Below are 72,089 nucleotides of genomic sequence, written 5' to 3'. Positions count from 1 at the left end.
TTCAATATTTTCGGCCAATTCTTAACTATATTTGCTGAAATTTAACCCTTTGACATTGACAGGACGATCGCGAACCTGCTGTTAACTCAAACCGGACAAAAGGGTATGCGAAATTTGAATAGAATTACTCTTGGACATCGTGTGAATGGTGGGAAGAAAACAACACCCACCTAAATGATGGTCCAGTCCACCGAAGAAGACAACTTCCTGATAAAGAGGGATTTGTGCTTGGGTTGTCCTGTAAGTTAATTTGTTCGTTTTTGTGATATTAATTTATTAGATGATGAATTGAATGAAAATATGATTGAAATATAAAAAAAATACCCTTGAATTTTGTTCCTTGTTTAAAAAATATTTACGTTCTTCAAAAAGTTGCAATATTACCCTTGAAACCAGTTATAAACGTTTCAAAATTATCATTGAACTAAACAAAGAATCAACGTTGTGTGAAATGATCCGGTGATGACTAGGACACTTGTCTGAATTAAAGAACAACGGTCAGACAAGTCGATTTTTTGTCTAAAATTCTAAAAGTTTTACTCCAAGAGTTGTTTTGAAACATTTATATGAGGTCAAACATCATATCTTTTGAGTTATGACATCCTTTTAATTTCTCTTATCAAATGAAAATTTTGACACTTAGAATTTTGTTGGTTGCTATCTCACCAATGTGAAGGCAAGTGTCTTTGGCTACAAAATACAGCCATGTATTTGCAAGTTGAAACAATTTACAAAGGGAAAAAATGTTGCAAATGAGATTAAGGATTTTTTTGGTCGACAGGTTGATATATAAAAATATCCCCACAAATATCAAAAGCGTATTCGGATTATATCTCTTTCCCTTTAATTGAATTCGCCCAGCTGTTTAATGCCTTATTATGATAATGATATTGTTATAGGTGCTTTGACAAGTATATATATTAGTTAATTATCTTAGTGGTCCTTGTTATTGAAAATTAAAGGGTCTTCTGAATTTGGTCATCACCTTTCTTTTCAAGAGATAATGTTCAATTTTTTTTCTTTAAAGAATTTTCTTTGTTTCTAATGGAATATGTCGAAAACATTACTTTAAGAACACATAAGAGAACAGTAAGTTTAAGCGCAGTCAAAAGAGATTTTTAACACTTTTTCGAAGTTTCGTAGCATATACCCCAAAAAATTAAATAAATCACGTTTTAAAGGTATCTAAGAAAATACTTTGTCCACATGCGAGATTAATATTCGTAATAGCACGAGTGATGCAGAAGATGAATTGTTGCTATGTATTTGCCAACATTTTTCAAATTCAAATTTTACTTTTTTGTTTGTTCATCAAATCAAAATTTTATTTTAATTTTAAGAGGTCATTAATGATAAACTTTTTTTCTAATATACGGTTAATGAACCACGTAAAATTTATATATAAATTTTTTTATGTGATTCTTTGCTTGTTGATTGTTCTTGTCATTACAGTTAACGATACTTTAACCTTATAATTGAAGAATATTGGTTAAAATTTTTATTAGTTCTTAAATTTTCATGAAAGTTAAGTAATTGAATTTTCACATTAATTCAAGTTTGAGGTGAAATGATGTAAAAATTCAATGGAAAAGATATGAATAAAATTAAAAAATAAATATATTTTTTTCCGAATTTTGGTTTATTGGAAATGAAAGATTTAAATGGTAGAAGAAACAAAAATTCATATCAATTCAATTTTTAGGCGAATGATATATAAATTCAATGAAAAAAGTTTGAATGAAGTTAAAAATAAATATATGTTATTTTTTTCAATTTTGATATCTTGAAAAGGAAAAGCTTTGAATGGTAAAAGAAACAAAACTCACGGGAATTCAAATTTGAGATTTCAACTCAAGTTGAGGATATGTACTAAAGTCTTACAAACTGTAATTCTAAGTGTTAAAAATTAATTAGGATTTATTCTAATTATTATTTCGCTGGTATCTTTTTCTTATTTAGTTTTTTTCTTTTCAATATATATATATATATATATATTTATTTCTTTTGTTGAGTTTATTGGTGTCTATTTATTCTTTATTCATATCTATTTTGATTATGTTGATTATTCAATAATATATAAATAATTTAACATGGTATCAGAGCTCTAAATCTTAGAGTTTATACTTTTTAATTGTCGCTTCTATCCGATCTCTGCCTCCATTGATAATTTTTCCTTTTCAATATTTTTTTCCTTTGTTTTGTTGGGTATATTGGAATCTATTTATTCTTTATTTCTATGTATACAAAAATAATATTAAGGATGTGTTTGGGGGCAATGACTATCCTAAGATTATAATAACCACCTCTTGCTACAATAAATATTATTTTTGTATTTCTCAATTAGCTACAATAAATACTATTTCAAAATCTCCATTTGCTATAATATTTACTATGTGTTATAGTTTTTACTATTTTATATTCATCATTTTTTATTCTTTGTTACATTATTTACTATTTCATATACAAACTAAAATAATTTACACCTTATATATATACTATTATAATCGAAACTAAAATATTCTACACTTTAAATATAAATTATTATAATCAACTTCTCATCCGAAACATAATGTGAAGCCTTAAAATTTGGTAGTTGCGGGCCGCAACATGTGATAAATGGCTGCGCCCTTTTGTGTAGGGAAATTGGTGGGGCAGAATAGTTATTGAAATGAAAAGGAGTTGGTGGGGGACATTGAAAAAGTATGAGGATAAGGTCAAAAATCCAACTTCATATTTCCATTTCTCACATTCTCTATTTCCTTTAACCTTCGCCTTTGCCGCCTCTGATTCAGCTTCTACGATACATCTACTGCCTACGCACTCACAACAACACACTCAACTAAAGGCCTCTCCCCAAGACAGCCAGAAAAAAAGCAAAAGCAAAAAAAGGCAAAAGTTGATGGATGTATGACTGATTATTAGCCCAACCCTAATGGTATCCAATTCGTGTTTATAGCTTTGAGTCCGCTATTTAGATCACGATTTGTCATTTTCGAAACTAAAAAATCTACTGTGAGTGAAAGGAATTCAAATTCTCTTTAATTCTTAAATCACTCTTATATTGTGGTTCATGGCCACGTGTTTCATTTCCTCTTTTTAGATCTATGTTTGAAATACGTTAAAAGTTGAAACTTATTCCCTTTCCAACTATTTAGTACTATTTTGAGTTTAAAAGATGTTAATTGAGAATGTGTATTGAGAAACCTAGCATGGGCAGCTGTAGAACCCCCTCGTGTTAGTTGGGAAGGAATCGTGAGGTCTATTGCGGAAGTGGGATTGTTTTCAATTCTCAATTTTCATTTAACTGAATACAAAATTATAAAGAAAAATTATGTAAATTACAGAAATTTTATAGCATGCATTTGAAGGAGAATTTTAGGGTTAGAAATTATTTACCCTTAAAGAACCAAGATCTTCACGATAATCCTCCTCGATCGGTCACAAACAAACACGATCATAGTCCCTTCTCTTTGAATCTCGAACTCCAAAAATGTAGTAACCTAATTTGGCCACCACCACAAGTGAACCTCTTGTACTCTCCTTAGGGGTTGAGAATTAGTAGAGTGTGTGGGCTCTGTTATGATTTTGGGAGAGGGAAAGAATTTTGAGAGGAAGGAATTTTGTTTTTGGGAGAGTTCTTTTGGGAATTCGCATCGACTATTCTTCAATTCTGTGAAGAAGAAGAAACCAATAACGTAAAAATAAAAACTCTCAAGAGAAATTAGTGGGAGGGAGTTACAACTCCCTCCTTAATTAAATTAAAAAATGTATATAATCAATTTATCATATAATATATATTAAACTATATGTTATATCGAATATAACACACAATTTATAGTTTTTATATTGTATTAAATACAATATAATCTATAGTTTAAATTCTCTCAATCAATCATGGTATTTAATATAAATCACATTTATACTAAATTTAATTATATAAATCTAATCCATATAATTAGTATTTGAATCATATTCAAATGTTTAATTCCTCTCAAAATAAACTTTATACTATAATGTTTCAAATACATTATATTAATTATATCATATATAATTAATTTCCTTAATAAATTTGAACAAATGATACATAAGATAATCTTGAATGTTAGTTTATTGGTTTTGTGAGCTAATGCTACTAAATGTCTAATAAAATATCTCATATTTTATTAAATAAATAAATCATTTGTACATTCAATTATAAACTACAATACCCACGAGATTTAGGGCATTAACCTCAACAATCTCTCACTTGTCCTAAAGCTAATGGGGTGTACATCATAAAAGTCACACTAATATAAAAGTACACAACAATAAACTAGGACATAATACGTGCCCAATACAAAATTTTCCACTTGCCCTAGACTAAATGTGGCCTATCTCGTAGACCCATATTTTGCGTAGGTGACCCTCAAACACCTTAGACGTGAGAGCCTTTGTAAATGGATCAGCAACATTGTGATCCGAAGCTATCTGCGTGACAATCATGTCCCCTTGATACATAATCTCCCGAATGAGATGATACTTTCGCTCTATGTGCTTCCCACGCTTATGACTCCTAGGGTCTCGGAAATTAGCTATAACACCACTATTATCACAATAAAGGGTGATGGGCTTAGACATGTTTGGAATTACTTCCAAATCAGTAAGGAACTTCTTGAGCCACACAGTTTTCTTAGCAACTTCACAAGTCGTCAAGCACTCAGCCCCCATAGTGGAGTCAACAATGCACCCTTGCTTGGTGCTCCTTCAGACTACTACCCTTCTGTTAAGAGTGAACACTGATCCTTATGTGAATTTCCTAGAATCCTTATCAGTCTGAAAATCAGAGTCCATGTATCATGTATGGATCAAATCCTTAAAACCATACACGAGCATGTAATCCCTCGTTCTCCATAGATACTTGAGGATGTTCTTAACGATAGTCCAGTGATCAAATCTTGGATTAGAATGATATCTACTGGCTATCTCCACTGCATAGCAGATGCCAGGTCTAGTACATAACATCGCATACATCAGGCTATCAACAATCGATGCATAGGGGATCGGTCTCATTTCCTCAACCTCTTGAGGTGTTCTAGGACACTGTTCCTTAGACAATATAACTTCATGTCTGAAAGGGAATAAACCTCTATTGGAGTTCTGCATCGAGAATTTGACAAACATCTTATCAATGTACGATGCCTGAGACAGGGCTAGAGTTTTGTTCTTTCAACCTCTAAAGATCTGAATATCCAAAACAAACTGCATCTCTCCCAAATCTTTCATTTGGGATTGGGTACTAGTCAATTCTTAATTTTAGTCAACATACCTACATCATTCTCAATGAGTAGGATATCGTTTACATACATCACAAGAAAAACTACTGAACTGTTGATGATTTTCTTATAAACACAAGGCTCATTAACATTCTGATCAAAGCCGTAAGTTTGATTGCAATATCAAATCTTATATTCCAAAATCGAAAGATTACTTCAATCTATAAATGGACCGATTAAGCTTGCAAATATTTTGCTCTTGATCTTGGGTTATGAATCCTCCAGGTTACTCTATATAAATAGTCTCCTCAAGATTGCCATTCAAAAGTAGTCTTGACGTCCATTTGCCAAATCTCATAGTCATAATGGCAATGGACAGAAGTATTCGGATAGACTTCAACATGGCAACAGGTGAGAAAGTCTCATCATAGTCGACTCCCTCAACTTAGGTATAACCCTTTGCTACAAGTCTAGCCTTTAAGGTTTGCCCTTTCTATCAGCACCACGTTTTCACTTCTAGATCTACTTACAACCTATAGGTTTTACCTCATCAGGTTGACCTACAAGATCCCAAACCGAATTGAAGTACATAGACTCTATTTCGAGATCCATAGCTTTGATCCATTCATCTTTATCAACATACTCCATTGCCTTCTTGTAAGACAACGGATCCTCAACATCTTCGTCAGTTGCAATAGCTAGGGTTTACGCTAAACCCATATAATGAACAGTCAAGTTCGCAACTTTGCCACGAGGCTCCCTCAACACTTAAGGTAGATGTTACCTACTAGATGAACCAACTGTAACAACTCTTGTTGAGGTGTTGGGCTTTTCAATAACTCTTGTTGAAGGTGTAGTAGTTTCACTGGAAAACTCATTCAATACAATTTTACTGTGGGGCTTATGCTTCCTTATGTGGTTCTTTTCTAAAAAAGGTAGCGTTTGTCAAGAAGTAACCACCTCTTTTTCTTTTTGGGTAATCTACAAATAGGCACAATTTTGAACAGGGTTCCAATTTCTTAAGATTTTCCTCAAGCACATATACTGGGCAACCTCAGATCCTGAAATGGCCTAAACTATCTTTATGACCATTCTATAATTCCAAAGGTGTTCCAGTAACACTCTTGGAAGGAACACGATTCAAAGTGTAAGTTGCAGTCTGTACTGCATAACCCCAAAACGAGTTAGGTAAGGAAGCATAAATCATAATAGATCGAACCATGTCCAATAGGGTTCGATTTCTTCTTTTTGATACACCATTCTGCTGAGGTATACCAGATAGCTAGAGTTGTCTTTTATTTTGAGTTATTGCAGTTTTAAACAGTTCAGTATTAAGGAGAGTTTTAGTTGCTGACGATCTTAGCACATAAACATTATCTTTGAGATTCGTAGAATAAATATATACTTCATTTTTGTAAACAAATACTTTATTTACATTAAATGATAAATAGTAGTTCTATTCAAGCAAACACTTTACAGAAGTAAGGTTCCTTTTCAAACTTGGAATCATATGTACATTATCTAATATAATATACAATTTTTGTAAACAAAGTCGAAGTCTTCCCATTGCAGTAGCTGAGACGACATGCCTAGTTCCTATACGCATCGTCATTTTCCCAGCCTTCAATTACCGCTAGAAACTAATTCCCTAAAATGAAGAACAAACATGGTTAGTGGCGTCTGAATCTATTATCCAAGTTGAATCATCATTCTCCAATAGACAAGTCTCCAAAATAAGTAAATCATATTTATCTTTCTTGGCATTCTTCTTTTCTGCCAAGTATTTGGGACAATTCCTCTTCTAGTGTCCCTTTTGGTTGCAATAGAAATAGATTCCCTTTGCAGCCTTAGTCTTCTTGTCTTTTTGGGCAGCAGCTAGTGGGTTAAATTTCCCATTTTCACCTTTCTTCTTCTACTGCTTTTTGGTGCCGGAGGAAGAAGGCACGAACTTAGTTCCAAAAGTCGAACCTCTGAAGAACTTCTTAGAGGATAAGGTAACATTTGCCTCTCCCTTATGTTCCTTGACCTTCAACAAGGACTGGAAAGTCTGTAGCTCGTTAAGTAAGGTAGTTAGGTTGTAGTCAATTTTGTTCATAACAGCATTGCTACGAAACTGCAGGAAACTTTCAGGTAAAGTTTCTTGATGAAGCTAACCTGATTGGCCTCATCGATGACAGACCCATTCATCTTGTTAAGAATGTGTTATCGAACAGATGCCCCTTCTTGCATATAGACACTAAAAATGTATTTAAGAACGTCGTGCCTGAGCTGAGCGGATGGTTTTCCAAACATTTTCGCAGGGACTCCATGATCTCACAGGCAGCGATCATGGACTCATGCTTCTTGGCCAAAACTTCAGAAAGGCTTGCCAAAATATACGCTCAGGCCTTTTCATTTTCCTGTACCCAATGCCCATATTCCTTCCGAACGTTTCGAGCAGCATTATGAGTTGGTACTGGAGGTCATTCCTCCATTAGGACAAATCTTAGGTCATCGATTATTAAAACTGTGTTAATTTTGTTTTTGCAGGTGATGTAATTACGCCTGTTAACTTATCAACGACAAGCATGTTTAATGTAGCAGGAGTCATTTTGTAAATTTGTCGAAACGTATAATTTACTCATATCAATATTCAAGCATTACCCATTTGAAAAACCATTCAAATTTAGCAAAATAACTTAATGCACCCTATGTGACATCTATTTTGCAATGATGTTTCATGAGGTAGGGTAAAAGCTACTGTAGGCTGATCAGGTACCCCTTTACTAAAATGAAACCATCTCAAGCAATATACAGAACAACTCCTTGTTACTGTAACTATTAGTCACCATTGTTTGGTCTAGAAACTATTGACTAGCTTAAGATTATAGAGTTCTGCCCCAATGAGCTAACCGTAGGAAAAAATCGATTGGGATAAAAACTAAAGCAGTCCTATCCATTTCTGGAGTTTGAGTAAAGAGACATGCAAATGTCATCCATAGAGGGACACAAACAAAAGTGTCTCGAGGTCGAGCATGAAAATTTACTACAAACTAATGAGAGAGACCATGGGATGTGGTCACACACGTCTCGCTCCCACTTACTATAAACACTCTCTCCATTCATCTTGGTATTGACCAATACAAACACCACCGGTAGGGGACACAAGCAAAGGAGTCTCGAGGACGATTATAGATTTCATGATGTGAACTTTGAGGGAGAAACGTGAAAAGGAAAAATAAAGTATCATATACCTCATTTTCCTCCCACTGAGTATTTTACCTAGGGTTAATTTAACTTAGAAAAATACGGTTAATTATTTTACTAAGTGATTGTTTAAATTTGTCCAAAAGTAACACTTACGTTGGATAGTTAAAAAACTTTGATTAATGTTCGTTAAACAATTTAATAAACTTTAATCGACAATTGCATGCTTGTAGAAAATCTATCTAATTCATCGTTCCAGGTCAGTTCCCAAGATGTTTCGTTTCCATCAACTTAAATACCCCAGCCTAGACAGAACTAGCCTTAGACAAAAGATCCCTTAATAGATACGTTTGCTACAAATTCAATCTTTTAATTAAAACTAATTTAATCCTATTAAACTGATTAAAAAATTAAACTAATTTATAGTCTCATTAGATATTTTGTGATCTTAGGACTATGTGAATCATATTTTTAAACTATTTTAAAATTGATTTGAAATTAAGTTTGCATGCAATTTTGAATTCTTGATTTTAATTTCTAATTTTCTAATTATAACAATTATAAAGTAAATGAAACAAATTAAAACCATACATTGCATTGAATGCATACTTAATAAAATTATAACATTTATAAAATTATCTAAAGTATTGTGATGCTTCACGCAATTCAATTTCATTACTTAACATACATAATATTTATATATACTAAAGTAACGAGATACTTAATAACATACATATCCAAACTATATATTATAACCTCTTATAATATAAATGATGCATGACTATGTTATTAATGCATGCAAACATATATTATAACACTTATATTATAAGGGAGAGGGTAAGGTACTTTATTTATATAGGCGAATGGGTCTTGTATGACTGAGTTTGGCAAGAACCCTATAACCTCTACTACCATGAGCGTGCTATAAAATTAAATCATGCAATTATATATTATAACATTTATAATATAAATGATGCATGAATAATGCATAACCTATGGTGAGATTTTACTATGTGACATACATTATGACATATATAATTAAAAAATAAACCATACATCAAATGCATAATTTAAACAGCAATTTATGGATCGGGATTGGACTCCTAAATTATTAATTAAATTAATATAATATTTATATTAATTTAATTAATTTAATAACTAACTATTACAAATAATAGTCAAACTAGCTCAAAACAAGTGAATCGGGCCTTGAACCACATGAATCGGACCGTCCAACACCCAAATCGCTTGCGAACTACTCGAACCAAGCGAAATGTACACGTACCAGCTGAGCCACGAACCAAACTGCATGCGAACCGATTCATTTTTTTTTTCCGTTTTGGAGTGTTGCAACGTTGTGACCTAATGTTGCAACGCTACGAAAAAGATGATCCGTCCGCCTCATCGTAGTGTTGCAACGCTACTGTATAGTCGCCCACTGTATAGTTGCGAAATCCATCAATTTTGCTCCGATTTGGACCTCGAATCTAAAGAAAGCGGTAAATCTAAAGCCTAATCCCGTAAACATCCACAAATTGCAAACCATTCATTCATCCATTCATCGATATGAATAAAATACAGAATACAAACCCACCAATAACTGAAATTTTAATTCTGAAAAATTAAAATTGGGACCAAGAACCACCGCTCTAATACCAATTGAAGGAACCGTGAGGTTCACTGCAGAAGCGGGATCGTTCCAAATTCTCAATTTTCACAAAATACAAAATTACAGAGAAAAATTATGCAAATTACAGAAATTTTACTGCATGCATTTGAAGGAGAATTTTAGGGTTAGAAATTACTTACCCTTAAAGAACCAGGTTCAGACTACGATGATGATGATCAAATTGGTCGAGAAACCTATATACTAAGCTTGCTAGTAGAATTTCCAAAGAACTTGAAGAACTACAAACCAAAAAGAAACTCCATGTGAAAAATTGTTACATTGACACAAAATTCTCTCCTTCATCTTAATTACGAACAAACACTCTCTCAAAGTATTATACTGCTCACACAACTAGAGTTAGCTAGTATATTAAGTTTAAATTGCTTTAAATTTGGATGATTTGAAACTAAAGTCGTAAGCTTCTTTTATAGTGTTTAGAATACATCACTTCTTTAACATTTCCAATATGAGACAATCACTCTTATAATATTTTACCAAAACCCTATCACACCTTAAGTCTAAATTTAAATATAAGTTTCAATATCCATTTAATTAGTGAAATATCAAACATATAATTGATATCGATCATTAGAATAAATAGTACTTTCAAATATTAATCCCGTGCCAAAAGAAGAATCTGAAATAATAAACTTGGATTTTCAGGGAGAATCCATTCTCTAATGGGTAGCTGCGCAATAAAATTTCTACCATTTAAAAAAAAAAAGGAAAATCAACATTGTTTTGAACAATTTTAAGGTAGATGTTGGTTTGAACATTTAGAAAGATACGTTGAAAATTGGAATGTTGATCGGTAGTTGTTGTCGGTTTAGACCATATATTAATTAATTTGGTTAATATGAATCAAATTTGATATTGGGAAGTGGCTTGCATCCCACCTGAAAATTAATGTCAACTTTGGTAAACAAACCAAATAACAAAATTTGCAATTTGGCAAAGCACAGTTGGCACCTACGTGGAACCATAGTCAACCAATCCACCAATTATATTCATTTCTTTAATTCATGTTACTACTTAACTTTGACTTCTTTTAATTTTCTGGCAACATAAACGTGGCCCAATCAAACCACTAGCCAAAACCTGACTTTTCCTTTTTTTTTTTTTATCGTTAAATTATAAATTTGGTCCACACTTTAAAAATTAGTATTTAATTCTTATAATTTGATTAAAAAAAATTTACATAGTCTCTATATTTTAATAAAACCTTCTTAATAGACTTTATTGTAAGGATTATTTCAAAGATTTTATCAAATTTTAGACATTAATTTCTAATAATAAGTTATATTTTGATTAGGGATTAAAATTACCATTTACATTTTTTTTCCCACTGCGGCTTTATGACTACGGTTTTTTTCCTTCATATGTAAAGTTATCTTTTGTGTGCTCTTTATTACTTTATTGGCAAGTAGTTTTTATTTGGATAAGTTATAAAATCAGCTTTTTGTTTATTTACTGCTCAATCTTAATTATCTATTTCCACTTTAAATTATAACTTTTTAGTTTTATTTTAACATTATTAACAAAATGAGAATTTATTATATCGGATAAATTTAGATTTAATGTGACGAGATAAATAACTATATCCATTTTCTTAAGCATCCCATTCAAATGTTCAATCATTGTTCGTTACGTGACAAACTCTTCTTACTAAATATTTTCGATTTTTTGTGTGTAATTAGAATGAGACAGAAAAATTGTACATCTAACCTTGTTCACGAGATAAATACCAAAAAAGTTGCATGATAATTTGATATTCAAAGAACTATTATTATTTAAAGAAAAGTAAAAGAGCTACATTGAGACTAACTTTTCGTAAAGAATTTTGCATTTTGGCATAAAATAAAATACCATAGGCGCCAAAATTTTATATTAATCTAACGCTTTTCTTATCCAATTCAGCAAAAGTTGTTTGTACAACTTGCGTGTACAAAGCGAGGAAATTCTGATCAGTATTATAAACCTCTATTTATTACTTGTAAAATAGCAAGCCACTAAATGACATATATATGTAAAATTATCCTTTTTTTTTCTTCTTTGCTGTATTTCGACTTTAGTTTTTATTTGATTTATAAGTTTCAAAATATTATATATTAATTCTTTTAAGTTTTTAGTTGGATATTTATTTAGTTCCTAAACTTTAAAATGTTACAATTTTATTCTTGAGATTTTAGTTCTATACGTTTCCAAATCTATATATTTAGTTTTGATTTTTCACTAAATACTCAATTTTAATTTTTAGTGTTAATATCTATTAAATAATTTTATTAAGAATCAACATCAAAGATCAATAGAATACGTGAAGCAAAAGAGATCGACACACAAATTTATATCTATAAGACAAAAGGAGAACAATTCTATTAGAGAAAATGATACATATTATAGAATTGAGACACCTCTAAGATTAGAGAGAGTTTAGATAGTAAACTTCTCTAAACTCTGAGGTCATAAACATAAATAACGTAAATATGATAAATACATAAATAATTTAGATTTCATAGTGCCACTTACCAGATTCAAGGCATTCCAATAATTTTAAAATAATTATGAAGTAAATTTATGTAATTAATTTTAGTAGTGATAAAAGAAATGTGAAATTACTTAATTCTTTTAAATTAATTAACATACATTAAGACTAAAAATGAAATTAAGCCTTTACTATTTGATAATGAGGTTAAGAATATAAATCTTAAAATTTAAAAAGACTAAATTGAAATAAAATTTAAATCTAATAAATTAAAATCAAACTCAAAATTTAAATATTAAATATGTAATATTGTGAAACCTACTCAACTATAACAAAAATTTATGATACAAAAAATATCTTTTCTAGAAAGGTATATTTATGTTAAGCGGATAGAGTATAAATACTAATCTTGTAATAGTCAAAATTTTGCGCACAATGCCGATATTTGCTGGAAATCTAAGATATTAATTTCTTTGGAGTTGTATGAATTTGATGCAATGGACTCCGAAATTAATGCCCCACCTAAAATTATTACATCATCCCACAAATCCACACCCATAATTTATGAACTAATTCAATGTTTGGTCAATTTTTTTAATCATATTATAAATATCTTAATACCTGTTGGTAATCTAATTTTGTGAATATATTACAGAAACATGGATGTCAAAACAAAATCAATTAGTTTAAATCTTATTTTCATCTTTAAATTTGGAATGTTGTTCTATTTTAGTCCTTAAATTTTTTAAAATGTCTGATTTAGTCCATGAATTTTAAATATTATTTTATTTTAATCCCTAAATTTTTTAAAATATATTTTTTAGTTCTTACACTTTTATTTTGGTCCTTCTATATTAAGATTTTATTAACTCTTTAACAAATTGGCGAAGTGATTTGTATTTTTTTATGACTAGGCTACCAAATAAGTTAGTTATTTTAAGAAATCAAGTTTCAATTTTGAATAAGGTGGCAAAGCAAAAGAATTTAAAAGATATTTTTAATTCAAAATTTTGATCGATCAATATTTTGAATACATCTAGAGCCTAGTCATTAAAAAAATAAAAGCTCCCTCACATTTATCTCAAAGTATTAACATAATTTTAATAGTAAAGACTACAACAAACACTTTTTAAAAGTTTAAAGACTAAAATAAACATTTATAAAAAATTAGAATCAAAATAGAAGAAGATCTAAAATTATGCGACTAAAATAGGATTTAAAATAAAATAATTATACAAATAAAAATAGTAAAAAAATAGTAAAAGGTAATGGATTTGAATTTATAATTGGACCTAAGGTATAAAATATTCCTTTATTAATTTATAATAAATAATGTTAACTTGCATGAAAATACAGACGTCTCATTTTTGCATACTTTTAGAGTTTTGATTCTCAGATTTTATGTTATAAATATAATGTACAGACGTTTAATAGATTTCAAATCCGAATAATAAAATGTTAGAAATCGAAAATGCCCACGAAATTTGAATTTACAGCCTGAATAGTTTGAATATTTATTTTTTTATTAGAAAAACAATTTTGGGTTTAAAATAATCGTTTTCAAATGTGAAGAATGGCTTTGGTTGTGGCTGCTTTAATTAGTCAAACTTCTTATGAGACTTCTTGTCATGAGCAATAGACCATAGGTTAAATATATAATTGTAGTCCCTATTGTTGGGTGCATTTTCAACTTAGTTTCTGTTGTTTAAATGTACAGTCTAGTCTATTATATTTTAATTAATTTCAATTAAATATCCTCTATGTCAGTAGCTGTTTGTTTAAACTAGATAATAGTAAATTTATGACAAGAAATTTAGGGACCGTTTGGAGCGTCAACTAAAAGTTGGTGGAGTGGGTTATTATAGCCCATTCCTTATTTGAAGTACCAAATATAATAGTGGTGTGTACAATTATTTATAATCTACCATTAAATATAATAAATATTATTTTAAAACCCTTTTTACTATATAGTATTTACTATTTGTCACCATCTTTTATTTTATTTTTTTGCTATTGTGTTCATTATTTTCTACCTAAACAAAGATAGTTTGCATCCCAAATATAAACTATTATAACAAAAACTAAAATAGTCATCCAAAAACTTACTATCATAACTCACCGACTCTAATAATCACTAATTATAATAACTAATTTAGTGCCTCAAACGTCTCATAAATCTTCGATCGGGAGAAATTTAGAAAAACTTACTAGAATAATTTATAAGCTTATGCTAAGTTGATCACGAAATTTGATGATAAATTAAAGATATTTCTCTCAGGTGACCAAGTTATTTCTCTCAAGTTTTGCCAACTAATTATGTAACCTATTATGTAAAGATCATTGTTGATCATCATTTAGGTCTCATTTGATAATTATTTGGTTTTTATTTTTGTTTTTGAAAATTAAGTCTATTTCATCTGCATTTATTATAATGATTTACATATTTCTTAAGTACTAATGGTTGAATTCTTAGCCAAATTCAAAAAACAAAAACAATTTTTTGAAAGCTACTGTTTTTAGTTCTCAAAATTTGGCTTGATTTTTTAAACTATTGGTGAAAAGTAGATAATAAATGAAGAATTTTAGAGGTGGAACTAGTATCCATAGATTTAATTAAAAAGAAAAAAAAGTTACCAAACGGATCTTTAGTTTTTTGTTTTTGTTTTTGAAAATTAAGCCTAAAAACATCACCTCCAAGTTTATTTATTTGTTATCTATTTTTTACTAATGATTTAAAAAATCAAGTCAAAATTTGAAAACTAAAAAAAAATAACTTTTGAAAACTTGTTTTTGTTTTTAGAATTTGATTAAGAATTCAACCATTATACTTTTAAAAAATATAAATGATCGTAAGAAAATAAGAGAAAATAGGTTTAATTTTTAAAAACAAAAATAAAAAGTGATATAGTTATCAAATGAACCTTAGTGACAAGATTGGTATAATTAAAATGTGAAGACATATCAAGACAAACTGACATTTTTTAACATATTGAGATTAAATGGAAACTCTTTATTAGAGACGAGAGACTAAAATCGTAAATCTAATGACTACATTAAAAGTTATATATTAGGGTCGTCTTAAAAAAAAACATAATAAATGAATGGTTTTATATCAATATGAAGTATGATTCAAATCCCCTCTCATTAAAAAGAATTGATGCCAAAATTCGAATACAAAAGGATGTATTTGGTCATTACGTGACAATAACATTAAATTTGTAATTCGAGAAAAACGTGACTTGCAAAATAAGGAGAACATAGATACAATGTGGTATTTTCTACAATACTTCCAATGAAGTCAATAATTTAGCAAAAATTTTAGAGATAAGAATGAATTTACTTTTTCTAAAGTCATGATGATGTACTTTTAGAAAAAAACTGACTTAAGACATTTAGACCAGGGATTTTAAGTTATATTAGGTTAATTCTCGAGCAAAATGAGTTAGGATATGCATTTAACATGCCCTTTATCAAATAAGGAGGCTCGACCTTAGCCTTGGACGAGGCAGAGGAGGTCAATTTGGCCTTTTGACCCAAACTCTCATTATCCTAAGGCCCAAATGGGTCAAAGCATGCCTCATTCATCAGTTTGGATCTTGACTCAGACTCCCCTCTTCCAATGCTTAATTGGGTCCTAAGGTGTTGTATTTTTGGCTCGAATTTATCCATTTTCTTGGTCGAATAGTTTGCAAACTCCAAAAGTTGATTATGCCCTCTAGTCCAAATCCACCTATAACATATTTGTCAATTAATAAGCCCACATTTCTATGTAGTAACTATTTGGTTTTTTAAAATTAAGCCTATTTTCTCTAAATTTCTTACAATAATTCACATTTTTCTCAAGTAAAATAGTCGAATTCTAAAAATAAAAACTTTTTTTTTTTTTGTTATCAAAGCTTGACTTGGTTTTTTTTTTTATTTTAAATATAGGTAAAAAGTAGATAACAAACAAAAATTTAGGGGTGAAATGAGTATTTACATGCTTAATTTTCAAAAATTAAAAATTAAAAATCAAATAATTATCAGTCGAGACCTAAATTAATTATTTTATCTTTAGTCTCATGCTAAAAACATGATTAGACAACCAATTGGCAATTTATAAGCTTTAGAATGGAGCATGTAGTAATGATTACATACGTGTAGCAACTAAGAGATCTACATTCAGAATTCTCACTCTTAGCAAAAAAAAAAAAATTTGTAAACTAATTTTGATTTTTAATTTATCCAATTAGTTGCTAAATCATCTCAACTTATCTAAATCCATTAAATGAATGCCATGTTATAATTTCATCAAACTATATATAATAAAGAAATCTATTTAAAAGTAGAAATCAAAATCAAAATGCATGTAGTTTAAATGACATAATGTCTATACTCTCAACTCCGAAATTAGGTTTCATTCGTTCACCCACCTATTTAATTTAATTTCTTAAAAAAAAAATAGAAATCAAATCCATAAAATACGGAAGGAAGAAATTTGCAATGCAGTCAACTTGAGGCTAGAAAATTGGATAAATACGGCTTTTTCTTTTCCTTTTTTTTTTTTTCTTTTTTTCCTGAATAACATATAATACCTATCTTGTTGCCAGTGTTCACTCATGCATTCCATATTAGCTAAGCTACCGGGAAAAAAGTATATATGTAATTCAACTTTAAATAATCTTAAAATTATACAGAAACAATAAAATAAAAATGACTCATTTAATAACCATTTAATTCTTTTCGCTTATTTTTGTAAAATGAAGCTTATAACCCATACTTACATTTATTAATTCTTTATTTTATTGTTTATATTTTTAGAGGTATTTTCAAATTTCAAGCCAATTTTCGAATACTTAAAAAATTATTTAAAAAAATTATTTGGCTAAGAACCTATTTATTTATTTAGAAATAAGAGAAACTATTTTAAATAGTAAAACTATTGAATATTTACAGGATATAACAAAATTTTAGAACTATCAATGATAGACGTCGATAGACATCTATCAGTGTCTATCAGCATCTATCATTAATAGTTCTAAAATTTTTCTATATTTTATAAATATTTTGATTCATTTTTCTATATTTAAAAACAATCCTAGAAATAAATAGAGCATAATTCAAAAAAACAAAAAACCAAATATCAAATTTTATTTGGTAATAATTTTTTTTTTTTGTTTTTATTTTTGAAAATGAAATCTATAGGCACTACTTTTACCTCCAAATTTCTTTATTTGTTATCTATGTTTTACAAATGAATTAAAAAATTAAACCAGTTTTTGAAAATTAAAAAAATGATTTTTAAAAAGTTGTTTTTATATTTTGAATTTAACTAAAAATCCAATCACTATAATTAAGAAAGAAGAAAGAAGAAGAAAGAAGTAAATCATTATAAAAAATAGGAAGAAATATATTTAAATTTCAAAAATGAAAACAAAAAACGAAATGTCTTACAAAATGGTACTCAAGCAACTACCTATTTATAAACAAATAAACTCGCTGGTCAATATTGAATTTCAGAACATAATTCCAAGGTCTTAAAAAAGGCACAAATCATTTGGTTAAATCATTTATTTTTTTAAAATAAAATAAAATAAAATAAATCAGCATGGGCCCAGGCCCACTAAGCATGAAGCTAGAAAGGTCCGTCGACCTCCCTGTGGTCTATAAATACTCCATTCGTCCCTCCATTTCAAACCTCACTCCAAATCCCTCTGTTTCTCTCTTACCCAACTAAATACAAACTCAAATTCTCCAACATTTCCTCTCTCTTCTAAATTCTTCCATTTTCTCATCTCTTCTTTAACTTTACATTATATCCATTAAATGGCTACACAAATTTCATTTCTATTATATCTTCTCCCAATCCTAATTTCAGTTTCAGGTAATCCCCTTCTCTGTTTCATTACATTTTTCAGTTTCTTTTTAATTAATAGTATTCATTCAATTTTATTTGCATCTATGAAATTACAGGAGTATTTTCCACCACTTTCAGCATAGTAAACCAATGTGATTACACAGTTTGGCCAGGAATTCTCTCAAACGCCGGAGTTCCACCACTTCCCATCACCGGCTTCGTCCTCGCCGCCGGCGAGTCCAAAACAATCTCTGCTCCAGCATCTTGGGGTGGCCGATTCTGGGGCCGAACCCACTGTTCACAAGACTCCACCGGAAAATTCTCTTGCCTCACTGGAGATTGCGGCTCCGACAAGGTCGAATGCAGCGGAAACGGCGCGAAGCCACCGGCAACTCTGGCGGAGTTCACCCTCGACGGCTCCAATGGGTTGGATTTCTTCGACGTGAGTTTGGTCGACGGTTATAATATCCCTATGCTAGTGGTCCCACAAGGCGGCACCGGTGAGAAATGCGTGAGCACGGGATGCGTTGTGGATTTGAACGGCGCGTGTCCTCCAGAGCTCAAGGTTATGAGTGTTGACGGCGGAGATAACGTCGCGTGTAAAAGCGCGTGTGAAGCGTTTAACCAGCCGCAGTTTTGTTGTAGTGGCGAGTACGCGACTCCCGATACTTGCAAACCTTCTCAATACTCGCAAGTGTTTAAAAACGCGTGCCCACGCGCTTATAGCTACGCTTACGATGATAAAACCAGCACGTTTACATGTGCCGACGCTGATTATATTATTACATTCTGCCCATCACCCAACACTAGGTAAATTTACATAATTCTCCCCTTTGACTTTCATAAGAATAGAGGGTATTTTCGTACATTACATGCTCTGACAAATTCCATTAAATCTGAACGTTAACGGGAAGCATTCATGATTTCTTGACATAGGGAATCTTGTTCATCAATGATTGTGCCACGTACGATTTAAAAGGGTAGTTTGGTCATTTTATTGCTCTTTAGCCGACATGTTTCACGGTGGAGATCGTGGGGCGGCGACACCGTTGAAGTCGGCGATTGAGTTTAATTAATCATCTCGAGAGAATAGAATTTTCACGTGGGTTTTTATTTTTTTTTTAAGATTCAACGGGCGCTTAAATCGCGCAACACGAGGTGTTATAATTCGGCACGAATTTTTAGCCTTTTATGATTACGCAACGGTCAAAAACACTGCATGACGGTCCACTAAATATATGACACGTTGTCACTTGATTATGCTGCGTCAGTAAAACTGAGTTTATTGTTTGGTTTGTTTTTGTGGGTGCAGTCAGAAATCAACGGACAATCACAACACAAACACGCCGGCGATCAACGGCGGCAACGGGGGCAACGGTACAATGGTTTACGAAGGGGCCGAGTATGATTTAAGCGGCGCGTCGAGAACCACGCTCCGCCGTATTCTTGGAGTGGTCGTTGCCACGGTGGCAATTCTTCAAATTCGGCAACTCTTTTGACCGACTGTAGTGGTGGAGGGATTTTCGGCCCATTGTTGCCTGGGAGTATCGTGTCACATGTGGAGCCCACAGCTTTGAGTTTTGATTCGTTGAATTGCATGATGGGCCAAGTGGGTGGGCCGGGCCCCATATTAAAGGCCCAGGTGATGTGGATGTGAGTCATGATTGAAAAGGCTCAACCGCACACGTTAATAGGGGAAGCCAACCAATCCACCCACCTTCTAGGCGAAAGCTGACAGAGAAGACAGAATTTTTATATATTTAGGGAATTCTTTTTCAGATTATGTTACAATTCTTTATAATTAGTTAAAGAAGAAACAAAATAATGATATTGGGATTCATTTGTTGGTATTGGGGGACAGAATTCAATATTGTTAAATTAAGTTTACTCTTAATTATGGTTTATGTCACATTCTATTAGTGCTGTAAAAATACATAAAACCGAAATTGATGATTTCAGTCGTCGTATCACAGCTAATGATTTGGATAATATATATTATAAAGTATGGGATGTGGATGGTAGAGTTTGATATTATTTTAATCTCAAGTTGTTTATTAATTATATATGGTTGGTTAAGTGGTAGTTTCTTCACTTAGTTGTCCCTTTTGAAAACAAACAAAATCAAATTAATTATTCATGCATACATAGAAGTAAGGTCTTAATTCAAATAGAAATAAAGTAGCATTGTTTTAATATGGATTTCAGACGGATACAAAAGTTAGTAAATCGGCCAACTTGCCGGGGGAAAATGGAGGAGACGTATGAAGCCCAATTGCATGAGCAGGCAAGCAAGTGGTTATAGAAAGTAGGTTGAGGCCCAAATGTTTGAAATGCAGCGTTTAAAGAAAATGCTAAAGGTAACATAGTTTAGAAGATAAAAGTATGGTCCTCTTGCTTAGGTAGCTTAATTAAAGAAAGAAAGGAAGGAAAAAGAGTGAAATTATAAAACATCTTTTTAAGTTTTTATCTTACAAAATTAGCACATTTTTTTGTTCATTTCGCGTGAGATCGACCACCGATATTTATAGGGGTGTTCAAAAAACTCTAACCCGACCAATCCGGACTACCCAACCTAAACCGCAAGGGTTGGGTTAAAAATATTAAAAAAATATTAAATTCGGGTTGGGTCTCAAGTTACCCCATTTCAGGGTCGGTTCAACCCGACCCGACCCGATTGTATATATATAAATAAATAAAATTTAAAAAAACAGTTAATTTTTTTTAAAAAAAAAAAACCGGTGACCCAATCCGGAAATTTTGGGTTGGGTTGACCCTCCAAAAAAGAACTGTTCATTATTAGCCAACCCAAATTTTTTGGTTGGTCCATAAAAATCTTCCAACCCGACCCAACCTGGACTATGTACACCCCTAAATATTTGGTTAAAAAATTTATTGTTTTGATCCGAGATTACACCGAGATTTTAGTAATTTTTCCAAAAGATTATGTAATCTTCTAAATCTTATATTATTATATATTTTCAAATTTTCTCCAAATTCTATTATATTGATATCTTACATAGTTTTTTAAATCTTTACCTAAATTTCTAATTTCCAAATCAATATATTAATTATCCAAATGAATTTTTTGGATGGATCTCATGTGAATGATTTTTATTTTCAAACTTTTGGAAAGATTAATTTTTTTTTTAAAAAAAAAAAAAGATAAAATACGTAAAATATACAAAATCTCGATATGAATCTCAGGTAGATTAACACTAAGATCAGCAAACAGATTAATGCCCCGATTTTATATATTTTTCATATCTTACATTTTTTTGCAAATTTTGATCTTTCCAAAATTTTAAAAATTAAAATGCAATCATAAAAAATCTAATTGATAAATTCATTTAAAAATTTAGAAATTCATATAATCATGAAAACATAAAATTTGGTATAAGATTTGGATAGATTATTTAATATTTGAAAAAATGAATAAAATCTCAACATTCTAAATCTCGATGGTCGATCTCATCTAAGATCCACAAGAAAAACAAATTTAACACCGAGTTTTAAAAGATAAGTTGATAGTACTATTTTTAACCATTTTTCAGAAAGAGATTAATCGTCTAAAAAAATACAACTTTATTTGTGATATCTACCTTTGCTAGTTGCTTCCATTTCTCTCCATGCCCACAATGGATAGAATGAGTTGCAAAATTGGTCGTGCTCGAAGGTTGAAAAACAGAGACTAAGACTTCAAAATGGAAGACTTTTAAGATTGATATTCGAAACGAGACGACATAAAACCTATTTGGAATGACTAAAACATTTAGAAAGTTATTTCAAACAAGCTCATAACGACGTAATGATTGTAAATCGAAAGAAAAGGATAGATAGCATCACAAATAATGAATAGAAGATACAGATGGTCATTGTAGTTTCTATTCTTAGTAATGTGAAGAATAATGGATAGGGTGGTGTCAACTAGTATGTGATATATGTTGGTTCTTATCTGAATTGCAATAGGCACCATTTGGGATAAACTCAACGCTCTCTATGCCATTCATACATCTTTAGCTAAAATGTAAAGACCCTAATGCTAAAATTCTGTGATATGTATGGAATAAAATACACAGCTACATGTACCAAAGCCGCCTTCTTTTTTTCTTTTTGCAATGGCCTTTCTATGAAAACACCATGAGATAAAAAAAAGAAAATAAAATATATAAGAACCCGAGAAAAAAAAAAAAAAAAAAGAAGAAGAAGAAGAAAAAAAAGCCCCTAAATTTTCCCTCAACAATTAACTCGTGAATCATATAACAGCACAATTACCCAGCTTTATTTAGTCATAAATCAAACCCATCCCCACCACTATGGCTAATGGGTTCAGCCTCCTTGTATGAATCATTTTCTGGCAGTGATCATCAGTATACTTTTGTGGATTAACGAAATGTGCGAAGCGAGAACGAGATCATGAGAGGACGGATTACTGTTTCCATGGAGGCTGCTGATGTTTATAGCTTAGTAAATACCCTTCCCAACCACCATCAGGGCCATCGGGTTCTTTCCTTTTAGAACCAACTCCAGAACTTGAAGGTTGTCTCAACTGCTCTTCCACTGATCGGAGATGACCTGGGAATAGAAGCTGTTTTAAACCCCCAGAATCACTTAATCCAGAATTCAAATCAAATTTAGGACGCGAGTGAGCAACAACACCGTTGGGAGTGAGCTGTGCATCTGCCATGCCCATGATAAACGGTGGGTGTGAGTAAGAGGAAGGCGGAACTGCTGACATAGGGCCCATATATTGAGGCATAACAGCAGTTCCTCTTGAATCAACCATGTAAGGCATTGAACCACTAGGTTCATACATGGTTGAGAATGAAATGGTTGGCCCTGGTGTCAATCCATTGTAACCAATAAAAGGAGTCTGGTGGAAAGAAACTGCAGAATTCATCCCTAGTATATCTCCTGTCCTTGCCAAAGTAGCACCCATTCCAGTTGGCTCAACAGTTCTGCCATTTGGCAACGATGAGGCATGAAAGGGAAAATCTTTTCTACCGACTTCCACCCTTGTACCCATAATGGAAATAACAGAAGCATCCGAATTAGGCCGTCCATATGCAGTTGCATTTTGACTATACTTACCAGGGCCTTGATCTGGAGCATCACCTTGAACATATGGCCTATCATTCAAATCAATATTCCTTACCAGAGGTTGCATCGATGATGAAGAGCAGGCCGGAGAAGCACTGTAGCTATTCTGATTGTTGAAGAGTCCCTCCAATCTCAAATCTGATGCTGGAGCATCAACATCGTCGCCGACACAGTTAAGATCCAGCTTTAGTCCGCCAGATCTTCTTGGTCCGCTTTCAACTAAAAACTCTCCGGATTGTGGGAAAGATGATCCTATTTGTTTCCTGGTTTCTTCTCCAGTCTCAGCCACATTCAAATCAATGTCAAGAAAATCCTGCCTCTGCTTTGAACTATCAGAATTTCCCCCACTAGAAAGCGTTCTATCACTGTCAGGAACTTTACGTGGAGAAGCAGGCCGGAAAGCACTAGTGGCTGCAGAGCCTCTCCATCCAAGCGCCCCTTCAAACTGCAAAGGTGTTATAGGCAATCCAGAAGAAGCAGCTGGTCTTGAAACAGAGATAACAGATACCGGTAAAGACACTGGAGTTGCTAACTGCTCTGCATCATCATTAAATACGTCTTGATTTAGATCAAATTCACAAAATCCTTTTTCTGTACTTGCTTCTGCCCCTCGAGCTGCTTCGGTAACCATGGAGGATTCCATTTCATTTAAATTTTCTGGTTGAGTATCTAAATTATCTGGATGGGTTAAGCATGTCTCCGCATCAGAATATGATTCAGCAACATGACTTTTTGCAGATTGGACCTCCCTTCCTTGGAGATCAGCTGGCAGGTCCTGTTTTTCCGACACGGAGTCTGGTTTACCCAGCTGCCTAATTCCACCATCAGAAACTTTATCAGAAGAAGAGCTGCAGGATGGCTCTCTATATTCGACCACTTCTCTTTCTACTTCTTGAGCTACTTGCCGAGCAACCTCCAGAGCATCGACTATCCCATATTCAAGTTCCATGTCTGACCTATTATCAATTATATTTGAAGTTTTGGGATTTAATTTTGGTTTGGAAAAAACAGAATTAGTTATTCCACCGTCATCTTCCTTTCTCCGACGTTGTCTGTCTCCCTTTACTTGCCCAAAGTCTTCCATCCTCGAAAAAGAAGCCCCACGTTCCTCAAATTTTCCTATTAGACTCCCATTCATAGACAAATCCCGCAGAGTACTTCGATAACGGTCAGTATCTAAGCCTGCAGGTTTGAACACAGTCATGCTAGCATAATTTGTCTTTTTATCAGATATCCCACTTGCTGAATCTAATGTGGAAACTCTCTCACTATCTAGACTAGAACTACGCTGACGAGCACCAGCATTGTCAAGACCATCATTATCTTGTTGAGCTGGAGCTTCCTTAGCAGATTCTTCACCATTTGCAGCATCAAAACCTTCCAAAACACTTCCGGGATCCTGCATGGGAGAATGTGAAGAGTTATCTGATTTCTCTGTCACGCATGACCTACCAGAAGAGCCATCAATCTTATTCACATGGTTTTCAAGCTCTGGTGACTCATTCGACTTCTTTAAACCAGCTAACTGTTCATTATCGCTGCCTTCCCTCGCAGCTGAAGCCACACTAACTGAAGTTCCTCCTCCAACAGAACATAGAGAAGTTTCATCCTTCTTCAAAACATCCTCGATCGGTGCCAACATAACAGCACAGTTTGTTGCTAAATCTGGAGATCTATCTCTCACAACTGAATTTCCAGAAAATGAATGAGAGTTGAGCTCGTTTCTTGGAGATTGAACCTTTGAATCCTCAATCTTATCTAGGTGAAGTGCATCAGAGCTTCCAGAGGATAATATCTTGTCCCCAACAGGTTCTGCTGTTTGTTTTCCATCACTGGATAATTCTCTTGAAACAGATGCACCTGAAGCAGATGACCTTCCTGCTCCACGAGCAAGATTTGAATTCTCTTCATCATAATGTACAATGTGTTCTGCATCACGAAGCAAGTCTTTATCATTAATCTCCTGCATCCACCTATCAAGAAGTACACTCAATTCTTTCCCAAATCTAGATTTTCCATGGTCAGTATTCTCATAAAGACCCTTAATAGTAAACAAAATCCCAGAAGAAATAGATTTCTCAGCAGTTATATGTAGCTTTTTAAGTGCTTGTAACAAAACAATGATAGACTCTTCCACGGTGCTATCACTTGTATCATTACTAAACTTTTGAGCATCCTTAAGCCATCTTTGAATGAAGCTCAGTCCATCTAATTGGATAAAAAGATCAAGACAATCTTTATTCTCTGTAGCAGCAATAGCACCTGCAACAGCAGCCCAGTGCCTAGTTGCATCGCTAACATTCTTCACAAAACAATCCTTCTCCTTTTGCATAACATTGATCAACTCCTCAACTCTGCATGGGGCTGTAAGCCCATTTTTTATTTCAGTCAAGGTGAAAAAGTCTTCAAGTGTCATCATGCTTCATATACCATCCTTGAGAGCATGAGATGAGAGAACCTTTTCATCCATCTAGCAGACCAGCAGGTCAAAATTATGAAACAATGCTGCAAATAAAGGCAAAATACGTGTCAATCAAGAGAGATTCCTAACTTAACACCAACATTTGGTCATCGATTGATTTATGAGGTGACAATTAAAAACTTTACACCAAGTATAGTATAAGAAGCAGCAAAAAACAGCTATATGTTACCACACAAGAAAAGGACGGGGGGCCATCAATCATATATAAGAATGTTCAAACAGGAATAGCAGATAAATGTCCTATTGTTCTACACAACAAAAATATAATATCCCAATTATAAAAGGCCAGAAATGAAGCCTTGGTAATTAAAATATGTTATCAATACACCTGGGATAAAGTACACACTACACAAAGAAAAGTATTTCAAGTCCATAAGCTAAAAATCTAAATCAAAATAAAAAGAAAAAAAAATAGTTCAATTGCATCTCAGTCCTATATCTATACTAGTAAGTTAAAAATTAAAAATTATCAATTAATTGTAAGAATTGTAAGAATTAAGACAGTATAGTGTCTAAATTGATCTTGCACCTGAACTGCCTTGATGCTAGAACTTCAAGAGTATTCAGCAAGCAACAAGTATGATATTAACAAAGAAACCAAAAGAAAGACTTTCTTTCTCAGTCTAGTATACCAATGTTCATATTGATTACAGACCCTGAGAGATGTACCTAGAAACTACAGCAGAACGACAGTATTCCATCCAAATCACTCTTTCTTTTCTTTTCTTTTTTTTAAATAAGAAACATCAAGAACTTAGTCCAAAAGGACAAGGACAACCTAAGGGCCGAGTAGAGAGAACTCTCTCCCAGCAACTTGGCTAGTGGATTTAGAAAACACATTAAGCAGTGGATTTAGATAATAAGAGTAACAGTTAGAAAACCTATTTGACTATTGTAGGAATTTTCAATATATTCCCCAAAAGAATGGACGGTGACGAGCAAGAACATCGTCCCTGTTAAACTTTCAAAAAAGCAAAATTAAACACGATGTACCAATGAATCGTGATTTGGAAAACAACCCACCACTGTTATGTAGATTCCAAACATCGATTACCTACAAAATTCAAACCAGTACCCAGTGCCACAATCAAGGACAAAACCCACTTTAAAAGACCCGCTAAGGAGGGAAAATGATAATTGTTATCCACTAAATCATGAAATTGCAAAAACATCCAGCTACTAATATAACTCGATGGGTAAGACGACAATAATTCAAAATAACAACCAGAGTTAAGTAAGCAGCTCGTCCGTATTCCCAGAAAAAGCCAAACGAGATTTAGAAACTACCACCTATGGACGTATCTCAGTATGAAATGATAGGTTAGAAAGGAGAGAAAATGGAAATTAACAAACGATATCACCCTGCTTTACAGCCATTAAACGAAGAACCAGCGTGAATGAAAATGAAATGAAAATTTGAATAGGAGATTGTGTAAATTAATCCGCGGATAGCGATTAGGATATAAAATGAAGAAGGAATTAAGAATGAGTAAATATAAAAAAGAAAATGCACAAAACGCAACAGTATGAGTTTCTTGCCTTGACAACAAAACTCGAAACCCTAGCTTCAGACTGGTCGAGAAACAGGAGCTCCAAAAACTCCTCCTCCGAATTTCTCTCTCCTCTGGTTGATGAATGAGGATTTTCTCTCTCTAGAACTTGAGCTTTCTTTCTTTCTCTTTTCCGTTTACACAAAACCCTCGTTTTGTCGTCTGTGAAACCTTCCCCCACATCGAGCGAGAGACGGAAAATAACGAAAATGGCTCAAATCCTGATTTCTATGTTTTTCCCCTTTATTTTTTTTTATTTTTTTTTTTCTTAAAGACGATGGCACGTGGGACACGTGCGAGTCTTGCGACATGTAGTTCCGGTTTAACTCGGGTTGAGTTTATGAACCGGGAATGGTCGGGCCGGCCAGAACAAATAAAAAAAAACTGTCACTTTCTGCCATACGGAATGCCTTTTTGTAGGCTCTTTTTAATTATTAATAATTTGGAAGGAAATAATTGCAGTGTAAAGGAATTTGGACTTTCGACCAATTTGTCTAAGCTTTTACTGATTTTATTTTTTAAAAAAATGTGTTGTATTTTGCCAAAAAGTCCTATTTTTTTTTCTCATAAAAAGAATGTATTATGTTGGGAGACAAGGACTTTTTAGACCAATTATAAAATAAGTTATCTTAATTAGGAGTTATTTTTAGTTGGGTTTTATATCGATTTTTGCGTTGTGGGTCACTTTGTGACATTGAACTATGACCTTTTTTGCAAAGGCATTGAACTATGACCTTATTTAACTACTTTCAAACGTGTTTGGTACAGAATGTAAGAATTTAAATCGTAAAAAGTTAATATACTAAAAAAAAACCGTAAAAAGTTAATATTTTATTTGAAGGGTAAATATTGTTGGTCTTAAAATGAGAGAATAATAGCAAAAATATCTTTTTTTCCCCCTTTTTGACAAAGAATAGTTGCTGGATAGTTGTGTTTAAGGATATTTTTTATTTTTAGAATAAATATTAGCTTTTTGGGCATAAATTTAATATATTTGTTTTTCATGCCATCATCTTAATATAGTGGATGATTTTGGACTAAAAGACATAATTTATATCAAATAAAAACAAAAACAATAAAGCCGATGATAATGTTTTTTTTTTCTAATTAAGTTATAATTACTAAATAATAGAAGTAGCTTTTAAATATTTACTTTTCAAATGTTAGCTAAAATTTAAAAATATTGAGTGGTGGGAAAAAATAAAAATTATCAACTTAAAATGGCATATGGTTAATTTAAATGTCAAAACAAGCATAGCTTGATTGACATATTATATGTATAAGAAATCAAGAGATTTGATACGATATATGATTGTTTTCTCCCTATGAATGCTCGGTCAATCTATTATAGGATAAAGACATAATCTTAGGATGCTTAATTGGTCACATTTTTTTTATGTTATATAACTACTATTGTGACCTATCACTTTTTCTAAAAGAAACCAACTTCTTTTTATAGAGATATATATATGTATTTGAAGTAGAGGATTTCAAACTCCTATTAACAAAGAGTACAAGTCTCACTTAGCCTGAACATTTCAGATTAACCACAAACAAGCCTATCAAAAACTTTGATTAGAGATATTATTTACTACATTCATTTTTTTATATATTATTTATTCTCCATATTAAATGATGTATTTCTAATAATTTAATCTTTTTTAGAGTTAACTACCTAAGGTGAGAGATTTAAACCTTTAATTTCTTAATCGAGTATATATGTCTTAATCAATTAAAATTACGTTCGGCATTGCATTAACTATATCAAAAAGGTATTTTCCAAATCTTAACTATTTTCTGCATTTGGTAAAACAGATTCAAATTAAATATGTTAAAGTCACTTTTAAAAATAAGCTAATTTCACGTCGACTTTAGAATCCTTTTGACTTTTAAATTCTCCTGAAATCAGATAGGATTTTTAATTAATATTTATTTTTGAATTTTATACCTTGAAGATTTATTTTATATATTTATCTATTCCTCGTCTAATCAAATATATTTTCTATTATTCTTTTTTTAAAATATATATATATATATATTTATTTTTCATGAGTTAAACACATCAATTTTTTTTTAAAAAAAAAGTATACCATATTCATTTAAATAAAACTATTTTCCTTAATATTTGAAAACTAGTCTATAACAAACAAAATTTATCATACTAAACAATTATTTAAAATTCTAAATTACAAAAAAAGAAATTATAAATCTATCCTAGTCATTACATCTAAAATCTATTTTTGTATTTATTTATCAAATACTCTAAATTTAAACTGAAATTTACGAAACATAATTTTAGGAATTTTTCTAAAAGCAAATCTTGAAAGATAATGCAATGCGCCTATAGAGGACAATCTTCCGGCCATAATTGAGTGTGGGATTACTGGAGCATGAGACGTGCCAATGGATGGGACTTGCAACTTCAAATATTTTGGAGTCCAATTTCGCCCGAACCTAAGCGAGACCTGTCTCCGTTTCCATTAGCACACAGTCTCATCCACATTCAATTTATATTCATTGGAGGGCGTTGAGACCAAAAAACAGTTGGCAATGCATCAAACCCATGGGCCCATGATCCACCACCCTTCGAGTCCTTTTACATTTTCTTTTTTAATTTTTATCTAACAACTCTATCTCTCATCATATATTTTCATAAATATCTTTAAATTTGATTTTTTTCGAAAACGTATTTTAGTGTTATTTTTTTTACAATTTTATCCTTTTTTTATATTTATTTATATTCATTATATATATATATCCTTATATATTCTTATTTTTTAAGCTACTTTAATGATAGAAAGAGAAAATACATTTATAGTTTTTCTCATTTATCAATTAGAGAGAGAAAATACATTTATTTTATTTTTTTCTATTTTTCAATTAAAAAATGTATTTAATGAAATTTCATTTTCTATTTACGTTGGTTTTCACATATCAATTTATTGATTTTTTTTTACGGATTAATGACTATTTTAAATATAACTTAGAACTTTTTGACGGATTCATGATTATTTTAAATATACTTTAGAACATTTTGATGGATTCATGATTATTTTAAATATACATTAGAACATTTTGTTAGGTATTTGAAAATATTCTAACCAATATATGATATATACTACAGTTTATAAATTAGAGATTGACTCGATGTTTGACATAAATCACATTATAAACCAACATATGAAATATACCACAATATACAAATTTTCATAAATTTCATTTACACCACAATATATATATCACAATACAATAAGTCTAAATAAAAAAAAATACTTGTTTATATCAAATACTCGTTTATATCAAATTTGATATATAGTACAGTATATATCAAATTTTCTACGAAAGCTAAAAAAACAATACATATATATCACAGTATATATAAAAAATAGGGAAAAATCAATTTTCATATAGGGGTTTATAATCCATAACCTTCCATATTTATCTTTTCTTCTTCTTCAGCCATGGCCACCACGAATCTCTCTCCCCGTCATCGTTGACCGAATTTGCTTGCCCCACCATACCATCGATCGAATCTGCTTAACCCATCACCATCGATTCATCCCACGCCTTCACATCATCGATTCGTCCCAAGTCGTTCGTGTCACCTCGTGTTGAGTCATCAATTCGCTGAAGGAAACTCGTATGAGGAGAACCTTGAGCGAAAGCAGATCGACCAAATTTCATTAATTATCGAATACAAAGTTTACAGTAAACATACAAATAGATATGCATTCAAAATTAAATTATAGCATGCTTTTAAACGAAAATGGGTTTCAAGAAACCTCACCTTTAAAGAACCTTTCTTCGTGATTCTCCCTCGAACAATCACGAACAACTTGAAGACCTTTTTCAAGAATTTCTCGAACCAAAACCCCAACACAACCACAATGCTACCTCGGTATTCTCAGGGTGAGAATCCAGGAGTGGTTGGCTCTGATTATTTTGGTTTAGAAGGGAAGATTAATGTAGAGGAGAAAGATTGAGAGCTTTCTCATAAGACAAACTCACAGAACTTTTCTGTAACAACTTTCTCTCAATCGTTCAACAACAACATTCAAAACATAGAGGAAGAAGGAAAAAAAATTATTTTTCTTTTATTCTTTTTGCCATAAAAGATAATCACCTCCATCAAAGTGGGTGGAGAGAAAAGACGGGAAAGGGAGTTGTAACTCCCTTCCTTATTATTCAAATAATAATATAATATAAATAAATATGATAACTAACTTATCGAATTATATTTATATTAAATTATATGTTATATCAAATATAACATATAACCTATAGTTTTAATATTGTATCACATACAATATAAACTATAGTTTCTTTTCTCTATTAGATGACATTTAATATAAATCATATTTATATTAAATTTAATAACTGTGAATCCAATTCATAGAAAATATATTTGAATCTCATTCAAATATTTATTTTCACCCATTAAGCTATAATGTATCAAATACATTATGACAATTATATCACATAAAATTGAAATAATTATATAATTAAATTCCTCTATTAATTTGAACAATTCAAATTAATCCAAAAACTGATTCTCAACTAAATCCTTTTGAGCTACTAAGGAGAGCTCATGGACATGTAGCTTAAGCTCCAACAGTACATGAATAATTAATTAAACTCTTTAATTACATTATTCACCATCCGTTAACTGTCGGGCACTCTACTAAAGACTGACAGCTGCACTATTCACACTACAGATATATTTTTGTGTCTATTGGATATAACCAAGCAACAACGCGATGACCCTTCACAAATTGCTCGTAAGTACAGCTAGGCCAAAATACCGTTTTGCCCCTATAGTTACATCTAACTCCTTAAGTACCACTGATTCTTCTAATGAACAATAAGTCATAGTCCCACTATGACCAAGTTCTCTTGGGCCAAGAGAGGGTGTAGCCACTATGTTTAAGACCCGGAATTGGTCCTTAAGGGAGAAATTTATCTACTTGCTCCTGTATCGAGAAGGAATGAATTCCGTCTTGTGTAGCTGAGTTCCCAGCTTCTTAGTCAACGAATCCCAAAATGTAGGCCTGTTGAGTTGGCAATTTGGCCACTCTCACCCATACAAATCAAAGGACTTCCTTCATCAGCAAGAGTTCACAATTTACTCAGGGATTCAGGTCATGTCGCCTATGGTCATCCTAGTAAAATGTGAGTCTCTATTATTAACGACATTATATAAAGAGACTATAATTTCGTGGTCCGGTCTTATATAAACTCTTTGTATAGGGTACCCTGCTCGCATGTCTCCACATGAATTATCAGGATCAGATCATTTGTAGCACTTTACAACACTTGTAACACCTACAAAGCGGGCTATATCCGTAGTCTCACAAGGATAAGGTACCAAGCCTTATCCATCTACTACGGGCTGTTTAGGTTATTATTTAAATAGGATCCACTTTTATGTCTCTACATACTTGTTTAAATTACATGAAATAACTTCAGATCTTCGTTTATTAGATTGAGTAATGCTTATAAAATAACACTTATTTTATTAACAACAATATGTTAATACAAAGTTTACAAACTACGAAATTACAAGAAGATTTAGGACACCATTCCCAACATTCGCCCATGCCGTCGTCTACCGCCTACAACTCACATCGTCGAAGGAGAAAAGAGAGGGAGGGGGAAGGAGAAAAGAGAAGGAATCACTACAAGAAAAATCACTTTTAGTGACAATTTTTTAGTAACGCAACAAAACTTGTCACTGATTACTAATCTATAGCAACACGTCCGAAACATGTCATAAAAACAACTATTAGTGGCAAAGTCTAAATCAAATTTACTAAAAGTTTCTGCTACATACTATTATGCATCACAAAAAGTCAATAATCTTTAGCAACATGTTAATCGCCTAAAAGATGTTTTTTTAAGAAATAAATGGTTCAAAACTAAAATGATATTCTTTAAAATTAATTTTTCATTCCCCCCCCCCCCCCCTTCTCATTTTCACTTTCCCTCCCTTCATCTATTTTTCCTCTCCCCTTCTCCTCTCACTCTATTGGAAAAAAAAAAGGAAAAAGAGAAGAAACCCAAACCCTCTCCCATCTTTCTCTATTGAAAAAATCAAGTTTCTATATTTTCCTCCCTTTCTTAGTATCTTATTCTCCAGCAATCCCAGACTACTTGCAGAATGATGAGCTGCGACAACTTACAAACTCTGGCAACCAATTTTTGTGCGACCTAGTCTATGCGTTGATGTTGTGACTCATGAACCCATGACTCTCCCTCACTTTCAGCAAGTGCAATAATAATGAAACTCTAGATCTAACTTTTCATACGAGCGCCCACTTCATTTAGGTTCGTAAAAGTGTGTTCTTTCTTTTCAATGAGCTCTAGTGTCTTCCATAAACGGTTTTTTTTTTACCTTGGGTTTAACTTCCTAGTTCTACCACACTTCAATTTGGGCTCAAATCAAATTACCCATAGAGCTTAAGGTTCAAATCTGCGAGTTTGGATGCTTTAAAACACTAATCAACAAGGTTTAGAGTTGTTTTTGGTAAGATTTGGTGAATATCGTTACCCTTTGCACTTTCAAATTAGTTATAATTCCTTGGAATTCATCATTTGTTATGTTTTTTTTTTGGTCAATTTCAGAATATTTAGTGAACGTTCTATAAGTCTTAACATGCTTTGGATGGCTGCAGACTTGATTGAAGTATTTTAGATTAATCTTCAACTTATGAAAGCTTGTTGATTGTGATTTCGAACTTATTTGAATTGACCAATTAAGATTTATGGTGATTTTGGGTAATAATCTCCCTCTTGAATATTCTCTCAATTTTGATTACAGTTTTCAAATTAAGTTCTAATATCTAAATTTTGTTTTGATTATATAGATTGTTAGGGATGATGCCCTAAACTCTCGTGTCCTGTAGTTTGTAAACACAGTTTTGAACAAATGCTTGTGATGTATAATATATGATATTTTTTTCACTTTTGTCTATGAACATTGGATGTTTTATTTACTTTACCAAAAACCAATAAACTAAGATCCCTGGTTTTCATTTGTAACTTAAGCATATATGTGGAGACATACAAGTAGATCATGTCTTAAGTGATGATTAAAATGGTCTGTAGTATATAGATAAAGGAGGGATACCTTATCCTGGTAACGCTACGGATGCGACTCGCTTTGTAGAATAGTTATAAGTGTTGTGACTTGCTACAGATGGCTGATCTTAATCATTCATGTGAGGACATGCGAGCGGGGGCATCTTATACAAAAAGTTTATATAAGACCGAACCACAAAGTGTTATAATCTCGTTATATAACGCCATTCATGACAAAGACTTCACTTCATTAAGATGACCATAGGTAACATGACCTCAATTCTGAGTGAGTTGGGAACTCCTGCCTTTGAGGACGGTCCTTTGATTTGCATAGGTGCGAGTGGCCAGATCGCCAACTCAAACCTATCACTTTGGGGATTCGTCTGATTTGGGAGTTGGCCAGATATAAATATGATTTATATCTAGTGAAGGAGAAAATACTATGGTTCATATGTTGCATTTGATGTGATATTAAACCATAGGTTAATGAATATAATATGATTATATTTATTATTTATTTTTGGACATTTTCTCCGTAACCATGTGATAGTGGGAGGTTGAATTCAGTTTTCGTAACTGAAGAATAAAATGAAAATCGTTTTTATTTTACAAAGAGATCAGTCATTTGCTCAAGTTATAGTGTATATTGTCTATCGCATAGCAAACCGAGAGCCTACACGATAGCTCAATGTTTCTACATGATCGTATACACGCGCGCGGCTTACTAAACGATCGCATAGAACTAAACGATCATCTAGCTTTTTCCTAAATGGTCACGCGTCTGAGCGTTTACTAAAAGATCGTCTATATGATCGCGACTTATTTACTAAATGATCGTGTACCTCTTCCTAAACGATCAAGCATCGTCTATACAATAGACATCAGCCTTCTCCCACTTGCTTGGTCGTGGTATACGATCTTCTCCTCCTCCTTCCCTCTACCAAATCCAATAGAGTCCACACTTTCTGGATTCTCACACCGAGAATACCGAGGGTTCTAAGTGGTGGTGTCCTCCCCGTTGTTGTGTTCGTGTGGAGGTCATTCGTGGGTAGATGACCGGGTTTTGGTGGACGATTTACTTAGAATTTCTCAGCGAGAGCAAGAGGAACAGTCCCTATTCGATAGCGAGATTTTAGTGAAGAAGAGTTCTTCAACTGGTACATATTTCGTTCTCTTGTTATTTAGTTGTCAAAGCATGTCGGTAATTTATTGTATATTGCATATCTATTCTGTGATATTGTGAATGCGGTAGTTCTATGACAATGAGTTTGGAACGATCTCGCTTCCGCTCAGAGGTACTCTTTGATAAGAGTTCCTTCATATAGGGTGTAAGACGAAATTCACACCTACTCGATTTAATGTTAGGAGAAAGGTTGTTCTCTTAAGTAGTGAATCCAGGTCTTGAACAAAGGGCCCCGCCTTCCCACTGGTCCGAAAGGGATTCGATTTAGAGATTAGTTCATAAACCGATTATTCATTAGAGGATCAATAGGAACTTAAGGAACAAGACGTGATATCGAGGGTAAAACAGTATATTGACCAAACCGTTATTATGAACAACCTGTGAAGGGTCGACTTACTGGTTATGGTTAAATCATGTGGACACAAATATATCTACAATGAGGAGAATTCAACTGTCCATGTGGACACAAATATATTTACAGTGAGGAGAGTGCAACTGTTGAGCTATAGTGATGTGACTTGATAATTAACGAATACTAATTAATTTGGTCTAGAGAGTTTTAGCCAATTAATCTTAATCATTGGAGCTCATGATCTGTAGGTCCATAAGATCCCTCTACTAGCTCGTAAGACATGAACACCTTGCATTATTAAATTCAGAGAATTTGGAATGATATCAATTTGAAGTGTTCAAATTGAATTTCAAATTGAAATGTTCAAGTTGAAATTAGGGTTTGAATTTGAATAAGTTCAAATTCAAATTAGAGTTTGTACAATTATATTTGATATAGTTATTTAATGTTTAATTTATTGAAATTAAACAAAATTGGAGTTTATAATATTTAAATATTGATTTACATATTAATTACACTTTTGAAATTTTTTGCTATAAAGTGTAAATATTTTTGGAATTTTTTTATTTATAAGAATTTTCCTTAATTAAATGTATTTAATTAATTAAAATCAAATTAATTTCCAGTTTTAGAATTCAATTAGAGAAATTGTTTTTTTAAAATCTTTGAAAATTAATCAAATTGTTTTAATTAATTTAGAATTAATTGAATAGTTTGGAAATTAAGAAATTGAAAATTTTGAAATTTTGGGTTAAGTAGGTTTTGCCCACAAACACTTCAAGTAGGAGGTGTTCTTCCTTCAATCACACAAATCCCATTAAATATTCAAGCAGTTGTTGGCTATTGAGCTGAAGAGATGTTGCTTGCATGTATTCAGTGATTAAAAGCACTGAGTTTTGAAGGAGGAGTGTGAGATTGTAGCTGAAAAATCGGTTTTCAGTTAAAAAATTCACTCAAATTCGAGTTCCACCACTCAAATTCAAGGTTGAGAATAGTAAAGAAGATCTCTTGGTGGTTCACTGTTAATTTGGAGTGAAGAGCAGCTTGGATTTGGGAGATATCATCAAAGGTATGTTCTTCTTGAAACCCTCTTCAGTTTTTCTCTTGAAGCATGCTTTAGAACTTAAATTAAATGTAATTAGAGTGCTTATTGATTTTGTTTGCTTCCGTTGTATGCTTGTGTATCCCATCACAAATGTATGTTGTGAATGTTTGAAAGTATGTTTGTGTAAATTGATGATTTATTGAAATAGTTTTGTGTAATTTTAATTGTTTCTACCAAATGAAAATATATGACTAATTTTAATTGCTTTATAATTGTTCCTAACACTTGAAGCCAATGTTTGAAGCTTTGAATTAGTTTCGAACTTTTTCGAATACTTTTAGCTAGGTCCCATGTCATTTTTCGGTAATTTTAGGTGTTAACACTATATTTAGATCTTTCAAAATTCAATTAATGTGCTTTAAAGTAGTTTATAGTCATTGGGAACTCTTTTTTTAGTTCACGACTAGTTCAAAGTGTTCAGACAAATTTTTAAGATTGTCGTTAAGGTAAAAACTATTTTCTTGTATCTAGGAAATCTTGCAATTGTTTTTAGAGTATAATAATTAGTAAGTGGAGTTAAAACTAGCATGATGTGTTCTCTTTAAAAAGTAATATTATAAGGCATTCATCTTAAAACTTTAGTTTGTTTTAAAATGTTAGGTTAGAATATGTGTTGGACTGCTCTGACTATCCTACAGTTATGGTAGTCATAACTTAATTATTGTTTATGTTATGGTTTTGACTGAGCTGTTATAATTGCTATTAGAGTTGGCTTTGGTTCATGAGTTTCATTACCTTGTTGAGTTTACTTCTTTCGATAAGCTTAGTTGTCTATCAGTCTTTTCTCTTAGTTTTGATAAGCTTGTAACTTACTTCGATTGATAAGTTTGTTTATGGTTTCCATTGAGTTCTTTTGTGTTTATAAATTTATAAGTTTACGTGTATGCATTTTTGTAAATGAAAATGATTGATATTAGTCTTTTCTCTTAGTTTGATAGACTTACTTGTTTATATTTATAAATAATTATCTATTGAGTTGTTCTATTAGTTTTTTCTTTTAGTTTGGTTAAGCTTACATGCTTGTGTTGATAAGTTTGTTTATAGTTGATTGGACTGAGTTCTCTAAACTATATTGGAAGAGAGGTTTATGTTGGAATTATGACTAATTTTAATTGCTTTATAGTCGTTACTAACACTTGAAGCTTTTGTTCGAAGCTTTGGATTCGTTTAAGACTTACTTTTCAGCTAGGTCCCAAATCATTTTTGGTAAGTTTTTCAAGTGAATTTGTTGTATATGTTTACAAGTTTTTTGGTTTATATTTATATATTTTTCAAAATTCTAATTGTGTTTTCTATTAAGTTCAGGAGAACCATTAACTTGTTGAGTTTATGTTGAATAGTTTATATGTGCCTTTGTGTTTATGTTTATGCATTTTGCCAAATGAATTTGAAAACATTCAAGATGGAAGTAGGAAAATGCTTGAATTCAAGTTGGGTGTAGTGATGCCGATGACCTCATTAGAAAAAAGCTAGGTGTGGTAAAATTGACGATGAGACTTCTTGAAGTATTTAAGCTAAAAAAGACAATCATTTAGGGTCAACAAGTAATTTTAAGGTTTTAGAGTCTTGTACTTATTATAGTTACCAATTTTGTTGATCCTTGTTATATTACTTTTGTTGAAGTGAAATAATTAATTGTTATGTTTGTTGAAGATTGTGTATACAAATATCTTCTTACTTTTATTATATCTATATAAATATTTTTTAGTCAACCTTCTTTAATGTTGGTCAGTACCCCTATAATGTTGGTTTTCGATTGACATTATAGCTTAGTTTTGTATTAGTGATAACATGTTTATATAATAAATTAAATACTATTTTTTTTAATTTATGAAATACTTTTACCGACACTTACATATATTGCAAAAGATATTTGCAATGATCATTGATCCACATTCAACAACAATCTTATATGTTGCTAAGACTTAACTTTCAGAGGCGAATTTTCAACGTCACTGTATAACACAAATAGTGACAAAACATGTGTTGCTAAAAGTATGCTTTTAGTGATGTGTTAACATTAGTAAAAGTCAGGTTTCAGTGGCGCGCGGTGAACATATCACTGAAACTTTCGACTACGCGTCTACTGTGACATTCACAGCGACGCGACTCTAGCGTTGCCAAGACTTTTAGCGACGTTTTTTTTGCTTTTAGCAATGCATTTTACCATTCACTTAAAACTATTTTTCTTGTAGTGGAAGAGGAAGAGATGAGTGTGAATTATGGGGGAGAGAATATATGAAATATATTATTGGGGAGAGTGAATATATGCATGGGGGAGAGAGAGTATGCATGGAGGAGACACGTACATACATACATATATATATATATATATACATACATATATATATATAACATACATATATATATTATATATAGTTGAGGCTGATGCCCTAAATTTCGTTGGGTCCTATTGTTTGTAAACCATGTATGAACAAACTCTTGTATGATTAATAATATATGATATTTTTATTCACTTTGTCTATAAAATATGTGAAATTTTAGTTGCATTAACCACAAACTAATAAACTAACATCCAAGGTTATCATTGTAACTTAAACATGCATGTGGAGACATACGGGTGGATCATGTTTAAGTGATAACCTAATGGTCTATAGTATATGGATAAGGCTGGGTACCTTATCCTGGTGACACTACGAGTATGACCCGCTTTTGTAGGTATTCAAAGTGTTGTAAGTGCTACAAATGATCTGATCCTGATCATTCATATATTAGACATGCGAGTGGGGATATTCTATACAGAGAAGTTTGTATAAGACCTGACCATGAAATGTTTAGTCTCATAATATAACACTATTCATAATAGAGACTTTCATTTTACTAGGATGACCATAGGTAACATGACCTTAATCCTAAGTGAATTGTGAACTCTTGCCTATGAGGGCGTCCTTTAATTTGTATGGGTGAGAGTGGCTAGATCGCAACTCAACATGCCTACCACTTTGGGGATTCGTCTGATTGGGGAGCTGGGAATATAGCTACACAAGATGAAATTCACTCCTTCCCCGAAGTAGGGGTAAGTAGATAAATTGCTCCCTTAAGGGCTGATTCCGGGTATTGGACAATGTGGCGCAACACTCTCTCCTGGCCCGAGAAGGGTTTAGTCATAGTGGGACTATGATCTATTGTTCATTTGAGGGATCAGTGGTACGTAAGGAGTTAGATGTAATTATAAGAGCAAAACAGCAATTGACCCAACTGTACTTAGGAGCAATTTGTAAAAGGTCGTCGTAATATTGACTGATTATATCCAATGGACACAAAAATATATCTATAATGAGAACAGTACAGCTGTCGGTTTCTAGTAGAGTGCCTGACAGTTAACGGATAGTGGATAATGTAATTAAAGAGTTTAATTAATTATTCACGTACCATTGCAACTTCAAACTACAGGTCCATAAGATCCCCTTGGTAGCTTAAAAGGATTTAGTTGAGAATCAATTTTTGGGTTAATTTGAATTGTTTAAATTAATAAGAGGGAATTTAATTATATATGATATAATTAAATTGATTCAATTATATATGAGATAATTATCATAATGTATTTGATACAGTATTGTTTAATTGGAGGAAATAAATATTTGAATGAGATTCAAATATATTTTCTATGAATGTGATTTATAGTTGTTAAATTTAATATAAATATGATTTATTTTAAATACCATAAAATAGAGAAAATGAACTATAGTTTATATTGTATATGATACAATATTAAAACTATAGATTATGTGTTATATTTGATATAACATATAGTTTAATATAAATAAGATACGATAAGTTGGTTATCATATTTATTTATAATTATTTTATTATTTTGGATAATAATTCTAAATTTCTCTCCAACCACCTTAGTGGGTGGTTAATTGGTTTTATGGCAAAAGGAACAAAAGAAATTATTTTTCTCTTCTTCCTTACAATTGTTACACGATTGAAAGTTTTGCTATACGATAGAAAGTATCACAAAATCATTTTGTGTCTTCTTCAATCTCCTTCCTCCTCAAAACTAAAACAAAACCCTCAAAACTAAAATAATCAGAGCCCACCACTCCTGGATTCTCATCCTGAGTATACCGAAGACTCCCTGTGATAGTGTCTATTTTGGTTCGTGAAGTTCTTGAAGAGGGTTTTCAAGTTTGTTGCTGTGTTTGAGGTTCCTGACCAAGAGAGGGATTTACAAAAAGAAAAGTTCTTCCAAGGTAATATCCCTTTAACCCCTTTTCTTTATAAAAAGCATGTTGTAATTTGTTTAGAATGCATATCTTGTATGTTTATTGTAAATTTGTTTTTTCAATGCAAATGAAATTTGGACGATCCACTTCCGCTCAAGAATCTCTTTAAAACGAGTTCCTTCGATACATACATACATACATGCACACTATATATACACAAAGTAGATGAGGGCTAAATTGTAAATAACCATTGATATTAGTGAAAATAGGGAGGCCAATAGGTCTTTTTTGTAAAAAAACGAAATGTTCAAGACATTAACGCAATATGTGCCTATTCTTAAGGCCTTTTATGTATAAATCCCCTTTGTTTATTCAATAATTGTCAGAGTTAACGGAGATTAGATCATCGTACTTGGGTCATGATAATAGAATTGTGAGTAATCTTGTACAAAAATATTGTTGGATACTTTGAAAAAAAGTGAAACATTTGTGAATATTGAAACATTAAAAAAATGATTTCATTATATAGATTAAATTCATGGTTAGACACTTCAAAATAGATTGAAACTATCAAATTAAAGGATGTTTTATGTGCATATTTTGTTGGGATCGGTGTCCTAATTCTCCCGGAGTCTCGTTGTTTTGTAAAGATACAGATTGTTTGATGAATAAAATAATTTCTATTTAATTTTGGAATTTACTCATATCCAATAAACAAAGCTCCTTGGTTATCTTATGCGAACTTAAGCATGTATATGTGATATACAAGTGGATCATGCCTTAAGTGATAACTTAAATCTGTCTGTAGTATAAGGATTAAGGTGAGATACCTGATCCTTGTGACACTACGGATATTGCCCGCTTTGTAGAGGTTTGCAAGTGTTGTAAACTACTACAAATGGTAGATCCTGACCATTCATGTAGAGACGTGCGAGCGGGAGTGTCCTATACAAAGAGTTTGTATAAGACCTGGACCACGAGATGACAAGACTCTATATATGACGTCGTTGATACTAGAGACTTACATCTCACCTAAACGACCATAGGTGACACGACCTCAATCCTGAGTGTTTTGGGAACTCCTGCCTTTGAGGGTAGTCCTTTGATTAGTATGGGTGAGAGTGGCCAAATTGCCAACTCAACATGTCTATCTTTTTGAAGACTTGTCTGATCTAGGAGCTAGGAACTCAATCCATAAGATGGAATTCACTTCTTTCCTGAAGCAGGGATAAGTAGAGAGATTGTTCCCTTAAAGGCTGATTCCAAGGCTTGAACATAGTGGCCACAACTTCTCTTTGGAAGAGAAGACTCAGTCATAGTAGGACTATGATTTATGTTCATTAGAAGGATCAATGGTACTTAAGGAGTTAGATGTAACTACAGGGACATAACAGTTATTGGTCGAGCTGTACTTATGAGTGATTTGTGAAGGGTTGTTGCACTTCTGATTGGTTAAGATGGACACATAATATATCTGTGGTAAGAAGAGTTCAGCTGTCGGTCTTTAGTGGAGTGCCTGACAGTTAATGAATGGTAGATCCTATGACTAAAGAGTTTAGCCAATTATTCACGTACCATTGGAGCTTCGAGCTACAGGTCCATAAGGTTCCCTTGGTAGCTCAATGGATTCAGTTGAGGATCATTTCTTGATGTTGATTTGAAATGTTCAAATTGACAAGAGATAATTTGATTATATATGATATAATCGGTATGATGTATGAGATACATCTAGTGAATAATTAATGTAAATGAGATTTACATTAAGTGCCATGGAATAGAAAAATAACTATGGTTTATATGCTTCATGAGATTAAATATTAAAACCATAGGTTATAAATATAGTATGATAAGTTGGTTATCATTTATATTTATAATAATATTAATTAATGGATAATTAAATCATTTTCTCTAATAACCAATTGAGTGGGAGGTTATTGGTGGTTCATGGTAACCGTGAGATAAAAGGAAAATTGTTTTCCTATTTTTAGTAAGTTTTTGCTAATGTTGAATTGGTGAATTTTCTCTCGAAAAAAGAAGTTGTCAAGTAAATACGGATTTACTAAGCGATTGTCACACCCCGCCCTGACTGAGGAGAGGTGTGAGGGACTGCAAATACTACCCTTTTGTGATATCTATTGCCCATCTGAACCTCTTTACTATACTCAGTAAACTTTAAGTCAAGGAGATAACAACAACTGATTAAGTAAGCCCATTTTATTACAATAATGTAACGTTTATATAACTCCAAGACTTAACTACAAAGTTTACAACAACCACTCTTAAAACCCTCTAGAAGTGCAATTGTGGCATGTAGCAGACCTTGACCTTAGCAGCACCCTGGAACTCCTCACCTTTCGCTACCTGGGAAGAAAAATATTTGAAAAACGGGGTGAGCTTGTTAGCCTAGTGAGTGACAAAAAAACTGATTCTTATGAAAAAGAAGTACCGTCGTGCCTTATGTAGTTTTGCTCAGATACCTTCTCAAAACTGTGTCCTTCAGTATCGAGCTACTCGGATACCTTCTCAAATGTCTTTCGGTATTGAGTTTCAAGTAAAACTAGTCATACAAAGGCTTTCTTTAATAAAACATAGAAAACATGTCTTTATCTGAAAGATCTTTCTTTAGAACATGGTTTCCTTAATATTTAGTCAAATATTTTAGTCACTCACCTTGATCTTTTAGGAACCTTTCTCTCTAGAAGTTCCTTGGTCACCTCGAGCTCCCTTTTGAACCCTACGATCCAGATTCAACTTGAAGCTCAGATTACTCATAGTTCTAGGCTTTATCTCAAGATATTTTATTCTACAAATATACTCTAAAATGTCTCAGGAAGCTTACCTCAAAAAATCTTAGATCAGAACTTCTCGTGGTTTGGCTAGGATCTTCAAAACATCAAGACTGACCCAAGCTTACCTAACAGCTCGACCCTTCTAGCTTTTCCTCATTCTTCAGCCTGATTCCGTGGAGCTTCTTATCTGGCAGCCTTACCCTGAAAACTAGGCTCTCCTAGATTTCAAGTGGCTTTGGAATCACTCCAAACTTACGAGTATTCTGGGAGAACTCCTCATCCCAAGTTGATGATCCTTCCTGTTCTTTCTATTCGACAACATCTTCCCCTCTTGGAACCTCTTGAACAACGCATGGTCTTGCTACCAACGCATGCGTTCTTCCATCAACGCATAGTCTTCTCCCAATCAGCCTTCATACACTCTTTTGAATGTCCTTTGAAGAGAATTTGAGTTCTCATTTGAAGTCCTTGGCCTTATTTATAGGCATCAAAGTTCTCCTTAAGGCCGACACCTCCTACCTGGCCATATGTCCAAGTGTTCTTTCCTTACACTATTAACGTAACCTTGCGTCATCGCAATCCAAGGTGTCCTTCTCCCCTTTTACCAACGCATATTCCTCAAGTTTGGATGTCTTCTTGTGCGTCCACCTCATTTGCTTAAGGCCTAAGATTTCTCCTCAACAAGCCACATGTCCGGATGACGACCTTGAATGCGTCCATCCAACTTCATATGCGTTCATCCCTCATATGCGTCCATCTAACTTCATATGCATTCATCCTATCTTACCTTGTGCCCTTTCGGTGTCTTTAAATCTCAACATAACACCCTTCAAACCATTGCCGCTTAGCACATTTCCCTATATGTGACCTACTAACCTCGGTTGTGCCATCTTCAATTAACGCAACCTTATCTTGTGCATCCCATTGACGTAGGTCGTATATACTAGATGCTCGCAAGGCTCTTCCTTGGCCGCATGCCCTCTACCATATGGCTTACCTTTTTCCTTATGCACTCAACTAGGATTATGACCAACCCTCTTCCACCGCATACTATTTGCTCAAACCTTGTCCAATGCGTCCACATGCCTCGGATGTCCAACGCATATAGCACATCACCAACGCATAACAACCTTTGGGTCGACTTGGTTCTCAACTCAACACCTCATGGTATAGCTTACCATCGCCTAGGCCCTTGCTAACGCATTCCTTATGACCAACGCATGTATGTCCTTGTTGTTTGTCAATGTCCATAGTCTCTTGCTTAAGACCAACGTAACCAATCCTCATAAACCTTATTACCGCAAGCCTTAGCAACGCAAAGACAATTCACCATGCGTCCACCATAGCTTGTTTCATCGCTTGGCTCATCCTTTAGCAAGGCTGCCGCATAGCACCATCTCATAGTGTTGCCGCATCCATCGCGTAGCATCGCCGCATGCCATCGCGTAGCACTACCGCATACATTGCATAGCATCGCCGCATACCATCGCGTAGCATCGCCGCATGCGTAGCATCGATGATACCATCGCGTAGCATCGCCGCATACACGATTAACCCGCGCAAGCATCTCCAGCACCTTGCGCCTATGTCCGCACACTTGAAGCTACCGCATGCTCTACTAACCTCTCAAACATAGGCTGCCACATGCTTGTCCCCGCATAGCCCTTCCTATCGGCCATACTTCAGCCTTTTTCAACGCCCCAAATAACCTTTCAAAGTCCAATGGCCAACACATTGTCTAATACTTAAGCCATTTTTGCTTTGGCTTCCAATGCATAGTTCCTTTTTGGCATTATACTTAATCAAATTTTCACTAGTTATGGCTTATTTCAAAGCTACTAAGCAAATCTATTTAAACACTTAGACATTTCCTTCACTTCAACATAGGATTTAACTTTCACTTAGTTAATCCCTTTTATTTCCTGCTTAAGTAGGAAAAATGGAAATCCGAGTTTCACAGCGACAGCTTGAGCGAGCTAGACGATCGTGTAGTGTTTTGTAAGTGACAGACACGAAACTAAGCGATGAGATAAACGATCGCTTAGCTTTTGCTAAACGATTGGGCATTGACCTATACGATAGGTTTCAACCATCTCCCACTTGCCTAATTGTGTACACGATTGTTGTTTCCTCCTCCTTATGCCTCAAACAAAGTCCACACAAAGCCCACCCTCTGGATTCTCACACCAAGAATACCAAGGTAGCCTTCTTGGAGTGTTCATGATTGAGGCGATCGTAGAGGATGAGTGCGCGGTGTTCGTGCTGTGTAGTTATCGTGTTGTTCGTGCGTTCGTGAACAAGGAGCGTGGAGACGAGTTTACAAATGTTCGTTGCATTTCGCCTTGTTCATTTGTAGTTTTCATGCTAAATTTCTGTAATGAATGCATAACCATTTGTTTCTGTGTACGACTGTAATTTGTAATATTCATACATGATTGTAATTTAGAATGATCTATTCCGTTGCTCATGAAAATCCTCGTGATCGATTTCCTCCATATTTAACATATATGAAAGTTCACTCTGTAATTTCTTCAATTTGAATGAGTCATAATTGATTTTTTGTCAAATAACAACTCATCTCAGTAAAATTTGAAAATGTTTCAATTTGTATTTATTTGATTTTAACTTTTATTTTAAAGGTTAATAAGTTGCTAGCTTATAAATAACAACTTCTTTCTTCATTTTTAGCATCTCATTCCAAATTCATAATTTCTTTATCCTTTCTTTCTTTCTTTTAATTTTGAATTGAGTTGAAAACAAGTATTCATAGGATTGGCAATCGGGTCGGGGCGAGGCGAGGGGATTCCCCATCCCTGTCCCCGTGGGGGAATATTTCCCCCCATTATCGCCCCGTCCCCGTCTGGCGGGGATGGGGATTCCCTATCGGGGGGAATGGGTCCTTGTGGGGACCCATCCCCGTTGTTCTTTTTTCTTTTTTTAAAAAAATATATATGGGGACGGGGCGGGGATACCCTCTCTGTCCTCGACCGAGGACTCGGTTTGACCCCCATCCTAATCAAACCGGAGATTCTCCTGTAGGGATTTTTGTCAACCCTAAGTATTCAAGTAGTTCGAAATTGCAATTCTACTAGAATTAGTTTTCTATTAGACTTACTTTTAAGTTTAAACATAAAATATGTCCATGAAAAAATTAATAATAGTTTATTGTCAACTAATATATTGTGGGTAGCTACAACTAATTTTATAATTTATAAACATAGTATCAAACATATTCTATATAGTTTTCTAAATTATAATCCAATTTATGAAACTGAACCACATACTTGAAATCATGAAATATAACTATATTTTCAATTAATCCTTCCCTACCAAACAACTCTAAAATTTCATGTTTATTCTACTCTACTTTAAAATTTTCCAAAATACTCATTTGTCTTTGTACTTCATTAAAATAATAATAATAATAAATCTAAAATTTGAACTTTTAAAAATAAACTAACTATTATGACTTTACCTCTACCTTTATAGTATATCATGAGTGTAAATATCAGGCCACGTGTGTTTACAAGAAATTAAGTAAAAATAATAATATATATATATAAACCTTAAATGTTCATGGACTAAAAGAAGAATTAAGTAAAAACAATATTTACATATCTATAATAATTTACCAACAATATTGATTTGAAGTTTAATAATATGTGGAGATTGAAACTTTTTATTTAGAGCACATATTTTAAGTCAGATTTAGTATGTTCACGTTAGCAATAACCATAAGAGTTATGAAAAAAAAATGACCGTAAATAAGAAAATTATTAAGCTTTCATAGACAAAATACACTATTAGATTCTAACCATTTAAAGTAGTGTCTATTTAATTCTTAAAATGTTTAAAGAAACACGTTAGTTCATAAACTTCAAGTTGATTTAAGAAAAATTTCATAAAATGACAAATCTAAAAACTTTTCTACCAATAACCTCTTCCTAAAAATTGTTCTACCACGGACCTTTTCTCTATGCGAAATATCAAAATTACTCATAGTTTTTAAAAAGCCTTCAGACCGTCACATTTCTTCTTTTTTCTACGGTTTCTTCAGCCCTTCATTCAATGTGCATTTAATAATCCACCCATATTTCCACCAAAACATTTATTTCCAACTATTATTCTGAAGAGAATGGAACGTCTCTCTCATTATTCACTTCCTGTCGTCGAGTTCCCCACGAAATTCTCTCATTGTTCTCTCGTAGCTTTCTCTCAGAGTTTCAACCCAACATTTTCTGATTCTCTCGTAGCTTTCATCGTCAGATTCAGTCCACATTTCTTCTTCCTTCAATGGTTTCTTCAGCCCTTTATTCAATGTACGATTTCTTCTCTCTTATCGCTTTCATAATAAGTATCGTTTCGCATTAAATTACTATATGATCGTTTATAATTTACTATACGATCGTGTATAATTTATAAACGATTGTGTAGTAAATTATAAATGATCGTTTAGTAATATATGCAATGAGTATTCTTAAGGAATCATATACTATGCGATCGTTCATGACATAAGAAATCATTTACTATGCGATCGTTTAGTAAATTATAAATGATTGTGTAGTAATTTAATGCTAAATGATTGTGTATAATTTACTAAACGATCGTGTAGTAAATTATACTCATTGCATATATTACTAAAAAATCGTGTATAATTATACTCATTGCATATATTACTAAACAATCGTTTATAATTTACTAAACGACCGTGTAGTAAATTATACACGATCGTGTAGTAAATTATACACGATCGTGTAGTAAATTATAAACGATCTTGTAGTAATTTATATACGATCGTGTAGTAATTTATACATGATTGCAATGTAATTTATACACGATCGTTCACTTATCAATGATTTGTTTATCCAATTGTAGATCAATTGAGCTACTTCGCATCTTTGTACGATTTGGTGGGGATTGGGATGAGTCCGAAAGAAATTATGTTGGTGGTCATATGAAATGTCTGAAAGTCAGAAATGATATAACAATTAGTGAATTAGTGAGTATAACAATCGCCTTCAGTATTGTAGATGGTGAGAACGATGCATCATGGACTTGGTTCATGACTCATTTGAAGGCTTCAATAGGAGACGTTTCCAATCTAGTGAATATATAAGATCGTCATATCTCAATTGCAAAGGCGATTGCAAGGATATTCCCTGATGCATTTTATGCCCTGTGCATATGCCATATTCGGAATAATTTGGTAGACAAATTCAAGAATAAGGACATAATCCCACATTTCTACCTAGCGACGAAAGCATATAAAATGTCTGACTTTTAGATGTATTGGGCTAAGCTCCATCAATATCCTGGTGTGACGGCTTATCTTGAGGAGGTTGGATTACAACGGTGGGCAAGGGTTTATCAAGTCCATTATAGGTATGACAAGATGACGACAAACATAGTAGAATGCCTCAATAGAGTGTTGAAAGATGTCCGAGAACTTCCAATAACAAAGCTATTAGAACATATCCGCGAGTGACTATAAGGTTGGTTCTATATCCGACGTACACACGCAATAGCATGTACAAACATTATAACTGATTACGCAATGAGTATTCTTAAGGAATCAGAATTAATGTCTAGAACATATCGTGTTTCTCTAATGGGTATGCATATAATTAATGTGGACGATGGATATTTGGGGGGGTTGGTTGATCTTGTTCACGAACATGTACGTGTATGGGGTTTAATTGCCTCGAGATCCCATGCTCCCACAACGACTCTGAGAAACATTATGTTCAAAATGGTTTACAGTTGAGTGTGTGCTTGCTGCTTATATCGAACCAATCTTCCCAGTCGGACACAGTCAAGAATGGGTTGGAGATTTTGAACCAATTCTACCACCGCAAAACGTAGTAAGTGTAGGTTGCCGTCAAACATCAGGATACCTTCAATTGGAGAGGAGCTACGATAAATACACAGGTGCACACGATGTGGTCAGACAGGATATAACAAGAAAATGTGCAGACAAACGTTGATAACATCTGACACTAGCCTATCTAGACTAAACAATATGTAATTTTCATTTTTACTTTGATTTTTCTGTACAACATCAATTATACTATACAATATGTGATTTTAGCACCAATTATACTGTACAAATTTACACTATACAACATGTAATCTTAGCACCAATTATATTATGTACAACACCAACTATTTATTTGCTTAGTTAAACGATCGCGTAACAGTTAGCTAAACGATCGCTTAGTATTATCTAAACGATCGCATAACAAAACCTAAACAATCGCTTAGTATTAGCCAAATGATCGCATAATAGATATCTAAACGATCGTGTAACAGTTAGCTAAACGATTGCTTAATATTATCTAAACGATCGCATAACAAAACCTAAACGATCGCTTAGTATTAGCCAAACGATTGCATAATAGATATTTAAACGATCACTTAGTATTCTCTAAACAATCGTTTAATAAAAACTATACGTTCGCGTAATAGATAATCAACGATCTTATAGTGGATAGCTAAATGATCGCTTAGTATTCTCTATACGATCGCATAACAAAACTTAAACGATCGTATAACAAAAACTAAACGATCGCGTAATAGTTAGCCAAACGATCGCATAATAGATATCTAAACGATCGCTTAGTAATATCTAAATGCTCGCTTAAAGTATTTGTAGAGACGTATTCACTGTGCGGTCTGAAGACTTTTTAAAAACTGAGGGTAAATTTGAAATTTTGCATGGGAAAAAGTCAGTAGTAGAAAAATTTTTAGGAAGAGGTCATTGATAGAAAAGTTTTTGAGTTTCGAGTCATTTCGTGAAATTTTTCCTGATTTAACCATTAGCCGTGAATAGGTTAAAGTTTCTCAATAGTCCATATACAATTGAAGAAATAATTATTATAATACATTTTTACTTATTTTGAAGAATAATTAATTGAATATTATTAAGGACAATTGTTTTAAATGACAAAAATACTAAAGATATCTTCAAATATAATAAAATGTCACTGTTTATCATCTATCAATATCTATTACTAATAGATAAACAATTTTAACTCTATTATTAATTAACTGGCTTTATTCTTTCCACCTTTGTTCCCCCCTCTTTCTCCTCCTTCTCCATAGAGTGGACGCCAGAGTCATTCACCTTCCACCTTGCCATATTGGTTATCTCTTGTTTTGAATTAGTTCTTCCACTCTTTTATCCCCTACCTCAAATTTCAAAGTTGATAATCCAAATTTATGTTAGTTGAGATATACTCATGTTTAACATTAATTATCCAAGATTCAATTTTATCTCAGGGACTATTAAAAATTATTTTTCAAACTTCAAACACACCATTTGAAATTCAAACCTAATAGTACTAAATCAAAACATCAACAGAAAAATGGTACGAATAATCCAAAATTTTAGACTGAGTTGATATTTGATCTACTACTTTATGAATTGTTTAAAATTTTTTGCTTTTGCTTATGTCATATACGAGTAAAATAAAAAATTAAAAAAATTAAAAAAAAGGTGTCACGCACACAAAATAGTCCTCTCAGTTTTCATCTCTCCAATCTTGGTCTCCTCTGTCTTTACGATCGTCCTTTCACTCTCTTCTCTCTCGAGCAAAACCCCACAAATTAAATCTGAAGAAAATGGGAAAAATACGTTTGTGTGCGACAAAGAGAGCCCCAAAACCCACAAACAAGAAGACTCTGCAACACAACCCCATTTAGAAACCTATTGCCAAATATCAAGTTTAAATACATCGAGAAGAGGAAGAGGTAAATAATAGTAATAATAATAATAATAACAACACCGATAATAGGAAAAATCCCATTTGGCTGTTTTTCTCTGTTTTTTTTTTTTTTTTTGGGCCTTTTAACTTTTTCCTAATTCAAGATTAGGACAGAAAGCCAAGAAATAGGTTACCCTCACACACTTAAAGTTACCAATCATTATATTTTTGGTTTATTCATGTAATAAAAAAAAACAACAATAAAACCAAAATATAATTACCCAACCTGTATTTTTCCCCATAAGTAGAGAGTGTGGACCCATAAGTGAATAAGACGCTCTCAAATAACTCACGATCAATATTATATCAAATGCAAAAATAATTAGCATCCTACTTAAAGAAAATATCCTAATATTCGACATTTTCAGTTGTCCCCACACAATTGGACATATCAAAATTAGATACTATACTATAACAACTTTGGAATTAGTCCAAATAAAAAGCAAATTAAACAGGTAGCAGTATTATTTAGTAACTATCAAATGCCTGCAATTTCTGACCCACTTTTGGATCCAACCATCAGTTACGAATTACATCAACAAAAGCTAACATTAATTACACCTTCCTCCATCAATCCATACATTAATATTAACATTTAAAGCTACTGAACAAACTAGTCAAGATTTAAAGCACACCATTAATCACCTCATAACATTAATTAATTAATTACACATAGATTAATTAGAAGTATAGTATAAGATTTAATTTTTAGGGTAAAGTTTAAGGAGATATTTGGAAGCTTTAATTTTATTATTAACACAAAAGGGTTTGATTGGAAATTAGAGGTTGATAAGAGTAGGGGCAGACCTCGGGGGATTGGAGAGCATGTGGACAACCTCTCTCATGGTTGGCCTTGCAGAGCTGTCTTCTTCAACGCACATCATAGCTATTTTGAAGAGATGGATTACGCCCTGGAGTGGGTATTCGGTGAGACGCGAGTCTACAACCGCTAATACTGAGGCTGCATCGGACGGTTGAGAGAGTTCTGATGTGGTATTGAGGACCCACCTGACTATGTCCACGCCTTCACCAAAATCCCCCACTGGCTTTCTTCCGGCTATCAGCTCCAGCAGTACTACACCGAAACTGTACACGTCGCTTTTCTCGTCCACTTTCAGTGTGTAGGCGTATTCTGTTGTTGCACGGTCACACAAGATGTAAAAACACTTTCCAACAGTATTTAACAATTAATATAAAATCACCTGAGAATGTTTCTTCATCTCAATTATTTCATTCATGGGTCCCTTTTAACCAGTCGATATTACCACTAACTTCAACATGATTTAAAGAAACAAATTAGGTTTAATTACAAATTACGATCATATAATTTGATAAAACTTTATAAATAATCTATATAATTTGATAAAATTGGCATACTCTATTAAAAAATCTTGACAGACTAAAAGATAAAGGATCATGTAAAGTATCTTCCATAGCATTGGTCTTAATGGATAAAAATAAAATCATTTTCAAAATCCACTTCTTATTTTAGGTTTTCAAATTTTTTAAAAAATATTTACAAAATAAATTACAAAACCAAAACACCCCTACTCTTTTATTAAAAGAAAAAAACTGAAGTAGGAAAAAATTATTAATCATGTTTATTACATTCTTGTATTTCAATATTAACAAACCATAACCAGCAACCTCAGCATGGCTTTACTAATTAAATCTACACCTTCTTGAATTCGAGAAGTGTTGGGCTCCAACTTTCCCATTTCATGGTTGGGTTCTAATTATAATCGGATACACTGTAATATTTATATTATAAATCTTTTGTTGAAATGTTTTCTATTTATTATTCATCTCCTATTTTCTTATTTATTATCATGATTGCTATTTCCTACCCAATTAAAAATAGTCTTTTATGTCAAAGAGAAATTACTATAACCAAATAAAAACCACTAAAACCCCCAACCACTCTTAATAGTCAAAATTAAAAGTTCGGTTTGTTTTTTGTTTTTTAAAATTAAGTATATGGATACTCTTTTCATCTCCAAATTTCTCTATTTGTTCTTTATTTGTTATGTTTAAAAACTCTAGTCAAATTTTAAAAACTAAAAAAAACAACTTCCAAAAAGTTGTTTTTGTTTTTGGAAATTAGCTAAGAATTCAATACTTAAAAATGCAAATTATTGTAAGAAATAGATGAAATAGGCTTAATTTTAAAAAAACAAAAACTAAAAACAAGGTTTAAATTATTACCAAACAAGGTCTAAATAAATAAATCTAAGATTTAAGAACGGCACCATTCCTAGTCTCTAGATTAGGAGGTTGAGGCTTAATAAATAGTAGTAAACCATGTATACATATGGGCTCTTACATGCCCAAGTCAGTCGGTCAGCCCATGAATTGCGACCCAAATGAAGGTATATTATAGTTGTTTGTTGGGATTTTTGTTATATTTTCTAAAAATAACAATAACAAAAACTTCTAAACAGCAAAAACCATATTTTGAAGTGAATTCCAATTTAATTCCTCAAATAATACTAATAAGTTAATCCCATTACTAATCTTAATTTAATACCACTAAACCATGACAGGAATCAGCAATCAATAACTAATCCATCTTAATTAACTACGCCACATGTAACAGCCCATGTAATCAAAGAACTAAAGTTAATTAGAATTACTAAAAACGATGAAGCAGATGAGAGAGAAAAACAGACCTGGAGCGATGTAGCCGTAGGAGCCGGCAATGGAGGACATACACTCGGAGGCGCCGCCGTTCTGCAAGAACTTGGCGAGCCCAAAGTCAGAGACATGTGCTTCAAACAGCTTATCCAGCAGTATATTGTTGGACTTCACGTCTCTGTGAATGATCAGCGGCGTACAATCATGGTGCAAGTAACAGAGTCCCTTGGCGGCTTCCATGGCGATCTTGTACCGCAAGTCCCAGTGCAAATGCCCGCCTTTCACTCCATGCAGCCTCTGGTCCAAGCTCCCATTAGGCATGTACTCGTACAGCAGCAGATTCGTGTCTCTGTTCGACACGTACCCCAAAAGCCTGACAATATTCCTGTGCTTGATTCGCCCTAGAGTTTGAATTTCGGCAGAGAAACCGTGGTCGTTCCGGCCACTTCCTAACAACAGTTTAATCGCCACGATGGAGCCGTCTGGCATTGATCCACGATAGACAACTCCGGCTCCGCCTTTGCCGATGATATTTTCCTCTTTCAAGCACTCGAGGACGTCCTCTGCTTTGAAGTTGAGGCGTTGGAACGCTGTGAGCGTCCATGCCTTTGATTTCTGAATCCTCTTTCTCTTCCGGAGATAAAATGCAGCGAGTATGCATAACAGAATGATGAATATCGCGACGATTGGGATGATTAGTTTAACGTATTTCAAATTCCTGTGTAAAGATGCGCAAGGCCCGTGGTTGGGGAAGCAGAGGTTAGGGTTTCCGAGGAATGCACTGACGTTGAATACAGAAAACTGACCGCCGGTGGGGATTTTACCGAAGAAATTGTTGTATGATAAATCCAGAGTTGTAAGACTCATCATCGACCGAATCTCGTTCGGAATTTGGCCCGTCAAGTGATTTCTTGACAAATTGAGGACACTCAAGATTTTCATCTTCGAAATTCCTCTGGGAATTAGGCCCACGAGATTATTTTCACTGAGATCAATTGACGTCAAGGAAGTGCACCGAACGACCGAATGAGGAATTTCGCCGCTAATATTGTTAAAACTGATGTTAATCCTCAGCAATTTGTTCAATTCAAATATTTCCACGGGCAAATTCCCGGTGAATTGGTTATGTTCCAGAGAAACAACCTGCAAATTTTCTAAATTCTTAATCGCCGCCGGGATTTCCCCAGTAATGTGGTTGTTACTAAGCAAAAGACTTCCAAGAAACTCCCCTGACATTTGCGACGGAAGAGCGCCGGAGAAGTAATTATTACTGATATCGAGTTGCTCCAACGCCGGAAAGTTGAAGAACCCTGCCGGAACCGTTCCATTGAAGAAATTTCCCGCAATTCTGATTTTCGTAAGCGAATCACACCGACCTAATTTCTCAGGGATGGGCCCAAAGAAGTAATTATCCAAAAGAATCAAAGTCTTCAACCTACCGTTACATAAATCCGGTGGAATGAGCCCAGTTAGATGGTTTGACGCCACGTCGAGCAGAAAAAGTTTTCCGTTACGCCCGAGATTCTCAGGGAGCTCGAGCGTGAAGTTGTTATTCCATAACTGAAGCACTTCGAGATGTGGAAAATCACCGACGAAACCAGGAATTGGACCGTGAAGTTTGTTATTGAACAAATTGATCAGCGTAAGGTTCTGCAGCGCCACGAAACTCGACGGTATCTCCCCGGTGATTTCGTTCAGCGAAAGGTCCAGTGACTTGAGGCTAATCAGACCGGAAAGTTCAGAAGGAATCCGACCGGTAAGATTGTTTACTTGTAGAAATAGACTATGCAGGTGCTTCAAATTCCCCAGACTCGGAGGAATATCACCGGTGAGGTTACAGCTGCCTAAATCGATAAGCTCCAGGGAACTCAACGATCCGAACTCGGCAGGAATTCCGCCGTCGTAACGATTAAAATATCCGGCGTAAAGATATTTAAGATTTTTCAACCGCGCCAAACTCGCCGGAATCCTTCCGGTAAGCACATTTCCTCGCACGCTCAAGAACTCCAACGACTGCATCTCCGAGTAAACAGCAGGAATCTGACCAGAAAAGAAGCATCCGCCAAGGTCAAGATGCTTTAGCTTCTTCAGTTTAACAAACTCCACCGGGAGCAAACCTGAGAAATTATTGTTATAAATATCGAAAACTTCTAGCTCCGTCATTCCTAGCGTGATTTCCGCCGCTATATTATCACGAAATGCGTTGTTAGATAGATTAAGAAACTTAAGCGACGTGAGTTTCGCCATTTCAAGAGGAAGCCTTCCAGTGAGATTATCACTTACTAAAGTCAAGTTCTCAATCTTCTCCAACATCCCAATCTCCGGCGGAATCTGGCCGAATAGACGGAGATTCGAGACATTAAGCGCAACAACTCTATTATCACCGTCGCACGTAACGCCAGAGAAATCACAATGGGCAGACGGAGATGCCGACGGCTCCCAATCATTAAGCCCCGACCTCCCCGGTCCGATCATGGAACTCTTCATCTTCAACAGCGCTTCCATATCGCGATTGGCGAAGCAAAAACTAGCAAAGTAAACAAGTACAGAGAAGAAACACAAATGGCAAACAACAGAATCAAGCGATTTTTTCCTCATCCCGGCTCTGCGTTTCGTGTTCTTCGTTGGAACAGAGTGAAGAGAGGGAGAAGGAAGTATATGGAGATTGGTTGTATGCGAAATGGCAATGTCATCAAATTAAGCGGAAATTCGAAGCTCTCTAATAGGCGGTGGCGGTAAAAAGATGGAAGTAGCGAAAGAATAAACAAATCCGAAACATCCAATTCGAATGCGAGGCTGTGTGATAGAGTAGGGTAGGGATCAGGTGAGGCCGTCTTATCCTAGGCTCTGCGAACTGCTATTTCCCAGCTTATCTGGGCCCTACATCATGTACGAGGCATTAGATAGACGGCGACCGACGGATGGATGGTTTTGCTTTCCACCTGGACTGTTATAATCTAACGCCGTTTAATTTTTTTTACTTTTAGATTTTATTTGCTTTGAGTAGTAGTTTTGGGTGGTTTTGAATGTTCATTTTTGTTTATTCACAATTTCTTTTATTGTTACGTATTTTTAAGATTTATCCTTGTCATTTTTATCCATTGAAATTTTAGCATGATACTAAAATCCACTAAATTTATTGAAATGTTACAGGAGTTTGTATTAAAAGATTATCGTTATGTGCAATTTTTTTTTTTTTTTTTGAAAAAAATTACATTATTGTGTAAAGTTTTTATGATGAACTTTTGCAAATAAGAACCAAAATTATCATTTTTTAAAAAAATAGAGACTAATAACAAAAGATTAAATCAGATAGACAAAAACAAATCTTGTGAAAATATTTTGTGAATCAAATCCGAAAGTAGATATTAAAGTAGTATTTTAAACCATTTAAATTTAGATCGTTGGAAATGGAAAATGTGAAGTGAGGGCTTTGATTCCTTATCCATTATGCCACTATAAGCTTAAATAATTGGAGTGAATTTGTACTTTATTTACCCCATAATAATTGATGTAAAGACATGCACCTATTGACATGTAGGATGAAATTCTATTAATCAGATAGTGAAAAAAAAAATGACAATAATTTTGGAAAAAAATCTCCCACTATTATGATACTATCACATGAATAAGTAAAAAATAATACATAAATTAAAAGAAAACAATAAAATTGAAAACACAATAATTAATATGGAAAAACTCTAAATCAAAGAAAAAGTCATCGACCATAAAAGTTCACTATGTAGAAAGTTATTATAACCACAAGGAAAAATTCCCTCTCCCGACCCAATTACAAGACCATCCTCTTGAGCTTTTGTTCCACCGACACTCTTTATTCCACTCTCAGACTAGGAAATTCAAGAGAAAATTTAAACTAAAGTTAACACACCTAAGCTTAGTGATTCTAAAATTGATGATTTGAAACTAGATGCATGAGCTCTTTTTATAGTGTTTGGTGCTCATCATTTTCTTGAATTTTTTCAATTCGTGACAACTGCACTTCTAATATTTTGTAAGCTCTATAAATTTGATATGAACTACATTTATGTGTTAATATATCAATATTGACATTTAACATTGTCCAATATTTGTCTCAATCAGTTAACTTATTATTTGTTTTAGTATATCAAGAATCGAAAGATTCAAATCATAAACATCTTAATTGTTAACACATTCATATATGCTAGTTGAGCTATGCTTATTGTTGGGTTTTGTTTCAATTCACCAAGACCCAAAAATAAGTCCAATCCAAATTGAAGGGAGAATTTATGCTGCAACATGTGAACCTGAGATGACCACGTATCAGAGAGGTTGCAATACATAAGGTAAAAACCTTTCTCTATATCAATCGGTTTCAATATGATCAGAATCCCAATTGATCAAAATTACTCCTTTCACTTAACTCTCTCTCTTTATGGTGATGTTTCAGCAAGCAAAAAGAAGAAAAGAAGATGAGGAACAAGGTAATTTGTATGGAGTTTTAAAGCATGCAATGTCACAAAAGAGGAAGAAGACACCAAGATTTAACGTGGTTTGGCCATTGAAACCTACACCCACGAGAGGAGCTGTTACTGATGATTTCTTGAAAAAATACTGGGCTAAAATGAAAGCATATAAGTTTCTATCTCACTTATTACAATCATACCCTCGTTTGATTTTAACATCCTTTGTATATAAGATTTACATCTTAGTTGAGAGTTCTAACTGTGATTTCACAGTAATAGCTTCTGTTTTACGCTTGCCTTATCCATCTTCATTACTATTATGGTTAACCATGTGAATTCCCACCTTCTATGTGTTAAAGATTTGGGAGGTCTACTTTCTAGGTTTCACCAACTAATTCAAAAATAAAAATGGAGAAATTAAGATCCAGCAATTTTGAAAGTTTAAAACCAAAGTGTTTGAAATTTGATGGAACTCATCCGATACGTGTGGTTGACGGCGTGTAATTTGGCGCCTGACAAGAAGTGGGGCCCACACAATTTCTGGTAAGTCATCTCGTGCATCGTGTCCACTTGTTTTGTTTCTTATCCAACGTGGAAATGCAAAAGTAAAGCTAAATACATAAATAAATAGATTTGTTGGAATCTAAAAAACATTTTGATGGATACCAAAATGATATCGAAAAATAACAAAAATTAATCAGACATATTATATACTCATAATTAGAATAGCATATAAACGATAAACATTTAACTTTCTTTTTTTTAATAAAATATTTATCTATTAATTTAAATAATTTTTTTTGTTTCTATATATATTTTTTAAAAAATATACATCCACATTAACATTTTATCAAACAACAATAATATTGTAAAATTGAGATATGTCATTTTTGTTAAAAAAATTCAAATATATTTTTTAAAAAAACTAATAAAATGTCACTAATTTGAATACTTGTTTAAAATACATAAATCCAACAGGTTGAGAATGGAGAAAATTTGTCTGAATACTATATTTAATAATTATGTGAAGGTAGGAAATAAATATAAATAATATAATATTGGATATTTTGTTTTGTTTCATGTGTTTTAGTAAGGTAGTAGAATAGGGAGGGGGATGGGGGTTTGTAGGATTGTTGGGGGCCCAATCAAAGGCTGTTTCTGTCTTTTTCCAAAGGGACACATTTTTTCCTCTCTTTCTCTGACTCTCAGTTTCGTCTTTCAGCACAAAGTCCACTCTTCTACTTCCCTTACCCTTTCCTCTCTATCTTCTACTACTCCAACTGCTGTGGGCCCACTTCTCCCTTTCGATTTTTATCCACTGCTCCCCGTCTCACCCTAACTCTCCCTGCTCCCCCCCCCCTCCCTTTTTTCTCTTTAGTTTACCTCTTTCTAGAACTACCTAAATTATTATATTCAAGTCAACCAATAACTATCGCTCCAACCCTACATACCTATTGAACAAATGCGTTACTTTCCTTTCCTTGTGCTACAATTTTCTTAACATCTTCCCTGTCTTTAAATTTTAATCTTAATTATTTTTTTTATTATTCATAATTATTGCTGTTCTATAACATATTTTATTGGGTCCACTTTTTATATTACGATTGATTCATTTCGTTTACGAATAACTAGACATGGCCTTAGTTCATAACTTCGTACTGCCATCATTTTTTGAAAAAAATATCTTTTTGATTTTTAAGTTTTGTGTTTAGTGTCTTATTAGTTTCTCACTTTCAATATACTATACTTTTAATCATTAAGTTTTGAGTATGATTTTAATTTTGTTCATATGTTCGTAGTGTTATATATATATATATAGTGAAAAATATCTTTTTGTCTTTAGATTTTGGGTTTAGTGTCGAATCAGCTCTCCTAAGTCTCAAGATGTGATACTTTTAGTCATCTAGTTTATATTATGGTTTTGATTTAGTTAATGAGTTTCAAAACGTTATAATTTTATTCTTAAAGTTTGAGTTTTGTTTCACTTTGGTCTCAGGTTTAAAGTTTTACACTTTTAATTTTGATATTTCATTAAATACGCATTGTTAGGCTTTAATATTAATGTCTATCAATTAATTTGAAATAATTATAAACAGTATCTAAATTGAAACAAAACTCAAACTTCAATGATGAAATTGTTACATTTTTAATTTTATGAACTAATTTAAAATCTGATATGAATTAGATTAGTGTTTGATAAATTTTAAATTTAAAAACAAAAAGTAGGTAACAACGTTTGGTAAGCTTAAACTAGAATTTATATGATATAACTATAAAGATTAAATTAAACATATTATACATGATAATTAATATATGAATTTCATATGTTAATTAACTGTAGTTTATATAGTTTATATTTCTTAAAACTATATGATAAAAGTATAGAAAAAAATAATTGTTATGTAAAATTAAAATGAAGATATATTATTTCAGTTCAAATATAAGTTCATTTTTTAAAAAATACATGATTTAATTTGTTAAATGTTTTTATTGAATATAAATTATTTGTACAAGTTTAGAAAAAGAATTGTTATAAAAATGTTTTACCGTTCAAAATTTTATCGATATAAGATGAAATAAGCTTGAAAGAAAAAAAGATATATCAATTGACAATATTTTAATTTAAAATAGTTAGTTAGAGGTGGTTTTCAAAGAAAGCTAAAGTTAGTATGTAGGTGTTTTTGAACTTGCAAAGAGATTGAAAAGTAACTTAATAAAAAACTGAAGAATAATTTGTTTAACCAAACATATAAAAAAAGTTAAGATTATTTTATAATTGATTTCTGGACGTTTGCTAGAATATAGAATAAGAACTAGAGGTATAATATTTTAAAATTTAAGAACTAAATTATTAGATAAAAAATCTTGAGAGAAAAAAGATTTTTTTTAAAAAAAAATTCTTTATATTACACCTCCCTTATGGTGATGATTATTTCCATATTATTAGGTCTCTTATCTATCACATTATACTCAAATTAATATTATTTTTCATGTTATATATATGTTATGATTTGAATATAACTTATTTGACGTGGTTAACATTTTTCTCTTTTTTTAAATATGGGAAAGAAAATGATGGTTTTATTGCAAGGTTTATTACGACAATTTTTAGTCAAGCATAATTACTACGAACCCAAGGTACAATATATGGACTTATATATGTGTATTAACTGTTAAGAAGTAATGGATCAAATTGTCATTATCAATAGCACAATCAAGAAAAGGTCGAAGAACAATGGTCTCTTTAATTTGTCTTAAACGCATAGTAAAGAAAAGGCTAATTTGCAAAAAGTACTACTTCTCAAGTATGTGGTAGTTACAATTATAGTCTCAAACTTTCAATTATAAAAATTGGATCATAAGTTTCTACAAATGTTAAAATTAAACTCTCAAACTTATAAGTAGAAATTGAACTCACAGATGATATAATTTAAACTCCAAACTTATACAAATATTACAATTTATACAATTATGTAAGATTAAAAGTCGAATTTTAACATTTATATAATTTTAAGGGTTCAATTTTTAAATTTAAAATTTTAAGGATATAATTGCAACTACCACCATACTTCATGAGTAATTTTTACAAGTTGTCCTAAAGAAAATGACAATTGACACTTTGTTTGTTAACCTCGCAGTGTGTAATTTGAGATCCTAAAATTTCTCACCTAACTTTTGCCTTATGATAAGTTTTTCACTTTAACTTTTGCCTAAAATTATCATAAATTTTTTTTGCAAGTAAACGCCTAACTTTACTATCGTTAAAAGTATAGTTGAATTAGTCAAAAACATATCTCAACCTAAGAGGGTCAGGATTCTTGAAAAAAAATTTATAAATTCAAATTCACCCACCTACGTGTCATTCAATTTTAAAAATGAATAAACTAACTTGGCTCTAGTCATTATAGTGTGATTATTCACTATCCCAAGCTACTTTGATTTATTTATTTTCTTTAGCAACAAATATAGAGTGAAAAATCTAAATTATGTAATATATGCCTTTTTTTTTTTTAATTAAAAAAAAGTAACAACATATATGATGGGAGAGATTTGAACATCTAATTTTTTTAGTCTAGTGAATATGTCTTAATTAGTTGAGTTATGCTCATGTTGACATTTAATACATGTCTTATTTATAAATTTATGTTTGAATTGGATTCCTAAATATATAGTCTCATCTATTTCTCATATTTTTAATAATTATTGTCACTACAAGAAAACACCCTTTTTTCGATGCTAGAAATCGTCGAAAATTGGTCAAAAATACGTCGGGAGATCCATTCCCAACAAAAAACTAGTCGTCGGGAGATACCTGTCGGGAGAGGAACTCCTAAAGCGGAAGCATATTTCATCAGGAGTTCTAATAACTCTTGACGCAGTATATAAAGTATTGAGAGTTATTGGAATTCTGGATGCTTGTATTGACATCGCCAGGAGATAGTCATTTTTTTTTTTTTAAAAAATACTTTTCGTGGATGGTACCACTCGAAAGGGATTCAGGATCGATGGGTTTGACTTTCTATTGCCACCGCGATTCAGTTCTACAATCTTCAAGAACGACTCTTTTCCTGAAACTCCCAGGCAACTCAGCGATGAGAATATGGGTAGTGATGGGACCGACCAAGGGTTCGATTCGCTGAAAATGTAGCTCGACGGCGACTCCAAAAAACACCAATGGAATCAGTGGCAACAACTTTTATTGGCGAGGTCTGCTTGTAGTAGCACCTTAGAGATGAGTAAGAGCTCGAGATTGTTTCTCTCCCGCTCTGAAATCCTAGTGAATCGAGCGCACAGACGAACGGAAGTGATCATTTAACAAAATATAGCAAAATATCCTCATCATTTAAAGAAACAAAGTGAAAAATATAAACCTCCATTAAATGAACGAGCACGTAGACGAACGGAAGTTGGGTTGGCCAGAAGGATGAAGGAGCACGCGGATGATGATCAGATGAAGGATGAAGATTTGGGGAAGTGGGCGGATGATTTTCGTTGCTATGCTAGGGTTTAGAAGGGAGACAATGAGTAGATTTAGGGAAGAAGACAGGGGTTGGATTTTAAATGGGAACTCCCTACGCTCTCCCATAGACCGTCGGAAGTTCAAGAACTCCTGACGTATTAAATAATTTATCGGGAGTTCAAGAACCCTCGACGAGTTAAAAGTAGGCATCGAGAGTCCTAAAGAACTCCCGACATTTAACTATGCCCGTCGGGAGTTAATCCGAACTCCCGACGACCTTCTTACTTCGTCAAGAGATGGACTCTCTCCCGACGACTGATATTCCGATGGTTGTTTTAGGCGTCAAGAGAGTCCTTTTTTCTTGTAATGTGTTAGATGATATAATTAAATTTACTTCCAGCTATAAACTTAAGGTTTTGGGTCAACATGTGATTTAAGATAGTATAAAAAAGGGTTAGTTCATGAGGTTCTGTGTGTAAACTCCTGCACTGGTATTTCCTCCCCAATTAATATTGTTTGTTATTTGTTGGGTTTTCTTCATATTTCAAGGCCACAAGTGAGAGAGTGTTAGATTATCTAATTAAATTTAGCTTCACCCATCAACTTAAACTTTTAGATCAATCAATGATCGTTTTTCTTTTAACAAGAAGTAGTTATGTGTGAAAATTTGAATGTTCAACCAAATTTTAGAAAGCTATTTTCACGTTGACATAAAAGATACAATACTTTTTATAGTGTGCATGCTTCAAGTTTACGTTTTTGAGGAAGAAAGTGGATTTGTTTTTAAAGAGTACTTAGGGAAAGTGGGAAAGTGGGGGGAAGAAGATGGCGATGGACTACATAAAATACAATAGTGGGTATAATTTGAGAGCCTCATAAATTTGAAATAGCATAAATTCCATTGCAAATATTTGAAGTTTTTATTATTTTTTTCCCTTTTCTTTTGATCCACTAGGAGTTGGAAGAACATATTCCAATTCTCACCATTAGTGGTGAAGAATTAAAACTTTACTTTATCAAATTAAATGGAATCCTAGGGTGTGATTTGAAGAATAAATGCTTCAACTTTTGTATCTAACGATTCCTTTTTGGTATAATTTTTTGTCATTGGCTATTAAAAAGAATGAGAAAATAATAATACTAACAACAAATAACTTCGTACCAAACCTTTGACATTCCACACCTTGAGAGTTGTTTGTTTAACACATGCATGCTACTCCCATCTTTCAAATTTTGGTAGCTTTTTTGACCTTGTGGACCATTTGGTTTTGTAAGTGAACAATTTTTAAGTTTGCGATAATTGTCAACTAAATATCTATCTTATCTTATATAAACAAAAAATTCATATCACATTTCATAACTATTTTTTTTCTTAAAGTTAAAACTTATATACGCTACTCTTAATATTTGATATTGTATAACATATTTTATTTTATTTTCAAATCAAGTATTGTTTTGGAATATATATATATATTAGTTTTGAACAACTTGATTTTTGTTTTTCCTAAAATGATAGCATGTAATTTAACTCATCGAAAATCTCACTTTGATAAAATATTATTACAAGACACTCGATTTAAATATACAACTTATAATTCGATTTTCTTTAAGTAATACATAAAATCATCCATAGCACTATATCTATATATATATAGGTGCAGTCATGTTCTCTTTTTCCTTACACATGTGGAAAAATAAATTTTTAATAATATTTTAAAAAATCAAATTGATACATAATAATTTGTATTAGTCAGATTGTACCCAAGTTTCTTCCTATATTCAATAAGTTAAATTATGTCTAAATTTGGTAATTAATAATTAGATACATTATTTATGCAGCAACATTAAAAGATAATATATAGTTGAATAGAATGGAATAATGTACTTAATTTTGACTAGCCTTTTCTTCTTCTTCTTTCTCAAATTCGTGCATTTTGCCAGTTAGGTTTTGATCACTTTGAAAGAATATAGAAAAAGTTGGGTATTTTGTTTGTTGATTATGCTTCTTATCATTGAATATAATGTAATGAAATGGCATTGGAATTGGCTTAGTATGTTCAGTGCTTAGTTTACAGACATTATATAAATACAATCTTTTGATGGGAGGCCAAACAAATATTCTTTTGCTTTATTCATTGTAGTGGTGGCAAGCAAAGAGAATTTTCAAACGCTTTGCTCTTAGATTCCAAAAATAAATTACCATTATTATTCATTTAAAGATAAAAAAATATTTATTAAAGATACAAAAATATCCTGTCCTTGGAAAAATTTAATTGGATAACATTTAGAGCTTCAAATCTTTCGTTTTTTTAAAGCTCAAATATACATACCTATATATATAGATATAGATAATTTCATTTATTTTCAAAATAAATTAGTCATTGACTTTCAACTTAAGAACCAAGTTATATGTACGCACGAATTTAATAGATAGTATAACCATATAATTTTTTGAGAACTTAGAAAAGTAAGTCTGGTTTGATAACTATATAATTTTTTTTTGTTTTTAAAAAGTAAGACTATTCTCTCTTCATTTTTAATGATGGTTATTATTTTTTTTAAGTAAAATAATTAAATTCTTAGCCATAATTAAAAAACAAAAACACTTTTTTAAAAACTACGTTTTAGCTTTCAAAACTTAGTTTGGTATTTTAAAATATTAATAGATAGTAGATAACAAAACAAGAAATTTAGAGGTGAAAGATGTGTTTATAGGTTTAATTTTCAAAAACCAAATTGGACTGTAGTTTTCAAAAACTTGTTTTTGTTTATAGAATTTAACTAGAAATTCGAGTGTTTCCTTATGATAAGTGAAAAACAAAATTGAAAATTTGAGAAGAAACCGACATAAATTTCAAAAACTAAAAATTAAATTGTTATCATGCATGACCTTAGTGTTTATTCATTAATATATTTTTTTTCCTATAAATAGTTATTGTTAATCGATACTAATGGTCTAGGGTTAGAAATTTTATATAATGCACTCTTCTAAATTTTAAGGTCATAATCGTAAATAAAAATAAATAATTAAATATGCTAAATACGAATGTAATTTAGGTTTTGGGGCATTGCCCGAGGAGAATCTTACTATGGAATTTTTCGCCCTTAACCCCGTGCGGTGCTAAGGATGTTTTCTTGAGCAGCCTATAGTAAACTTGCCCAAAACATCCACATAACCATTCAAACACACGCAAGAGCCCAAAAGGCATTTTAAAACTTCACATACTCAATGTAAATCGACTAGAGAGTAATAGGAGAGAGGTACATGCACTTTAGTGGAAACATAACACTTTATTATTAAATACTATCAAAACTACACTTACAAAACTCGAGACCAGGTCTCCTTGCGTGGGAGAACTTTCTTAGCAAGGGAACCTTCTCGAAAGGGAGTAAAATGCCTAGAGGATTGGATGCCTAAAGGGAGTAAAATGCCTAAAGGATTGTGTAAGTAAGGAAGAAATGTGGGGGAGTGACCTTAGTGGGGATTAACCGTCCACTGCCCTTGAATTTAGGGTCACTCACCCATGCCCATGATCTAATAGATTTTAAGAGGGACATGCATACTTATCTTCCCAATTATAGTCTTCACTTCCCATTTACTTATTTTTAGGACCACCTTCTTACAAATTAGGAATCACCACCAATGATGCCCATGATCATGAATGTCCATAACTCTTGCCTATATTCATGTTTACTACCTTATTTGGACAAGCACACTTAATAATAATCTTCTATAATTAAATGTCTCTCAAAATGTTTGCCACATGGCGTGCATACAAGCTATATGGCCAAGGGCTTGATAGACTTTCTTCCCCTCAGACCAAGCTCGCCTTACCTTAAATACCCGTTTGATCGCTTGTGCGTGTTAGAGTATATCAGCATGCAGCAGAAGCAACAAAGATCAATAAACATTCTAGTTCAGTAATTTTGGTTATAAATAAAGCATGCTCATAAACTAATAAGAAGGTTTCAAGACATACCTTTGTAGAACCACTTGAATCTCGAATTCAGCTACGAGTCTTCTCCAAATCTTCTTGTGAACCACTTCAAGACCTTCCCAACTATTCTCTTGGTTCCTTAGATTGAGATGTGGGACTTAAAATAAACTTGAATAAAGGAAATTTGGAGAAGAAGCTTACTGATGTAACTTGAAGAATACCTTCTTCAACCTCTTAAGTTTTCAGCAAAACTCAATAAGTACATCAGTTTGCATGCCCAATTTCCACTTCAATTTTCTCTATTTATTGCAGGACTATCATGCAATGAAGATTGCTATACGAGGAGCAGCTCGTGCTTGGAGATTGACTCAAGAAGAAGGTGAAAAATGAGTGAGCTCCTTAATGTAGTAAGTGGAAGTCTTCCACTTTACAATTTTCATGTTTTCAATTTCAAATTGATTTCCAAAATCAATTTTGGTTTTTCAAAATTGAAAACTTTATTAATTTTATAAAATTAATTCATTAATTAATTTTCTAATAAAATTAATTAATTAAACAATTTAATTAATACTAATTAATTTAATATCAAATATTAAATTAATTTTAACACTAATTCCACCATCATGAATTCATATTCATGAATTTAATATTTAAATATTAATTGATTCTCCAATTCTGTTTAATTTCAAAATTAAACGCGTAATCATATCACATATAATTACTAATTCTCTTAATTCTAATTTAAACGTTTCAAATTAACTTATCACGCTACTCTAAGGCTAATCCATTTGCGAGCTAGTAGGGAGACCTTGTGGACCTATGAATCATGGGCTCCAACGATCCAAGATTAATTGGCTAAACTCTTTACATCGAATTAACTCCTATTCATTAATTAATGGGTCAATCCACTAAAGCCCATAGTTGCACTCTCCTTACTATAGATATATTATGTCCGCTCGATAGAACCATGATTAGTAAGTTAAACATTCACAGGTTGTTCGTAATAAGGGTTGGGTCAAATGTCTGTTTTACCCCCGAGATTACCTCTTTTTCCTTAAGTTCTACTGATCCTCTAATGAACAATTGGTTTATGATCCGATTAACAAACCGAGTCCTTCTCGGGCCAATGAGAGGGTGGAGCCCTTAGTTCAAGACCCGAAGTTAGCACTTAAGGGAACTATCCCTAAAAGTAGGTAGGAGATAATTCCATCTTGCACCCTATGTCTCCAACTATCTACCCGTTCTTACCCCTAAGATGGAGTTTTATTGAGCCGACACTGTTGAGCCAACCCTCACTTATGCAAATCTAAGGATAATTCCGAATAAACAGGACTACATAGTTAGCTCAGGATTAAAGTCAAGTTACCCAGGACATCGCTTTGAAATAGTTAGTCTTAAACAGTAAACGACGTTATAAAGTAAGAGTGACTAATTCATGGTCTGATATTGTACAACCTATTGCACAGGACGCCCCCACTCCTCATCTCATAACATGTACAAATTAGAATCACATCGTCTATAGCAGTTTACAACTCCTTGTAACAACTACAGAGTGGGCCGCATCCGATAATGTTACCAGAATAAATAAGGCACCTAACCTTATTCATATACTATAGATCATTTTGACTATTTACTCGAACCTGATCCACTTTTATATCTCCACATAAAGTTCAAGTACTCATGTAATAGTCATGGATATTTTAACTATTGGATTTATTTCTAAAACGAAATAAGCAATTCATATATTCAATAACAACTTATTGAATTTTCAGAATAAGTTTTATTGTTTACAAACCACGAGTTTTAGAACATAAAACTCAACAGTGCGAAGATGGCACCAAGGCTGCCTCTCCCACACATCATGTGCGTGTCGCCTTGTTGCTCATTGCTTGGTGCGCACATGTCCAACGCCCTCGCCCGTGGAGCATGTCGTTGCTCGTGTGGGATGCGCATGCGGGCGCACGTGCCTAAGTACATGCTCACTCGCATTCCCTGCTAGCCTCAGTCATACCTCGACAGTCTCATGTGTGCCACCCGTGCATCGAGCGCCCGTGCTAACCTCTAAACATAGAACATGGGCCGTTTGCCCATGTCGTGCCTTGTGCCACGCCAACCCTCTGTTAGCTTATTATGCGTGTTAGGTTGTACGTTCTAAAACTCGCAGTTGGTAAAATTAAACGTATTCTATTTATAATAAAGATGTTATTGAGGTTTATTCAATAAAACTGTTATTGAATATGTAAACCGCACTTGTAAAAACTAAGATCCATGACTATTACATGAGTACTTGGACTTAATATGGAGACATAAGAGTGGATCAAGTTCGAGTAGATAGCCAAAATGGTCTGTAGTATATAGATAAGGTTGGGTATCTTATTATGGAGATACTATTAGATACGACCCACTTCGTATTTAATACAAACGATGTGATCCTCAATCGTTCATGTGGAGACATGCGAGTGGAAGCATCCTATGTAAAGAATTTATATAAGACCAAACTAAAAAAATAAGTCAATGACAATTCAAAGTGATGATCTAGGTAACTTTAACCTTAATCCTGAGCTAACTATGAACTTCGGTTTATTTAAGATTATCCTTAGAATTGCATGGGTGATGGTTGATTCAACAACACTAGCTCAATAAGCCCCTCATTGTAGGGGTAAGACCGGGTAGATAGTTGAGGACATAGGATGCTAGACAAGATTTACTCCTATCCACTTTTAAGGATAATAGAGAGGTTGTTCTCTTGAATACTAATTTCAGGTCTTGAACAAGGGGTCCCACCCTCTCATTAGCCCAAAGGGGCTCAGTTTGGTGATTGGATCAAAAACCAATTGTTCATTAGAGGATAAGTAGGACTTAAGGAGCAAGATGTAATCTCGGGGGTAAAAACAGCGTTTGACCTAGCTATTATTACGAACAACCTGTGAAGGATTGATTTACAGATTATAGTTATATCAAGTGAACAAAAATATATCTATAATGAAGAGAGTGCAGTTAATGGGCTTTATTGGAGTGACCGGGTAGTTAACGAATGTTGATTAATTCAGTTTAAAAAGTTTAGCTAATTAACCTCGGATCATTGGAGCTCATGATATGTAGGTCCATTAGGTCTCCCTAGTAGCTCATAAACGGATTAAACCTTATAATAATGTGATGAGAAAATTTGAAACATCCAAATTCAAATTAAGGAAATTATTAATTATATACGATATAATTAAATGTTTAATTATCGTATTAAACATAATTAGAGAGTTGGATAATATTTAAATATGATTTAAATATTAATTACATGAATAGAGATTCATGTTTGAGGAATTAGTGTTTAATTAATTTAATATTTGATATTAAATTAATGTAATTAATTAAATTGTTAAATTAATTATTAAGAATTAAATTTATACAAAATTAATTATAGAATTAATTTTGTTTAAAAAAATATTATTATAAAATATTAGTTTAATTTTGAAATTTTGATCTGAAAATTTTGAGAAATTGAATTTTAAATTCAATTTAAATAATGAAATTGGAAAATTAAAATTTAGTGGGTTTTTTCCTCTTTGGACACCAAATTCCCACTAACACTGATCAGTGTTCTGAGGTGTCAAGCTAAGATGATCTTTATTTACAAGGTGTGGAGAACAAAATTGTAATTCAATGATGCTGCGAAAAGGGGCATGCAGATCTAAATTTTGATGAAAACGTTTTATCTCTAACTCTTGACAAAAATCTTAAAAAACCTGAAAAATCTCCCATTTTTTCCTACTAATTTAACCTCATTTTGAATCCACCTTCCAATTTAACATCTTAAAGAATAATAGGGAAGATCAAATGGTAGTTTACAACTTGTTGGAGAGAAAATTCGAGCTAGATTTGAAAAGTTCTTCAAAGGTAATCTCATAAACCCTACTTCTATGTTTTGAACTTACATGTTTATTTGCTAAAATTGATGAAATTAGAGTGTTTAAGAACCTAATTGCTTCCGTATATTGAATGTCAACACCAACAGTGCGTTCGTTCATATGCCTCAATACTTTGGGCACATGTCTTTGGCTAACCTTTCGTAAGCCCTAAGTGTGCACCTTGCCCACTCAACATG

General features: G+C 32.8%; 4 protein-coding genes across 5 annotated transcripts in view; 2 read left to right on the top strand and 2 right to left on the bottom strand.

The window, feature by feature from the left end:
- The window catches only part of LOC120085197 (UPF0307 protein ECA0281), a 4,367-nt gene extending 4,015 nt beyond the window's left edge, over positions 1–352 (top strand). For both annotated transcript variants that reach the window (XM_039041087.1, XM_039041086.1), the window contains one exon: positions 63–352. In XM_039041087.1, the coding sequence (XP_038897015.1) occupies positions 63–122 (60 nt within the window). In that variant the 3' untranslated portion in view covers positions 123–352. The remainder of the gene's footprint in view (positions 1–62) is intronic.
- A 17,901-nt stretch (positions 353–18,253) lies between these two features.
- LOC120087122 (thaumatin-like protein 1b) lies at positions 18,254–20,416 on the top strand. The gene is made up of 3 exons (XM_039044012.1): positions 18,254–18,452; positions 18,542–19,235; positions 19,738–20,416. Exons 1-3 carry the CDS (start codon positions 18,395–18,397, stop codon positions 19,922–19,924), a joined length of 939 nt encoding a protein of 312 aa, XP_038899940.1. The 5' UTR covers positions 18,254–18,394; the 3' UTR covers positions 19,925–20,416.
- A 1,981-nt stretch (positions 20,417–22,397) lies between these two features.
- On the bottom strand, positions 22,398–27,771 carry LOC120087121. The gene is made up of 2 exons (XM_039044011.1): positions 27,544–27,771; positions 22,398–26,027 (listed from the first exon to the last, which is right to left on the bottom strand). Exon 2 carries the CDS (start codon positions 25,939–25,941, stop codon positions 22,852–22,854), a length of 3,090 nt encoding a protein of 1,029 aa, XP_038899939.1. The 5' UTR covers positions 25,942–26,027; positions 27,544–27,771; the 3' UTR covers positions 22,398–22,851.
- Positions 27,772–52,634: 24,863 nt separating this feature from the next.
- Positions 52,635–57,477, bottom strand: LOC120086151 (receptor protein kinase CLAVATA1). Its single transcript, XM_039042627.1, has 2 exons — positions 54,683–57,477; positions 52,635–53,145 (listed from the first exon to the last, which is right to left on the bottom strand). Exons 1-2 carry the CDS (start codon positions 57,243–57,245, stop codon positions 52,793–52,795), a joined length of 2,916 nt encoding a protein of 971 aa, XP_038898555.1. The 5' UTR covers positions 57,246–57,477; the 3' UTR covers positions 52,635–52,792.
- Positions 57,478–72,089: the final 14,612 nt, after the last annotated feature.

This window comes from Benincasa hispida, chromosome 9 (genome assembly GCF_009727055.1).
Source record: "Benincasa hispida cultivar B227 chromosome 9, ASM972705v1, whole genome shotgun sequence".
In the NCBI taxonomy this organism is placed as follows: domain Eukaryota; kingdom Viridiplantae; phylum Streptophyta; class Magnoliopsida; order Cucurbitales; family Cucurbitaceae; genus Benincasa; species Benincasa hispida.
Note: the sequence above shows the minus strand (reverse complement) of the source record. Positions and strands in the feature narration are given on the sequence as shown.

Bases quoted from the DNA above. Each gene is read 5' to 3' on its own strand.
- LOC120087122 (XM_039044012.1), top strand. From the start codon at position 18,395: ATGGCTACACAAATTTCATTTCTATTATATCTTCTCCCAATCCTAATT. The intron at 18,453-18,541 runs GTAATCCCCTTC...ATGAAATTACAG, and splicing joins AATCCTAATTTCAGTTTCAG to GAGTATTTTCCACCACTTTC. The intron at 19,236-19,737 runs GTAAATTTACAT...TTGTGGGTGCAG, and splicing joins TGCCCATCACCCAACACTAG to TCAGAAATCAACGGACAATC.
- LOC120087121 (XM_039044011.1), bottom strand. From the start codon at position 25,941: ATGATGACACTTGAAGACTTTTTCACCTTGACTGAAATAAAAAATGGG.
- LOC120086151 (XM_039042627.1), bottom strand. From the start codon at position 57,245: ATGAGGAAAAAATCGCTTGATTCTGTTGTTTGCCATTTGTGTTTCTTC. The intron at 53,146-54,682 runs GTCTGTTTTTCT...GTGCAACAACAG, and splicing joins CTACGGCTACATCGCTCCAG to AATACGCCTACACACTGAAA.